The sequence below is a fragment of the Buteo buteo genome, chromosome 26 (genome assembly GCF_964188355.1).
Source record: "Buteo buteo chromosome 26, bButBut1.hap1.1, whole genome shotgun sequence".
Classification (NCBI taxonomy): domain Eukaryota; kingdom Metazoa; phylum Chordata; class Aves; order Accipitriformes; family Accipitridae; genus Buteo; species Buteo buteo.
The window spans coordinates 5443240-5515328 of NC_134196.1; the positions used below are offsets into that span (position 1 = coordinate 5443240).

Genomic DNA, 72089 nt, shown 5'->3' on the forward strand with positions numbered 1-72089 from the left:
GAGGGATCAATTAAAAATCTTTTCATAAAAAATTATATAACAGTGCTTTAAAACAAAACATGTCTGATAATATGTTTGGAGTTCATGCAATTTAAATTTTGGACTTCTGATTACATTAAATTTATGTGCTGCTTTAAGACATTTAAGACTTCACTTTTTCTTATTTCCATGAAGTGAATAATCCTTTTCTTGGTTAGCTATGAACTTTGAAAAAATCACCCTTCCTTTTTAAAGGGTAATTAACTGTTACAGTTCCTCCATGTTTTCTGAGCTCTTCATATATACACAGTACAGTGATCTGGTACCTGGATCTCTCGTACCTGGTTTTGCAAGGGGAATTTATATCTGTTTGGTCAAAGCCTCGTAAAACTGCAGTTGTTTAGATCCAGAGAGTTCCATTCGCACATGAAAAAATTACACAAATTATTCCATTAAGAGCTTCCATTTCTGTTTCACACAGAAATGATTGTGTGCCCTTTTTTTTTTTACCTCTTGAATGCTGTAACCAATGCATTTTTAGCTCTAATATACATCATATGGGTAGAGGTTGAGTTCCTGCTTTAAGAAGGAGCTGCGTTTTTCAGCTGCAGTCTGGGATAATGATCATCTTTTATTGAGCTGCTGCGCTTGTTCTTCCTAAACTAGTATTTCCAAAATTATGGTCCTGACCTCAAGTCATGACACTTTGTCACTTTTTATTTGTGACTCTTACAAGGAATGCAAGCCCAAGGGGAATTCAATTGCCGAAGTCAGGCTCACAGGTGGAAGCAAAATCAGGGTTTGCAAGGGAGGGAATATGACTGAACAGGGCAGTGTGATTCCATAAACACCACTAGCAGGTGGGTTTTTTTCCCCTATTCCTACTCTGCAGACTCAGTAGCAGCTTCTGTTTCAGCTAATTGTCTTTCAGAAGGATTTTCTGAGAAACTGAAGCCAGTCTATGATCAAGGACGTGCAGAAGCAGAAGACAATCGAAAGCTTTTCTCTCCTCAGCTCAGACAGGAGAGAAATTGTGAGATCAATTTCCCCACGGCACGGACTTGTCAAGTTTACCTGCGTACTCCTCCTGAATTTCTTTGTTTGAATTCCCTCTCATCAGGAAATCAAACCTGATTAAAAGTGGTTCCTTTGTTGACTGGCTTTGGTGTTACTTGGCTGCAACACTCTGCTGATGACATTCATTACAACCAAATGCTATCAACACAGCCTTTAGGTTGCTAGAATACATTCTCCTTGCCATTTCGAATCCAGTTTAAAAACAATGCAATCCTGATAGTCTGGTGCATAGAAGAAGTTTATTTTGATAGACAGTGAATGCTTTTTTACTTGCCTGGATTTAATTTAATTTTACTTATTTTTGGGACCCTTCACTAAATGTTCTTCCTTTGTAATTAAACACGAATTAAGAGGTAAATGTCTCTGCCAACTCTGAAGTTCAGTGATACATTCTCAATTGATGTGATGTACTGGTCTGTAGTTTACCATTTTCTGGCAACACTAGGATTTGCGATGTGGCATGTATCCAATGCAATAAACATATTATCTTAAGAATCAGTCCAGAGTGTTCTTGCTTTATAGGTATTAGACCCATGGGATAAATTAAGTAAAACCAACATCCATTAATCAAACCTTTAAATTATTGTTTTCATGTTTTATGGACATAAAAATGTACATAACTTGAAGGCAAGTTAGATAACATAAATGTTAAGTTATATTTGCAATTCCAATTCTTTGGCTTGATTCACCTCAAAAACTGGGAGGCCACTTAGAAGACGGGCAAGGATTCCCTTTGCAGTATCATTCCTAATGCTTCCAACGTGATAATGTAATTTACAGTGAAAAAGGAAGATTGAAAGAAAGCGGGAAGTGGAGGATTTGTGTCCCAGAAAGAACATTTAAATGATCTGATATAGTGAGGAACATAGGTTAAATTGTTCCTTGCATAGCTTTTCCCAAGGCAGGAAGGATACCAGTTAAAGAATTATTCCTAAAATGCCGTAACTTTAAACAGAACGTTGAGTTGAAGAGGTGTTATTTCCAGAGAAAAGTAAATATTTAAGAGGTCTGTTAAACTTACTAACATGTCCTGCTGATAGAGGTAATGAGTTCAACAACGCTTGGAAAACCCTGGCTTGCGTGCTGTAAATGGATTACATGGTTGTTTATGCAGTGGGTTGGCCAGCGGAGGAAGTCAGCCTGCATTTATCCTGGGGTTTGCAGTTGGAAACAGGTTCTTCCCAAACTTGTGGAGGGTGAGTGAGTCTGCTGACGGAGTTCTGCAGGACTACGGGCTGTTCTTGCAAGCACACAAGTGATTAATTTAATTAAAGGCCATAGGCTTAGGTAGTATTTAATTATTAAAAATGGAGAGGAGCTGTTTCATTTCCACTGTGGCATGTCAATTCTTTCTTTTCTACTACAGAGCGCATAACACTTCTGATTTGGAAATCATAGGACTCATCATTTAGTACGCTGTTTATCTGATCAGGTCATCCCACTAACGCCAACAGAGATACGGGGCGGGCGGTGTGTGTGTGTGTGAAATCAGTGTAAGATAGAGAAGAGCTGGTACCATAAACTTAAAAAAACCCCAAACAAACGACCCTAGCTTAAGTGCCCAATGACTACCCTAAATTTCAGCTTCCTCATTTTCTTTTAAGTAAGTTTTTTCTCTTGCTTGTGTTTTGTGGAGTAAAATGTGGTAACTTAAACCCATAAGGATGGAAACACAGAAAATAAAGTACAAGAAAACCCCAAATACTGGGTTTTAATCGTCATTATTTTTAAACTGTTCAGTGATTTTGAAAGCAGAGGTTGATGGTATCTCCTGTGACTTTAGTTGCAAAAGTAAACAAGTCTGAAAAAACTGCAAACTTTCCCAGTTTTGAAAACCTGTGTATCTAACCTGGTTAATGCCAATTCATTGTATGTATTGTGGCATAATTTTTTTTCTTGGTATATATGCACCTATTTCTGTATTCACTTTGGTTAAAAGTATTTCTCTATATGTATTTCATCCTTTACTCTTCAGGAAGATTTCCTGCCCAATCTTTGTCCGTACACATACCTGTTACATATTCAGTCAAAACAAATATGGGAAACAAGAAAAGAAAGTGTTAAAGATTCTCCTGTGCAATACTGTTCTTCCTTGTCTTTGCTATTAACATAACAGCAAAAGCTATGAGGTCAGGGTATTTTTTATGTCTGTGAATGTAGTCTGTATCTGATCTTTGCTCTTTCCTGAAAGCGTTTGGTTTAAATAATCCCAGTAGTACAAAGTCTCACATCACAGTCTTCTATTTTAGTTCTCCTTTCAAGGGAATTACTGCAGTTTTAACCTGCCTCTTGCTCTCTTTCCTAGTGCAAAGCTGTGTGATTACAGGGGAAGGGTGATGAAGCACATCAGCTCTGTCTCTTAATCTTCTTATAAACCCTAACAGATTTTGAAGATGAAATTTGGCAAATGTTAATTGTATGTGCAGAATTCATGCTGGGAAAATCTCCTTCAGAAAAGAAAAAAAAAAAATCCAAAAAAATAGAGAAGAAAAAAAGCTGAGTGCACAGCCGGACTGTTATGTAAGATGTTTATTTCCATCAAATCTAACCCAGTGGAGGCTATGCAGAAAATAGGCCAAAGCTGCAGAGTCGTGACATCATAACATCATCAGAAAGGTCAAAGAAAACATTGGCACACTGAGAAATACTAGTTTATAGTACTGGTCATTTTGCTCTATATTTAATATCTTTTTTTTTCCCCCTAGATATTGGAATAGAGCCTGATAGTGGTAAGCAAGCCTGAGCTGTTTTAAAACTTTCAGAGAAATGTGTTTGTGATAGCACATGGCAGCATAGGAACATGGCTGTGAGAACTACTCATTGTTTTGATGACAAAACTGAAAGCCAGGAAAAACAAAGAAAAAATTTTGGTGGAATGTGAAAAGTTGCATTTAGCTAAAATTTCACTTTGGAATTTTTCTGAAGAAGTTGTAACATTTTGCATACAGCACATCTGAATGAATCTGCTGATTCCTTAAAAAAAATTAACTTCTTTTTTTTTTTTCTCAGTCAGTTCAAGACCAAAATAAAGAATTAATTTAAATGTCATGAAACCCTTTTCTGTTGAATAACCTCGTGATTGGAAAGATTTCTCCAGCTCTCGCTGTATTGTTGTCAGGCTCAGAATGGCACTAATGCACAGTTGCTGTTCTGTTCTGTCCTTGAGGAATTTACAATTTAGCCAGGCATCCCATTACATTCACATGGATCGCCTCTTCTGATGTTATGACTAAAGCGAGGCATATATATGCTTAAGTACATAATAAATTCTACACAAAGTAAATATTTTTAATCTAGATTTATTTTAGCTTTCATGCCTCTTCATACTTGTGGCTGGATTTTAAAAAACACCCAGAACAAAATCAGACAACTCTATTCACAAAAAGATGTTAGTATATAGACACACTTGGCCTGAGTATAATAATAATAATTCTGACTAGTTTCTTACATATTGGTTAATGCCCATTTTTTAAACCGTTTTTGTTTTCTTATGTGCTGTGTATAATCAAAACAAATACCAGGGGTGTTTTAAGTGATCATATGTAGGTATCTTGGCTTGGGTACAGAGGAAGGTACTGTTAATTCATGTTTTATTCCCTGCCCTGTGTGAAGTAAGTTATTTCAAGAAAGGAGAGAACGTGATGCTGACAGGCTAGTGCCAGCCCATGAGAAACACCGGTGAGAGCACAAGGAGGTCAGGAGAGGTGCATCAAGTTTTCAGGCTCCAAGCTGCTGCTGCTACGCAGGCAAAGCCTCCTGCTCTCCTGCTGGCCAAAAGCACCTATGTAATACTCACTAGATGCCTTGCTGCTAAAGAAATAATTAAAAACATTGAATCTATGATTTTTTTCTTTTTTTTTTTTTTTTTTTTTTTAAACTACACAGATTGGGTGACAGTCTTCTGTAGACTCTCCAAACAGAAATTTGGAAACCAACCTTAACAGCAGATTGTATTTGCCTCAGCTTGTGTACGCGAGGGGAGGAGAAAGCAACAAGGCTGAGGATTCATCTGACCAAGTGTAGATACCTGCAGCACAGTTGCCACGTAGGCTGTTTGACAGATTCATGGAGAGAAATGGGCATTTCTAGAGAGCAATTTTTCTCATCCTAAAGTGGACATCCAAAACAGGTCAGACAAACCATGCCATAAAATGTCCACTTCTGCACTGTTGCACGAGGGGAACCCGAGGTGACTAAAACAGAGGATCTGCACTGTAGATGTCTGAAGTCAGATGAAATTAATCTCTTCCCAAATCTCCTTTTGCACCTCTGTCCCTTCTGGGACAAGGAGTCAACATGCCTTCCCACATGGAAACTTCTTTCAGGCTCATATTTTTGTGTGTGCTTGTACGACACCTGGCACAATGGGGACTACTGCAAGGTTTTGTCCGTATGATGCAACATCTACCTCCCAGAGATCCTGGGAAAATATCCTTATCTCAGGGGTAAGGATATTTTCCAGTGGCAGAACCATCCAGCTCCAATGTGCAGTGATATTTCAGAATTTCTACATTGCCTTCTGTCATCAACACAAGTTTTTGAGCCAAAAAAGAACCCCTAAACATCTTATTAGCCAGAAGTTTAATTTACGATGGTAAATTTTTAGCTCAAGACTTTAAGTTTTCTTTTGGGGAATGCAACCTACTATTGCTTCCTTCCTTGCCAGTGGGCACTTAGGTACAGGAGATGATCTCACAGGCACCTGCAGGGTCACGGCTACGGGTCTTTGCTGCCTTCGTGAAGCAGAGGACCAGTTTGCGCTCTTGTGAGAACTCCAGGGCACGTACTCAGTGTTTGTAATCGTACACCTTGTTTGTAACTTTACACCTCCAGCGTTGTCGCAGCTGAGGAATGGAACCTGTAGATAACGGCACACAAATATTTATTTCACTCCCAGGAAAACACCTGGCTTGTAAGTCCCGATGAGCTGTGCCCTCTCCTATTTGCACCGTCTAAGCCAATGTCGAGGGCTGACGCTGGACCCTGAAGGCAGTGAAGGCTTTCAGCCTCAAAACTGTTCAGGTAGCTCAGCCTTCTCTTTTGCGGCATTTCTTCTTCGCTACAGGCTAAACACTTGTCCCACCAAGGTTAAAACTTTGTACGTCAGGAAGATCAGTTCTTGATTTACTGTCATTTGCTTTAGCTCTGTCCCTTGGCTAACTTCCAGTGGGATTTATTTGATTAGGGTATAAATGAGACGAAATGGAATTATAATAGGTATTCAAACAAAACCAAACTTTGTCATGATTGTTCTCTGATTTATAGCTGATATCCAGAGGACGGAGGAACACTAATCAAAAGAGGAAAATTTTGCACATAAAAACCAGACAATCCTGATGCAATCAAAATTGAATCAAACAAATGACAATTCAAATTAGCCAACATCTATTTTTCTCTTTTCCTTCCAGTGAGTGAATGACTTTCAACCTAGAAAGGGTTTGAGATGATTACAGATTTAGGTCTGCTGCCCTTTTCCGCTTTAAATTAGTTTCATATTTTGAATATATTAATCTTGCCTCTGTCTTAAACCACCATGGCTCTCACCACTCCCTGTAAAAATAGCTGCCTTATTAAGGCTGATTCTGTGCTGAATTCCAATGAGCGCAAGAACTTACCACTTTTTCAGTATATGTGAAGTGTGTGTTCACAAGAAAAAGCTTTAAATCAAACTGTTGTGTGCATTTTCTTGATGGTGGTGGAATGAGCACTACCTTCATATCAGGCTTTTCAGAAGGATGCTCCTGGTAACTGGTTTTTTTCCTTTCGTTTTCCCTCAGCTGTTATTTTGCTGACCAAGCAACATAACTTTCCTGAACAATATGAGCATACCTTGAAGGCCTTCTGTATTGGAAGGCTGCAGATCTTTATGCTTGGCCTTTCAGTTTTTATGTGAGTGACAGTAAAAGCTGGCCCTGATAAAATTGTTAAGAGGTTTCATTGTTATCTAGTGTTCCCTTTTCATCTTCCCAACCTCTGCACATCATCAAGATTAATGTTTCAAGTTACAGAAAGCTCAATTGTTGGAGCTTTCATATGGCAGCTATAGATGAGATTTCCCAATATTGATCCCCTCCCCCCCCATTTCTTTTCTTTCCACGTCTGAATCATATCTGTCTGAATTATGAGCCAGCATGGATTTCTTGCTCTGGCAGATTGCATTAGAATCATGTAGCGCTGGGCTTTGGGTTATCGATTAGCAGCAGACTGACTCCGCGTTAACCAGACGTTTCTTCTTCTGCCAGAGACATCTCCATTCACAAATCCCCGGGTGGAGACACAGAACCTGCTGTACTGTGGGGAAAACTCCGCTGCCGTTGTCTGAATGGATGTTAGCAAAAGGACCAAAAGCACCCTCCGTCTTTGATGCCCATCAGAACTGACATAGACATTGTCCAGCCTCTTTTGACAGGAGGTGTGCGTGTGTTGGGAGAGACTAAGTGGCCCCAAGGTCTGTTTCAGGCCCTTCTTTTATGACAAACAAGTAGGAAAACCACGTGCTCCACGGTTACTGATACAAGTGCAGTGATTTACATGAGATCAAATTGGGAGAAACTTGGTCATGACTGTTAGGCTTGGTTCACAAAAAGAATTAAACATGGCAGCATTCAATCTCATTTTAAAGTGCCTTTTTGTCAGTCGAATCTGAAGGTGACTCACCACATCATGCGTGGAAATGCAAATGCCTTTGATGGATTCTCATGGTGGGGGTGTGCACGCAGCACACAGTAGTATGCGGTATTGATTCGCCAGCAGCATGTTGTGTTATTAACCAGAGCAATTTTTTGTCTTATATTATTATTTTAAAGGGGTCATCCATGAGTGCCAACATTTTAAGACAGGAATGCATGCAGAACTCTAATTTTATAAAGCCTGGAAAATATGCATTGGAAAGGAAAGAAAATATTGTAGTATTTTAATGAGGTAGTTATGAAACATGGCTGAGAAAAAATAAAGAGAGTCTAAGATATAAACCAACATAAAGCAGTACAGGTACAATGGGTACAGCTGAACGACTAAGACTCTTTCAAATACAGAGTTTAAGAAATCTGGTACTTAAGGTACAGCAAGCGACAGAATTCCTACATGTAGTTCACTTATTTCTCCTTCTGAGGAAGGGCAGTAGTGAAGACAGTTCCATGTAGTGTAGTGAAGTGCCAGCCTTGGAAGAACAGTAACCTGAATCTCCTTGCATGGAGAAACAAAGGAAATGCAAGAAGGTAGCTCCAACTCACGTGTGCTGGATTGCCTTCTAGAGTTGCCCTTATTCCCCATGGATAATTTAGGATATACACAAGAGGCAACAGTGGAAAGTCCCAAGAGAGGAAATCCAGTCGGGTTTCAGAACAAAACCTCTTCAGGACGAGGGTGGTTAAGCACTGGAACAGACAGGGAAGCTGTGGGTGAGGCCCTGAGCAAATTCACCTGCCTTTGAAGTTAGTGTTGCTTTGAGCATGTGGCCAGAGAAGAGGTTGGACGAGAGTCCTCCAGCTGGAACCAACCTCAGTCTTCCTATGGTTCTGCATATTCTTAGCTTAGGTACTCTGCCTCCACCCCTCACTGCAAATCTTCCTCTTTTTACAGTAGTACTGATCCTGGGTGTATTTACAGGTGTACTTGGTCACTGATCTCGTTAAGAGTATTTGTATGCACCAAACTAAGCAAATTCATGGAACAGAGCTATATATATAGTGAGATATATATATGTATATGTGGATATTGGTACGATCTTTTCCCTATCCTACCTTTCCGCTTTCCACAAATGCTTCAAAAGTTTTTAAATTTTCTTTTTGCCAACTCCCATTTCAATTGCTACATTTGCATATTGCTATAGCCCTTTATCTTTCTCACCGATTCCTGTCTTGCTTCCACTGAGATTGTAGTTGCCACTGATACAGAAATAAAAAATCTGTGATCTTTTTCTACGCTCATCAAGAAAACATCTTGAAAATGACTGAAAAAAAGACATTCCTTTGGGTGCCTCAGAAGTGGCTTGTAATTTTTGAATAGGAAAGGTAACTGTTTGAACGATATCTGTCGATGTTCAGAGGCTGCCTCAAAGATGAGTCACTAGAACTGGCAAATGCAACCTTGAAAATGCCAATAAGCTGTTCTTCTCCATTCTGTTTGTCATTACACTGACTGAAATGTTACCTTGATGTAATTTTCATATACTAGCATTGTGCTCTCCTACATTACACTCCATGCAAATTCTATTTACTACTGTACTTCAAATGGTCAAAGGTGTATTATTTATGTTAAACGTTACAGAAAATTTTTACCAGAGGTGGTAAAAATCCATACAGCCTCTTCTAAAAACCGCAGAGCCTTGCAGGATCAAGTTAAATTTACTTAGCTACATAAACTCAGTGGAAAGCATATTTTGAGCTATACGGAGGCCAATGCATGCAATTTTGTGAATGCTAACTGTAAGAGACTGCACATGCTCTTCTCATAAAAATATATCCATATATGTGTGTCTAATTTTACCCTTAGTACATATTCATCTTTTCTTCAAAAGAATGGGAAGGCAGAGCAATTGCTACTATTTATTGACTTTAGTACAGGCCAGATAAGAGGACAATGAACCGGCTGAGGTGCCAAGCTTAACAAGTCGTGATCAGCAGCACAAAGTCCAGCTGGAAGCTGGTCACTAGCGATGCACCCCGGGGTGTCAATACTGGGGACAATACTGTTGAAGCTCTTCATTAATGATCTGGATAGTGGGACCGAATGTAACCTCGGCATGTTTGCCAATGACACAAAACTGGGAGAAGCGGTTGATACCCCAGATGGGTGTGCTGCCATTCAGAAGAACCTCAACAGGTAGGAGAAATGGGCCAGCAGGAACCTCGTGAAGTTCGACAAAGGCAAATACCAAGTCCTGCACCTCAGCAGGAATAACCCCATGCACCAGTAGAGGCTGGAGGCAAGCTGGCTGGAAAGCAGCTCTGCAGGGAAGGACCTCGGAGTCCTGGTGGACAGCAAGCTGACCATGAGCCAGCAATGTGCCCCTGCAGCAAAGACGTCCAACAGAGTCCTGGGCTGCACTAGGAAGACCTATGGGTCGAGGGAGATCATCCTTCTGCTCGACTCACCCCTGGTGAGACACAGCTGGAGTGCTGGGTCCAGTTCTGGACTCCCCAGTAAAAGAGAGACAAAGATATACTGGACCAAGTCCACCAACGGGCCAGGAAAACTATTAAGGGACAGGAGCATCTCACAGATGAGGAAAGGCTGAGAGAGCTGGGAGTGTTCAGCCTGGAGCAGAGAAGGCTCAGGGGGATCTTATCCACGTGTGTAAATACCTGATGGGGGGAAGTAAAAAAGACGGAGCCAGGCTCTTCTGAGTGGTGCCCAGCAACAAGTTGACAGGCAATGGGCACAAATTCAAACACAGGAAACTCAAACACAAAAATATTTTTTGCTGTGAGAGTGAGCAAACACTGAACCAGGTTGCCCAGTGAGGTTGTGGAATCTCCATCCTTGGAGATACTCAAAACCCGACTGGACACAGCCGTGAGTAATCTGCTGAAGCTGACCCTGCTTTGAGGAGGGGGGGTCTCAGTAGATGATCTCCAGAGGTCCCTGCCAACCTCAACCATTCTCGGGTTCTCCGTTATTTCGCAAATATCTAAGAGTAGTGGTGGGCATAGTCATGAACTCAGGCAATATGATAAAAAAATTATCTAAAAAACTTGTAAGTTAGCTACCCTGAATAATTACTGAAGACCATTGTTCAGCATGCTCATTAAAAAGTTGGATCTATCTGAATTTCAAAACAGACCTGAGCAACAGACTAACTCTCCTTAAAAATAGGACATGTGTAGTCTTAAAAAGAAAGGTAAAGCAAGGACATACAAGACTTCATAGCTATTCACTCAAGTAATTAAATGTAGAAACTCATTACATATGGACAACTATTCTGAAATAATATAAAGGCTAAAAAGGCTTTAAAAAAGAAGGGAATTTATGAGCTGAACAAACCATTCTTTAGAGAAAAGTCCTGGAAAATACATTAATGTGATAGAAAATGTTAAACTTTTGAAAGGTTTTTGCACCAGGCCATGCAATATAATGGAAAATTATACCATTTCCACAGAATTCTGTGGCAAACTTCAGAAAATCTAGACAAAGATTTTAATTTTCTATTAAATCCGATAATTTTCATAGAACCATATTACTTCTCTATAGAAGACTCTTGGCTTCCTTATGTCATTCAGATGCTCAACAGTAGAGTGAACAATCATTTATTTTATTGTTATTATTTTTGGCTTTCTTTTACTTTCATTGGATAAAAACCCAAAACTCCTAATAATGATAAACTCGAGTCAGAGTTGCTTTGTCTAGTTAGTAGAGCATGCATTGTACCTGTCATGGTCTTTTAGGCCTCAGAGAACTAACAAATGCTTTTAGCCTTTGTGACTCCTTATAGAGAGTGCATACATTACTGTCTGTTTTTATACCCACTTCATGGGGGTGCAGTTCTTTTTTTACTCTCCAGTATTGTCTCTGAGGCATAACAGCTAAAACCACTATTTAACTTCAATTCTAGTGCAGGATGGCTAGGAAAGATCAGAGATAGAAGAGCTTGCCTTTTTTTTTTAAAAAAAAAAAAAAAAGGATTGGCTTAAGAACTTTCTTTCAAAAGTAAAATAAAATAAAATAAAATAAAATAAAATAAAATAAAATAAACAAAACCAAACCCCACCCACGGTTCTACCAATTCATCTGAAAATGTGCTTAACATTTTTTGACAGTTATTTGACAATCAGGCAGGTATGTGATTATCTCATTGGTGGAATTACACAGAAAGTGCATCATCCGATTGTGTAAAACTCTTCTGACATGCTTCCCCAGACACAGAGTAGAGAGCCAATCTGCCAGCCAAGCAATCACTGTAAGTGAACTTCAGGCTTTGATGTGCACCTGTGCTTGGTACTGGAGAGCGTTTTAGTGCTGTACATGCTGTGGTTTAGCTGGTCTGTGCCTTCCCTTGTTGAAGAATTCTGACATTAATGAAATGTCTTCCACTAAATCTAAACCAGTTCTTATCCTCTGTAAGAGAATTACGTGAAAGAAGTTACTGTGTGTGTTTTCATGGTTAATAATTTTCTTCCTCTGCAATTTCCAAACTCACATGAATCCGGTGATTTTCTCCATTATTTATTTTTGCAGAAAAACAGGTATGTCAGTGATCATACAATGCACAGCAACTGATACAGAGAAAAAAATTCGGACTATGTAATGACTGCTCATTCTTCACTTGGCTGCTTCTCTAACAATCGTCAGCTAAGTATAAGAATTTGGTACCTACCTCTTTCTTCCTTTGTATTATGCAAAGCTCTACTATCTGCTAAAAGTCGTAGTGTTACGGTAAGGAGAGAGGCTACACGAGACTTCAGCAGGTGCTAGGCAATGTTCTTTATAAAACTGCACTTGTTCAGGAGGGCTTCAGTTACATTTTAGCAGGATGTTATTTATGTGCACGTATTTCTCCTCTAAAAGTTTTCAAAGGGCAAACTAGGTAATGTGATTAAGTGGCTGAACACAGTAAAGGTTCCAAAAACTAGGTCATTATTGAGATTAACGACTGGATTAAAAGGATTTAGGAGAGTGGTAGGATTTTGATTTGCATATTACTCCAAAGACCTTTGACTTATGTAAAGCCTCCTCTTAAAGACTATCAAGCCAAAGTATTACATCAAGCAATTTAGTTGTTGCAAATTACTCTTGCCTGTTTTTTGACCTTGTGTATATTACCCATATTTCTACACTGGAATTATTTTTCATAATTCAACACTTGGATTGCTCCTTTGGATGTGGCGAATGCAGGGGGAGCACTAACGTGAAAGAGATAAGTTGTAAAATAATTAAATCTTATTAAGTATAAGCTATGGGATTCTTGAAGGATTTCACCTGAGAGTATTTTAGCTGGCTGCTAAAACAGGAGACCTTGTTTAACAGCAGATTCTAGCAATTCATTCAAAACCAAGTCTCCATCAAAAGCCTCACAAATTTATTTAGATTAACCTTTGTGCCACTCTAAGAGAGTATACACAGCCATTTTGGTATATGAAAAATATATCTAAGAGCTCAAGCCTAGAACTGCTTTGGGAAATTCAACTGGAGGGTCTGCATGGCTGAGGTCACCCATTTAGCAGCAGCTAAAGGAAAAAAAATTTTAGTTTTAGGGGTTACTTAGTACAAAAATCTCTCCATTGGCAGCATGTGTTCGTGTCTCAGCCTGTGTGAGAAGGCTCTTTATTGTACTTGTGTGTTTCAGCGTATGAAAGAAGGAGGGGAGTTGCTTCTGGGGGGGGCAATTTAGCACAAACAGATGTGGTGGTGGGAAAGAGGACAGATGACGTTCTGCAGGCGAGTGATTCTGTCAGACACGACGTTTGTGACAACAGGCAAAATAGGCAAAATGCTTTCAATACACCAGAGGGTTAGAAAAGGTAAATAATTTTAGGATTTTCAGCACAACCTCAATAAATGACAGCAAATATTTGCAGATCATATTTTCATACATCATATTCTTCATATATTATCCAGTCACTCATATCCAAAGAGCACTCTACTTACTTTTATAAGGCTTTAACGTGGCAAATGCTCTTAGCATTTTACTGCTCTGCTTTTAAACAGTAGTACTTTAAAATGCCAGTCTCCATTGGCCCATCAGAGTTGGGATGATGTCATGTCAGAAACTGCCTCAATCACCCTCAACCTCAAAAGTACAAAATCTACTCAAAAGTACTAGTAATACTGATGTGTCTGAAAAAAAATATATGCGGTATATGGGATCGTTAGTTCATCTAAGGGATTTATGTACATACGTTACTCACAACATGCGTAAGTTTTTTCTGGGTTCAGGGGGAATGGATGACAGCTTTCCCATGAAAATCAATCTTAATTATGCAGTGAGTGAATGAATACAGAATTAAGGCCAAGGAATGGTCCAATATGATGAGTTTAGGTTTATCGTTCAGGAGTTGCTTAGTGTCAAGATATCATTTGTGCAACGTTGTATGAGATTATCAGTAACTTTTAGATTTTACAAAGCCCAAACCAAAACGTACAATTCTTACATATAGAAAATAACAGAGCTGCTCTCTGAAGGCAGCTTCAGCTCTAACAAACTGTAGCTTTCAACATTTTCTTCTTTCAGGACCTTTGTGGCAGAGTTATGATGAGGACCACAGCTTTTCCACCTCCTGGCTTCATCCACCTAAATTTTGCTTGCAGTTGAGCTGGGTTTCCAATTCTACAGCATTCAGATTTCATCAAATATTTTCTCGACTCTAAAAATGTTATTCTTCTTCCTTTCCTTAAGCACTTCTCCACTGTAATTACAGAAAGCAACATTGTAAAAGTGCATTGTGAAAAGGTGTCATTCATGTAGAAAACTCCAAGAGAAAAAGACTGCATTTTTAAATCTGGTCTCTAGGGTCCCAAGGCTGGAAGGGGATAGAGGGATAGAAAGGGATAGAACAAAAGCTTATGTGCTAAATTGACCTGACTAGTGTCTGCGGTTCTCACCAGGTGTTAGATTTTGATCCTAGGATTTTTTCTTCTCTGTTTTACTTAATTAATGGCTGTTGACTTTAAAATGTGAGGATCACAACGCAGGCTGCCTCAGTTAAAAATAAGCAGCCCAATATCTACGATGCAGATTTTTAGCTTCAGAGAAGTATTGTTTGCTTAACCTCTTCTGGAGCCTTGGCTGTAATGTCTTCGGAAGGAGAGGTGGAGATCTTGCCCTTTCCAAAAGCGCATTTAACTTGATGGTTAAAGCCACCACTTGAGAAGCAAGAAGCGTGCCTTTGAACTTTGTTAGACTGAGGAGATGTCCAGCCCAGGAACCCCACACAACCTGGAAAAGTGCCCTTGCCACTAAGCTGTAGCATTAGAAGTAATTTGTAGTGATAAGTTGTTGCAACTACCTCTTAGGAAAAGTCACATCGTGTTGATTTACATTGGCGATGTCCTGAGGATAGCTAGCAGGTTACTCCCTCGAGGGGATTCACGTTGAGAAGTGCCATGTTGCTGGATTCCTTTCAAGTTTGAATGGAAGATAGATGCTGAAACATCCAGCCACAACACTCACGGTCCTGTAGAAAACAGACTTTTAGCTGCCAGGGAACTTAGAAGCCCGAGAGGCACCTACAGAAACAAAAACCACCTAAGCGAAGGATCTGGGGCTGTTAGACTCAAACCCGATTTTGGTGTTTACGAGCCTTAACGACGTCTTTTAAAAAGACCTTGGGTTTGGAAGGCACAGCAAGTCAGAAGAGAAGTCTTGTGGCAGAGTGAGCGTGTGTCCCACAGGTTGTCCCCAGCCGTCCCAGTGGGGTGACGGGGTCCTTCATCCCGGGATGCGTGGGGTGGGAGCCTCGCCACACGCAGCCGCTGACCGCCGAAAAGCAGCGGGTCGCAAACAGGGACGTATTGGGGGAACGACCGACATAAACGTGTTTGTTATTGGCTTCAGTAGCTGTTTCTTGCTCCGGCAGAAGGAAGGATTAAATGATGTTCTCTACAAAGTGAGGAAGGAGTAACGGAGCAATATTTCTTTTGCTTTTGAGGATCAAAAAAGTTGTTGTGAAGCAAGTGTTGCAATGCACAAAATCATGACCATTTTAAGGGAAATTAATTGTTTGTTAATTATTAATTCTTATTTGCAGAATCTAGATGGAAGCAGTCTTGAAAGAATAATTAGTAAACATCAGTTATAACAATACTGCAGAACAGCACTTTCATAACCCTGGAGTAAAGACACCTTCCTCTAAAATAATCAGAGATAAACCACAATTTTTTCACCATCATTCTTGCAGGCATTATGTTTTGGAAGCAAATTCCTGGTTTCTCTCTGAGTGTTTCAGATCTCTGAGGCAGTGAAAAGTGTTCTGCCTAAACACAGCCAGTGGAGAAAATCAATTCCAGAAAGAAGCTCCATATTGCCAGATAATTAGTGAAGTCAAAGTGTTTGGCCAATGATTGCTTAAGCAGCTTGGCTAATACAGCTGATGAATATGTGCTCAGAAACCTTGCTACCAAAAAAGTAAAAAAATTCAAGGTACTACTTGAAAATTCTTATTCTTCAAGAAGAAGAAGAAGAAGAAATTCTTGGATGATTTTTTTTAATTAAAACAAATTTTCTTTTAAGAAGAAGCCACTTGAAGTGACAAAAAAAATTGATGCAATATCTCTAGTTTCACACAAAAATAATTTTAAATTTAAAAAAATCACACCATAAACTTCAGCAGATCAACATAAGAAGAGCTCTAGCTCACACGGACTGTGCAGTACCATTGGAAGTTTAAGATTTGGACGTACCAGTAGTTCCAGCAGGTCTCAAGCAGCCCTAAGATCTTGATGCCTTACTCGGGCATCTAGACATAAAGGGCCAGCTTTTCCGAGATTCTCAAGATAGCTCGGGAAGATGCCAACAGAAAATTATTGGTAGAGGCCAAACATCTCTGTATGGGTTTAGGAGGTTTATTGTTGTTGTTTTGGAATGGTGGAGTTTTTTGGTTTTGTGTTTGGGTTTTTTTTGTGCGTGTGTGTGTTTTGTTGGTTTGTTTTTTTTTTAAATCCCACAGGTATCTAGAGGAACCTTTGGAAATATTAAACTGTGGGCCTGAATTTCTTCCCCAAACAGCTTCCACTCTAAAGATGGGATTCACCTGCCCTTACCTATATAGTAGTTGGGCATCTACTCCAAGCCAGATGGCTGCATTCCCTCTAACAGGTGAGTGGGTAGCCCACTTCCAGAAGCCAATTCATTCCAATCTGGTTAAGCTACCTTTTTTAGGATAAACAGAATCACCCTCAGGGATTTCCTGTCACTCTTCATTGACTCTCACTTAGACTAGATTATTAACTTCTAGATGGCTAAAGTTAGGTGAATCCCATCTGAAAAGACAATGTTTAAATGATGAATGGGATAAAAAGGAAGGTGACAAGAAAGAAGGACAAGATAAGGGGGTTTTAAAATACATTTTAGAATTAATCAGCATAGTGTGTAACCCTTATCAAATCAGCACCAGAAACTGCATTTTTTTACTAATCTAAGTTTTTATTACTTCAATAATTGCAATGCAGAAGCATATCTATTAGTAGGAGGAAGCTGGGATCTGCCACTCAAATTCAGCCTGCTAGTCAGAGAAGTCCTTGCATTACAGAAATCAATTAAACTGTCTGTCCTTTCTTTTAACAAGAGGTAATTCAGATTACAGACTATTTCCATCAGGATAGGTTGTCATATCAACTTTACTTAAATCAAGTGGTCTGATCATATTATATTTTGAATACACACACAAACATGCATATGCTCATGGTCTTTTGATTCCCTTCCTTTCCTTTCCCTTCCCTTCCCTTCTGTTCTCTTTTTTCCTTGTGAACAGCAGCCATTATATCCAGAGAGGAAAAAATCAGTAAGGGTCACACATCTTTCTTTTATTTATGAACTAATTCAATTACCTCAGATGAATTACTGTTGTTTCCAACTATGTCTTTTAACACTTCCCACAAGTGATTTATATTCTGGGATTTACAGTCCACTAATTTTACTAGCCAGTGTCTGAGAGATTGTTTTACAACCAAAAAAATCTCTGCGAGATACGAAATTCATTGTAGCCTGGTATCTGTTCACACCGCACAGCTGAAATACAGCCTTGGGCAACCACCATCTCACACAACAGAATAGCATCTTCTCTGGCTCTGCATCCTCTATCCAAAACATCACCTATGCACCTAAAATAAAAGACCCAGCAGGATTAGACAATATCTAGACTATGAGTAAGATGTGCTCCACACCACAACCCTTACATACTCGTGATCCCACAACTGGCCAGACCGAATTCCCAGCTGGAGAGCAGTGCTGTGCAGGCAGCTCCCTCCTGGATCCTTTCCTGGGTCCTCCCGGATCTGCTACCTGCACAAGGGGTGGCACGATGGCAGCACGGGCATGCTACAGGGGACAAGACGTAGCTCAGGTCCTCCCAGAATTGGGCATCTCAGTGAAATCTTGAAGGTCCCGCAACAAAAAAATAAACTCTACTCTGTTACTACAGGAGTAATGGACGTGTGCAGATCTGCGGAACCAAAAAGTCAACGTTTTTCAAGCAGAAAGATCAAGAGAAAATGGTATTGTCAGTGGTTCAGGCCAAAAAAATCTGTAGACAAGGTACTCTTTGAGTATCTGTTTATGTAATTTATTAAACAAATCTCACATTACAGACTCTGGAGAAGAATTTATGTGCAAACATGATTCTTTTTCCCTCTTTCTTGGCAGCAGAAAGGAAATCAAAGTATGAAAAGCTTAAGGAAATATGAAGGATCTGAAATCAAGCCAAGCTGAGTCAGGAAAGTCACACTTCTGGCTGTAATTCATGATTGTTTGGGGGAGGGGAGGGGTGTCACTTTTGGTTTAGTTTAGTGAAAAGACCACTTTGGGCAAGGTTTAATGTTTTGGCTTGGATTTCTCTGTTTCTGGCAATATGGTGGTTCAGAATCAAAAGGTTAGATCCAAGAATCAAAATTTAAAAGGTTGGAGAGGTTCCTGTCAAAGTTACAGCCCAAAGTCTCACACTTCATACAGATGGATCTCCAAAGAAGTGAGACATCTTCATATTAACTTTACGCACAAAAATAGACTTTATAGATATAAATGAAAAAACCCCTCAGTTTTGTAGTCAAAGACAGGTTTTCTCCTTTTGTCTTTTCTGTTTATTTTTCTCAATACTTTTACCTATTTTTTACAACACCACAGTGAATTCAAACTCAGGGAAAAAACTTATGAAAGCTGAGTTGCCATTTTCTCTACTTCTCCATTTTCCAGTTTCCAATTTCATCAATGTCAACACTAAAAAATACTGTTAATTTTCCTCATTCTCTTTTGAGAAAGTAACTGAAAATAAGAATCTTGACCTTTCAGTTAATATGTTTTAGGCTACATCATACGTTAGAAATATATTCAGGCTATTAATTTCAAGCTAATAATTCATTAATTGTATTCATAAGGCTGTTTGTTAATAACTTTATTAACTTAGTACCTCAGCACATCGCTATCTTCAGTGCTGTTATCCTAAAACTCCCCTTGGATGTATTTACAAGTGTTCCCACGGAAGCTATGTGACATGCCAAGACAGTCTGGCTGAGACTGATCTCACGAAAGCTTCAGTATCTATGATTCAGATGTCTCCTTTTTGAGCTCCTTTTATAGAAAACTGGGAGAAATGGGTACTCTTGGGAAATGATTAATCTGACCTGCCTACTTTGGGATGAGAGAAATCATGTCCTAGAAATGTCTTTTTCTTTCCTTCGACAATAAAGGGACTCTAGACTTCTGACAGAAATCCTTCAAGGGCTGTGTGATGAATTCTAACTTTCCTGGCCATAGAGACATCGTCGAACATCTGGTGGAATGAAGCTCTTTGCTCCAAATGCTTCGAGCACAGGCTCCTCACTTCTCGGATGGGGATCTATGGAAGCTCTGGGCATTTGTGTGAATTTTAATCCCACCAATAAAATGGTATCTTTTAAAAAAATATCGAGGGCATTATAAGGGGTAGTACAAAGTAGTATTCTTTTTTTAGAGTCACTATTGTTCTGCAGAGTTAATTAAAATGTGAATTCAGCACCAGAGATCTTTTCAGCACTGTTTACATTTCTTCCTCTGACAGGTTGTTGGCCAGACTGAACTCCACTGAGCATTCTGCAGACTTTACATTTGTGGCGCCTGCAAAGCAGGTACTAATTTCCCTTTAAGATGCCATTCTGAGGGCACAGATTGACCCCCGGTTTCTCCTAGGCATCAACAAAATTGAGTGCTAGGAGACTGGATGCAGAGAACTGAAGACAGCTTCTAGACTGAATTTTCAACTAGGCCATGGCTTCAGTTGTTTTTTTAAATTTCTCTCCAACATGCGAATTCCTACCCAGTTTCTGCTCTTTCACTCTCAAGGGCATCCAGAAGATACTTGGAATGAGTTTAAAACAGCTTTGGGGCTCTTTCTAATTATGTTGTTCTCAGAGAGCATGTTGCACTGACCTTTGCACAGTGAAATTTCTATTTGAAACATCATCGTCATCTTCAGTGCTGTAAAGCATGGTACTTTTTGACCCTCTCAGAGCTCCTACAGTGTTCTCTAATGGTTTTAGGGTGGAAGACCTTGATGCTGTTCAGCAATAGATTTACCTTAAAATTGCTGACCTGCTTACCATTGGGTTGGTCCTACACACTTGCATAACAACAGCAATGACACGTTGTTGAAAAAAACCTTTGTGTTATTTATTTTAAAACCAGAAATCCCAGAAAGTAGTTTACTGTATATGAAGCCATCTTGTAACTCTTGTATGGTGAAGAGTTTAAACACCCATGTGTATTCCTAGTATGAACAAATATGTATATAAAAGTATGTCTATTTTTCTGTATGTGTGTACGTGCAAAAGATTGGGTACACAGTAATGAAGGATTGGTTGAGTATCACACAAATGTCAAACAAAGAGAGAAGGCTGAAAATCTGACCATTCACTGAAGTGACGAAAAATTATTAACAGATACCCAGTGCCCCGCAGGAAATTTCAGTTTATCTAAAATCAAACATGTCTGATGCTTCAAAACAGTTATGGATTGCTCAAAAGATGATTTTCTGCACCCAGTCCTGCCTTCACAGTTTCCATACACTCAAAAGCCCCACCAACTATTAGTAATTCCTCGTTAGTATGCACCTGACCGTATCCTAGGAGAATATTGGGATACAGATGCAGCACTCTAAAGAGGGTATCAATTATTTGCCTTAATCATTGTCATCCATAGCATTTAAACAATACTCTGCCTAATGCTGAGAAACCACTCCTGAACTCGAACTGCATAATTATCTACACTATTGCTATTTTAAATTATTTTCCTATTCAAATCATCAAGTCAACCAGTAAAAGTGATTTTTCACTAGGAAATGAGCAAACCTCTTATCTGCCCTTCAGTAAGAAGGGTGACCTAGATTTTAGATCTAATATTTGTTTAAAGCCACTCTGTGCTTTAAAAATGGCTCTATACAATGGGTAGTAAGAACTCAGCAAAAGCCCAAGGCTATCAATATGGTAAGTAAGCTGTGTTTCTGGATGGGTTCTGACTCACATTCAGATGTCACCAGAAGTTTCCTGTCAAATACGAGGCTGACGGGATGGAAAGCAGAAGACAGGGAATGCAATAATTATGGGGGGAAGAAGAGAAAGTAAAAATACTGTGCAAAATTGGAAGCACGAAGTTGATGGGGCAGGGAGTGGATGACGAGATCCTTTCCATTCAATATTGAGATGTCTATTAGGACTGGGCTGAGGTGCTCCCTTGCTCTGTTCCCAGCCCTTCACAAACACCCCATAACTATTCCACATCGCCTTTAGATCGGCCAGCTTTGGGTAATACCACAGGCAAGGCACAAAGCTTGCCCGGATTCCTCTTTGGCAAATCATCCAAAGGCTCTCGCTCCCACAGCCGCCTTTTATTTGTGCGTTCACAAGCATTATTTTAAAGCCATTCCTGCTAACGCCAGGTTATTCTAAACAACTAATGGGCTTGTGGAGAGAAGAGTGTCGGACACTTTCACCTTAGATCCTTCACATTTCCCTATTTAGGAAAAGCAGCTGCACTGACATGCAGAGGCATCTTTTTCCTTGAACTCCAAACGACACAACTCACATCAAACTGGAAAAAGTCTATTGAAAATACAGCACCACGGTCCAAGGTATTTTTAAAAAGCTGAGTGATTTTGTAGGACTTCCTTTTATTTATTCATCCTGGTTGCATATTCTTCATCTGATTTGTAACAAAGAGCCAACACTAAAGCGCTGCTAATTCACACACACATCAGTCATCTAAAACGTGGGACTAAAATGGGCTCTCGAGTCGTGGCCAGCAAGGGACTGAATAAGTTTGTACTAATATTTGAAAGAGACTTCTTTCCCCACTAATGCTCAGGGTTATTTAGGACTAGGACTGCAGAATAATTCTAAATCTTTAGAAGCAAAAAGACCGTGAGACCTAGAGAACAAGTGGGAAGCAAAGATGAGCGCAAGTTATGGAGAGTTACAAAATGCAGTAAATTATGAAAAAATGGTTGAAATAACCGAAGTTTTGACAGAATTTCATACTCAGATGAGCTGATGGAAGACTATGCAAGGAAATGACGTAAGTCAGTGGATTTACTGCTGGTTTCAATAGGACCACATAAGGCCACTCAGCTAGAGTTTTAAGTAGGGATAGTTTTCAACTATCCTTAACAAGTATTTATGTTCCCAGATCAGAAAATAATGAGCTAAGAATGGATCTTTTATTTTTATTTTAAAATCCTTTCATTATTGAACTCTTCACATTAAACATCTTTCCACTTGGCAGTGCAAGTAGTGTAATTTGCAAAATATAGCTTGCTCCGAAGATTGCCAGCATACATTTCAGTCTGATAAAGATTACTTCCCAGCTGCTTCCCATTCACAGACAGTATGTGTGGCCTTCCCTAAAGAGGATGGAAAATGTAGTACTATATCCCAGTACCACATGTCTTATACCCACTTCATGTGTTTATGTTGGGCTTTTGCTTCTGGTTGCTAAAAAGCACGGTTTTCTCAAGATACTGCTTCTCGCTGTATTTTGTGGATAGCTATTGGGTTTGTTATTCTTATTGTTGCTGTCTTTTACCCTGCTGTTTAAGAAAACATTTGTGGGGCTTCAAATAGCAGACAAAACCGAGTAACCTCTTTGCAAGTTTACGCTGGAAGTTCTTTGATACTATCATCACTCTGAAGGAAACTGTGCCCCAGTAGGCTCAGCTGGTGTGCAAAACCTAGTGTTATCTCCAAATTGGTCATCTCACGCTGCCCTTTAAGTGCTGGCTCCACTGTCAGCAGTAATAAAACTAGGGGACAGACCTTGGGAGGTAAGCCAGCCATTGATTTGCTCCTGATACCTGACTGTGTTGGCTGATGTGTGATCTCTCGGTGTCACAGAGATAAAGTGCAAATTGTTTTTGAAAATCATTGCCAGGAGCGGAGCTGTTGCTTTTTTCAGAATGTCACACCCAGTGAGCTGTGACACACAGCCAAGCGTTGGTCCCCCTACCAGGTAGAGGAACTAGGTTTATGTTTTATGGAAAGATTCAAGATCAGACCAGCATTGTGCCGATTTCGTCTTTTTTAACCCCTTCTTGTCCTCAGCGTTCTTCCTGAGATAGACAGATTAACATTTTATCTGCCAGGAATTCAGCGAGCAAAGCAATAGCTTTTCAAAAGCCGGTGAACCGCAGCGTGCATTAAATGCACACCCTCCCAATTCGTGTTTATTTTCACATGGATGTATAAGGCACTGCATCGGTCTTCCGTGATGCTCGTAAAACAGTCTAGCTCAGGAAGAGACTCCGGGGTCACCTGCCACCCCCAAAACGGAGCGAGCACATTCCTCTCTTACCCATGGCAGAGGAATGAGATGCTGCCACGGGTGTGCTCAAGGAGAGGGGGGATCTTACTCCTGGTGCTTGCCTGACTGGAAATGGGGTGGCTTTCCAAAAGCCTGTCCCTCATGAAGGGAAGAGGACATGATACGGAATGCCATGGCTTATGCCCAGGAGGGCTTTCACTGAGAAGTTTCCTGTGCTGGCCATCTTTGCAGTGAATCAAGCATTCCCATGAACTGTTCTCCTAGCTCTGCTGGGATGTCTACAGTTAAATTCAGCTCCATGTTCTCCATCTAAATCCCCCACAGTAACGTCTGCCCATTTAGCTGGCTGTGGCAAGCCATGGGAATACAAAACCAGAGAAAGCTCTTGGGCTGCAAACTGCTGGGGGCTGGGAGAACACCCCATGGCAGGAGGCAGAACATCGCCCTGTTCTTCTGCAGGCAGCTGCTATGGACCCCATCACTGTCAGGACACCAGGCTGCCTTGGCTTTTGGTTGTATTTGGTAGGACATCCTCATTTAAAGAGGAACAGCTTCCCCAGTAGCTTGGAAATGTTGCAGTATTTCAGATTGCCCAGGCTGGAGAAGCTGTTTGTACACCAGATACTGATACCTTGCTCAACTATGCCATTTAATATAATCGGTCTTGGTGGCAACAAAAGCCCAATTCTCAGCCATACAGGTTTGTGGAAGAAAGTTGAATAATCTTTAAGTACCATTAGTGGTTTCTATCCTACAGTTCAGGATCCCCTGACACAGACTCGAAACTCAGTTTAAGATACTGAAAGGAAGGAATTAAATGGAAATATCTCAGAATAGAAAAGTAAAGGAATATTTTCTGCAATAGAGTGAGCCACTTCATTTGCTTATCTCCTTCTGGGTTTCTTCTGTTTTGTACATCTGCTTGCTCTGTACACTTCTTGGGCAGGCAATGTCTCTTTCTATGTTTATGTATCTGCACAAAGCCAAACTCAACAGCATTACGAAATGGGCATTAAATCCTAAGCTCAGTGGGGAAGGGTCCCACTCCAACTGGGTATTTGAAGACCCACACCACTGCACAGGGATGCCAGTATTATCTGGAACTTTTAGTGAGAACACAAGTAAAAAAAGACAAAATGGGGAGAAAAAAAAACCCCGCAGCTAGAAATGGGAATGAGACTCAGCAAACAGCAGAGCCAAGACCACGATTTCTAATAAAAAAAAAAAGTGTAGGCAAATCACTGCATCACTAAATGTGGCTCAGCTTCAATCACCGTCCAGAAAAAGAGGCCAGGAGCTGGGCAGGAATAAAGGGGGCAAATAACAGTCTTTCAGAGAAAATAAGGAGAGAATATGCTGAAAGATACAGACTGTGCAACAAGAGCAATTGCAGTATGCCCAGTGGGTTAGGAGGAAAGGTGGTCACCGTGTCACTCACTACTGCCCTGAGAAATTGCTTTGGCACAGGGTTCCCTACTACCTGCTTGATTCTGTTTTGCAGCTTATTACAATTAAGGCGGAGAGGAAAAATCCCTAAATTATTCCTCTAGAAGTTAACGAAATTTAAATGTAGTTATGAAAATGACAAAATTACAAATTACTTTCAAATATAAGCCATGATCAAAGTTGGCAAAATTCATAACCTGAATGATATTTATTTAATATACACATCTAGCACAATGCAAATGAAAAGCAGCTCCAGTCAAAGTCCAAATTACAGGGAGCATAAAACCAGCTCTTACTAAGCAAGAATCCTTGGTACCTTTGCCCAAAACTTGGTCTGAACCCAAATTAAACATCATCTGAGGTTCACAAAGTTCAGATAACTCTGCTAATTTTTTAACTGCTACATGCCTCTTTACAGTTCCTGGAATTAGAGGCTGCAATGCCAAAACTGTCCTGGAACCTGTTTCAGTGCAGTTATGTGAATGACACAAAATGTTTTCCACCAAAACTTCTGAAATTGCAGCTGACTTCTGACTTGACTGAGGGCATTACCAGAACAAGCAGGGGAGAGACAATCCCAGGCATGGACTGGAACTGACAGAGTATAAAAAGGCATAAAAGTGCACTTTTTCTCACCTTGTTTTTTTACTGCTGGCTGCTGTATTTTATCCTCAAAATAGGAAAGAGGAGGAAACAAAGGAATTTGATTGCTTGATTTCTGTTTTTCCTTTTTTCTGCCCCCTGCCCAGATGTGAGAATATCCTCCTGTGCACAAGTCCTTTACCAAAATGATTCCACATAATTCACTCCACCCACAACCAGTTCTGAGGTTCTCCTGTCCTTTGGAGTGTTGCAAGGATGGTCTCTGCAATTCTGAAAATGTGGCTACTCCAGTGCCTCATCATCACTCCCATCATCTCAGAGCATGGCACTTACTGCGCTCTCTTGATCCACAGCAAGAGAAACTTGGGCTAATTAACCGAAGGCTGAAGTCACAAAATAATTGTGCCCTTGATTCACAGAATGGTTTTGGTTTGGGGCTGGCAGGAGGTGCAATATGACATTATGGAAAGTATGTGCCGAAACAATGCCCGTGAGGTGAATGGCAGCCTGAGTGTGTGATGGGGTACTGTGGGTTTAAGCAAAGGAGTGTTTGGCTGGGAGTTGAAATTAGAGCTTATTGTGTGCCCTTGAGTAAGCAAAGCTATAATGGGTTATTGAGACTGCTGACTTCTAACAAACAATGCTCTCTGTGTAAGCATGACATTTTAAAACCATGAAGCCCGAGGCATGTATGCTTATTATCATATGTCTTTTTATCGACTCATTTTATGTAATGCTTTTGAAAGAACAACACAGAAACACACAGTACACGAAGGGAACAGAGCTGAGGTATGTGGATAGGACTGTCACCAAGTATTGGCATATGCCATGATGATGGCCAAGGAACAAAAAAATCTAGGACGACACTTTAGAAGTAGCTGCAACTGTAAATTAGCAACACAAATTTGTTCCAAAGGTGTGGCCTCTCAGGGAAATTTTCAAACTGGAACTTAATGATCCAGAGATGGTGCAGATGTACAAAAATCCTTACAATAATGTTCATACAACGGACCAAGAACAGGCTCTTTTTCAATCCAGGTTTGACTATTCTTACCATGAACAAGACCAATACACTTCTTTGCCAATATTACACTGGTGAGAAGATGGAGAAGCTTTACAGATTGTTTCTGAATGATTCCCACGTCCTGGGTGTCTTTTCTGCATACTCTCTGTCACCTTCACTGTTTTTACAAGCAGTTTGCCAGTTTCTTGTAGGATCAAGCCCTAGTAAAAAGGAAAGTGTATTTAGTTTTTCTTCTGGTTAATATTTTGGTTAAAAAGATGGGTAAGTAGAAAAAGCTCTATAAACCAGGTGTTGTTTGAGATTTTCAGGACTCAAAACATTTCAAAGCATACCCCTAGATGGAAACAGAGCTGCCCTTGTCCTATTTCCCATTCCTGTCACAGCCTGAATGAACAAACATGCTGCTGTCTTCCATTTGTGTTACAGTTGAAGGTGCTGGGATGGGAACAGATTCATCTTGTGCTGTGGTCAGTTCTTATTTCTGTCTGTGGATAATGAGTTATAGCATCACCGCAACGGCAGCAATTCTGGTTGTAGACTCATTGTGAAGACAGAGAGAGTAATAAGAACAGAAAAGCACATTAAAAAACAGAACCCATTTTACGATATTCTTAAAGTTGTGAGGAAAATACAGAAAAAATTAATCCATTTTTAGAGTATAAATTTTCCTGAAAAACAGAGAAAACGTCTTGCCAATCATTGCTCTATCACTGACAGCAGTGTCATGACAAAATGCACGCATGACAGGATTTTGTCTGCAAACATATAAGCTCAGGAAGTACCATTCCCAGACACCACTGCAAAACGTCTTCCTTAATCCCAGTTTGTGTGGTAACTGCCTAGCTGACAAAGCCTGATACTGACGCAGACTGAATTTAAAGCAAGAGGTTTTTTGTGTGTTTGATTTAACTTGGGAATGTGAAATCCCAAGCAAAATATTGCATCTTGATTTTCCAAATGGAAAGCAAAAGGAGGACTGGAAAAATCAGGAATTTCCTTAAGAACCAATTGTCAAAAGCTTTAGTCATGACATCTCCTCTCCTGCCCACAGCTCAGCTCCACCTGAGATACCCAGCTGGAATGAGTGACTACAAATAGGACTTAAGTTTGGTGCCCATCAGTGCCAAATACCTTTTCTCATTTCTGAAGCAGGAGCTCACGCTGTGGGTTTGGCTCGTCTGGCTCTGTGCGACAGCAGAGCTCCACTCCAGTCTTTGAGGTTGGGCTCTTTTCAAGGCAATCTCTCTTCTCCCCATCAGAAAAAAAGCAGCCCTGCAAAGGGAATGCAGAAATAGCATTTTTGCCATGCCCTTGCTACTTTATTACCTCCCATTTCCAGACAATGTACACAGAAACCCTTTGTGTTTACTCATTTTTCAATATATTCCAGGTAGTCAGGGACTGAGTTTTCATCCACACTCTAGACATGAAAATATTTATAATATCTGGCAGTAGCATACCAAAAGAGCAGCTACACACAATAGTACCTTAGGTAAAGATGCACCCCACTATTGAACATGTTGCCTATTTCATGTAACAAAGCAAATCTTTTTTTCACATTTTATTAAATACAAAAAGAGACAAACACTACATTAAAATGCCCCAATTCACTTGGATCTGTGATTGTAGTAGAAGCTCAGAGAAGGGTGGAATGTCTCTACTTCTTTTGATTTTGACTGTCTTCTATCCAAGTTTCACTTATAATAGCAGCAGGCTTGAAAGACATAATGTAATTCACATCATTGATTTTTTTTTTTTTTAATTTATGGTATTATGAATTAGAGGATGCATCTGACGTAAGATCAGACAGCTGATACCAAGTTCTTGTTTGCCATTTCTTAGTAGTGTTCTTAATAGTGGCTTTTTCTGTATTTTACACAGAGATTAAATTCTCTGGGAAGAGTGTTAATATACTGGAATAAATATGGAAGGTCAGATAATGTGGAAATACAATTAATGTCACCAAATAGTTACAAGGAAGGGAGGTGGAAGAGGATTTCATTCAGCTGATTTATCACTACATTATATATAATAAGTTAACCTCAGGATAAGGAAATAAACTAGTTTCCCAGGTGACCTGTATCTATTTCTGGCTCTGACATAGGGTGAACCATTTTATATATAAATAGACATTTAAAATACATTGTTTCTGGCCAGCAGTCAGACCACAATCAAAACCAGATCAATACCACAATCAAAAACAGAATCTAAGGTATGTTAGGCACCTGCTTTTCTTCCAAACCCTCTCTGTCTCAAATGCTCAGAATATTTTAGATACAGATTCTCATTTCTATGTGCTTTTATAACAGCCAACCCAGCAGGATCTCAGCTGAAACCTACAGGTATGATGCAAATAATAGCAATACTGTACCATCGCCATATGGATAGTATAAACTTTTGGACAAATATATCCGGCACTCTTTCAATCATTGTTTCCTCTTTTGTCTTCTTCCTCCTATTTCCTTTCCTGGCTTGGTGCAGCTACCGGTGCTTCAGTCATCACTCTTTGCTGCAAAACGACTCTGCACTCTTGTTCTTGGTGACCCCAGGAGAAACATGGAAGAAGGAAAAGGAGATCATCCAAATTACTGATATGTTTTCTTCTTTACCATCTCACATTTTGCCTTGCTCGTGACTTGGCCTTAGCTATGCGCATTGCTGTAAAAATATTTTATTGGAAAGGAGCATGCTAAAGGAACTTAAAAAAATATCTACAGATTAATATCCTTACAAACATCCTTTTCAGCACAAAAATGTTCTCAGCATTTTTACCCCAAACTCAATATATTCCATTTTGTTTCTGCTATTATCACAAAGCTGCAAATAAGCTTTTATTTCAGTTCCCTACTAACTTTATCTGAATTCATTCTGCATGAAACGTTACTTGCTTTATCTTATACTATGGTAAGATTAAACCAAGAAACATGGAGAAAATCATCAGTTCAAAATGATTAAGGCCGTTTGAGCTAGCTTTGATGCTTATGCATGTCATCTAGAAATGAAAAAGAGTTACTAGGAGACATCTTTATATCTCTAATTAGTTGGTTACAGTAGTTCTACCATCTCTGTCATCAATCCTTGGTCTTTTGACTCTGCACAAGCAGTTCATTGATACCACTGAATATCTGAAATGTAAAAAATCACACTGCATTTTTACACTGTAGTTGGATACAGACACACAAAGTTCCACAAATGCAGTTTCCGTTAGGATATCACATTTATCGGTTCTAAATAAATTGATTTTCAACAAAGTCTTTACTATTTGATGTGCTTTTTGGCTCATCTGCCAGAGAACTTTGCAAAGGGATAATGGTGGAGGAAGACAAATAAGAGGGGAAAAAAATAACTTTAGATATTTAAACCAGTATTAGATGCGTTTAATAGATATATAGTTATTTTGATACTAAATAACTAAAAGAATAATAATTAGCTTCTAATCCGATTCTTGACACGGCTCTATTGAAAAACAGCTACTGCAAGGCCATACACAAACGCTATAATTTGTATTAGTCAGGATGTGTAGTGATGCAGAGCACACATGCCTTAAATTAGAAGCTGCCTTTTCATCAGTGTGTCAGCTAAAGACCACATCCTAATCTTAGCCATGTGCCACTCTGCACAGCACATGCGTCTGCATCCGAGATGAGAGCGCTGTCCCAAGACGTGGCAGGGACAAGGGGCTGTTCATCTTGCTGTGCTCCATGAAGGACCTTGGAGGGGGGGGGGGGGGCGGAGAAAAACAAAAAAAAGAAGTAGGTGAAAAGTCAGCACTGTACAGAGATGTGTTTGACCGTGGGTCGCTTTAGAATGGTTCATTTCAAGCAGTTAATTTGTCAGTGTTTTTTTCTGAAGTGAAAGGACAACACAGTATGAACACACAAAGAGTGTCTTAATCACTGCAGCTCTTGTCACCCTCCTTGCATAACGGCATTATGTAAGCATCTGATTTGCATCAGTGTACAGCTCTGATTGCTGAGAAAGCAGTTTGCAATTCAATAAGATTCATACACAACATTGCCTTTCTCTTATTTTCTTGCAGTAGTGTTGGTAGCTGGAATTATACAGATTTTTTCCTCACACTAACAAGCACCAAGGCTGCTGTGAATAATATGATTTTTATCTCTGGATGTATTAAAAGACCTTTCAAGACTGAGAAAGATATTGTTCATATTTCATATACTCGAGGCTCAATATGAAAAAGACAAAAAAAAAGTCACTAGGTCAGGAAGAACAGACATATTGATTACTTCAAAGAGAGGGATGGGATTGCTGAACAACGCACTTTTAGCTCACAGTGGCTGAACCATTTGCCATCTGGAACTATTTTCTTGGTACTGATGATAGCTAGCACCTCCGAGCTCAGCACATTATGTTTTGATTCAGAAAAGCTAAAGATGACATTTCTAACCCTAATTCGCTACAAACCACACTAAAGACCAGAGCTAAAATCCGGGACATTTAAAAGAGGTGGTCTCAGACATCTTTTACGAGTGATCTCTGCTACAGGAGAGCCAGGTGGAGAACGTGGATTACTTTTGCAAAAAGGGTCTTGTACGTTTTTAAAACAAGTGGGAATTCTTTTATCAGTGATGGCATCACTCATGAGGCAGTTATCATAAACCAGGTAGAGTTTGCTAGCCCTGTGTTTGAACCACCGGGTCACCAGTGGTTTTGTGAGAAACCATCCCAGGTTTGGGCTAGAAAGGGCTGAGGAAGAAGTTCAGCAACGTGCCCACCTGGAGAGCGAAGGGGATATTCAGTGCTGTGAGCATCCAGCACGGGAGAATGTCCTTCTTTAAAGGAAGGACATTGGTGAATTCTGAATATTGCAGTAATATCTGAATTACATTATGAAATACACATTAGGCAACAGTGGCAAAAGATTAAAGTGATTGAGTATTGTAGGGAAAGCTACAGGAACATCAAGTATTTTTTGTAGAGAAATGGATTACTCATTCTTCAGCTCTTTATTTCAAGGATAACAAACTAAACAAATGGATTAAAGCTATTTTTGAGAAGATACTATCTGGAAGTAGGCCAGTAAGCCAGAGTTTCTCAAATTGGCCTTTTTTCAACTCTGTGAATTCAGAACTCCCTCCTCATATATGACAGATGACTGAATTCAGGTGAAACAGCATAGTGAGGTCTTGGGTTTTTAGATTTCCTGTCTCAGTGTACCCAGATTTTTCAAATACTGTCATTGAAAGAACTGAGAATTTATTTCTAAAGACTTTTTCTCCCCTCTGGAAGAACGGAACATTTGAGATACCCTTTGGCAATTAAAGCATGTGAAAAAAAGTCAAAAAAATTGCATATTTGAGCTGATGAAAAAAACCCTAGTAGTAAAACAAATGAGGTCTTTATTAACATGAATGAACCAAACACATTACATCAACTGCTTCTGAGCTGCTTATGGATTTCTGTAGCCAGAAAAGTTCATGACATTTGTATCTCTATTAGTCATTGTATTTTATCTGAGCTTATTAAAAGACAGCTATATTTCTTTCGCCCTTCTTTTTAAATCATTTAGGTTTCTTTTCAAATTGTACTGCTAATGATTTAATTTTTTATAGTGTTTTTTAATAATATTAAACTTTTGGAGGTATTACCAGCTTTCTACAGAAATGCACAATGGAAAAAGAAGGAATGCTTCTGTTAAAGCACTAATCTGCAGCGCTCTTACCACTGTCAACAATTAAGAATGTTTTCTTTACTCTCAGCTCTGTGATACAGCAGTGAAGATCACTCCATGTTTTACAGCTCAGCTGATGGAAGTGGACAGTTAAGATGCAATGCACGTATATATGGGTGGAAAACCACAAACTGTGGCTCTTTTAAAGTGCATGTGTGGGGAGGGCTATACTCAACTGCCTTAAAAGGACATTAATGTACAATTTCAGGCTCACAAGGGTTAAGGAAATGTAATGAGACACCTTAAATCAGTGGGATCGGGCATTACTTTACCAATTTTAAGCATATGTTCGCCTTTGTTTTCCACCAAGTGCTGATCTGCGTGATATGTTTCTCCTCATCACTGATTCCCAGTATCACTTATTTTCCTCCCCAGTTACCAGCCTGCCTTTCCCTTCTCAGCAAGTGCCAGCCTTCAAATCCAGCCCTTCTTCGCAGCACCAACAGTGTCTAGTCTCAGTTTATCTCATGTTCTTCACCCCAATTAGTTTAGATCAGATCTCTGTGCCATCAGCATCCAACTCAGATGGCTTTCTTCCCATGTGCATGGGTTACAGAGCAAAGAAGAGAGAACAAGAAATATGTTTAACCCACCCTGATACCTCAGTTTTAATGTCTAGCAGGGCTCAGCAGATGAAGCGGACAGTTTTACCTGTGTATGGCATGGTGAAGTATGGATGGATTTTTAAACAGAAGGCAAAATGAACAACTCTCACAAAAACAGCTAAGCCTTTTGAAGAGAAGAAACCCCCCAGATTGTGGCAGACACCCAGCATAAGAAAACTCAGTTTGCCTGGCTAATTCCAAGTGCTGAATAGTGCATTTTGTAATGTGAAACACTTGGCTGTCTGGAAAATGAGTGTTGGTTATGCTAGAAAAACCTCTCGTATGTAACACAGACGGACATCACACACTAACCCATTCCTTTTTCTTTCTCTGTGATCCGTCTCCTTCCCTTAAGTTTCCTAATTTCATTGTGCACTCATGTTGCTGCATCATGATTCTGCAGCTTATTTCAATTAAAGATTGGTGGTTTTTTTCTTGTCTCCCTATTTATTTCTCTTTTTTCAGAAACCCTATAGACATTAAATTGAGCTTTGGAACACATGTTATTATAACAGATTTGAAGGACGAGACAGATGTAAAGGCAATACCATGCCCTCAAATTCATCATTACAGAAAGGTAACTGAAGAGGTTTTAGGAATACAATAAAAACTCTGAGGTGGCACAAGGATACCATAAAAGGGTCTTATCAACAAGGTTTTTTTGTCATCTGACTCAAATGCCTTTTCATTTCTTGGCTACAGGTGATCTTTAGAAACGTGTATTGAAAATGGCAGGCATTTCTGGCAATTTGATTTTTTTAAACTTCTATATTCTCTTACGGTTCTTCTTGCAAAACCTAACTTTCAAGGCCTAGTAGCACCAAATCCAATATTCCCCTTCAGAAAAAAGAACACGTATCCCCCCCACACCTGATTTCACTTTAAGCCTTAAATTAAAATGAGTTCCTGTCTTAACTTAGAGCTATGATTCATAATTCTGAGCCTATCCCTCAGCCTTCTGTATCACTCTTCTTCACCCTGCACATCAGTTCATTCAAGAGGCATTCCTCATTCCTCTCAAAATCAAGATCCATAACCATGGGCTCTGCCCTCCCTGGCAAATGAGTAACCCAGATGCGACAGAAATGCGATCTGTATCTCGGCTCAAAGTATTTTTTGTTCCTTTTATTTTTTTTGTAAGACGGAGCAGGGTATTCTTTGCCAGAAGCAAGGGCTTACACCCTCTCAGCTATGGATCAAGATTCATAGAAAGCCCCAGCACCAATTACTTCTGACATCCAGCCACCACCACTCTGCCCACCGACAGCCCCACAGGCTCCAGCTGCCTTGTACACCACCTCGAAGGAGAGCTCTGGGACTGGAACCAGAGCGTGTGACAGGACACATCCAGCCACGCTACCTTCAGACATGACTTTGGAGGATGGCAGAGACCAGCAGACACTGGAAACTCTCCCCTCTCCAGGAAAACTTTGCACAAGGGTGGAAAAATCTCTACTGGATCATGGAGAGGAGGCAGAGCAGAGGTAGATTTTTGACCTTCACCGCACGTTAAGGAGCGTGTGTCCCAAAGAATCTCTTCAGATGTTAATCCTCCAAATGAGCAAGAAAACAGCAGGCGTTGAGCCTGAAGGCACTGAGAGCATTAATAGTACGCCCTCCAAAATATTAATTCAGGAGCAAGCACTCCACCAGATGTATTCCTTTAGGCTTAAAGTCACCTTTCAATGGTTGCTTTATTGAAAGAGTTTTTCCTGAAACAGCAGTTGCATCCTGGTGCTGTAGCAAGCCCCACATAACTCCCAGTAATAGCAGTAAAGAGAAATAAACAATGAAATTGGTCAAAAAAACAGCTGTAGCAGCTAGTACTAAGGCACACACAGAGGATATACAATGTAAGGGTAAGCATGGTTTGAGTTTGTATTTGCTTTCAGTATCAGATATGGAGTAGGTAATCTCCACTTTCAATTCCAAATGCCTTTTTCTGTGCCTTCTCCACAAAGTGAAGCAAATCCCTGCAGATTTAACACAAGCAACTTTCAAAAGAGCCTTGTTCCACATAAAGCATGCTGATGGCACTATGAACACAACCAGTTCCCGTGAAGGGACTGCAAGGAGAACTGACTGTACAAAACTCAGCTTTTGAGCCATGATGCGAAAATATTTTAACCACCTTGGACTTTTTCTTCGTAAGTGGTTCTTTTAGTGTGAAATTAGCACAGGTCGCTTGTGACGGGAACACATTTGCATTGATTAGAAACTAAGCCAATCAAATCAAGAACTGGTATTGGTAAAATCCACCAAGCTGTGGAGAACACAGGTTGTCTTTATGACCTGAATTGGTTTTTTGAAATAGCCAGAATATGATTTTCAAACATTTTAGAGAACCTTAGAGGGTCTCAACGCACAGCCAGACTCCATTTCTTTCCTGAAAGTATTCCTATAAAAGTAGACAAGCAAAGTGTAAGAGGGCCAGCAGATCAGCAAAGTAAAATGTGAGATTGCCCTGTGTAATTCACAGACCCAGGACTCAGTCTCACCTCTCCAGGTTCACAAGATGGTGATCCGTCATCTCCTCCCTTGTACTGAAACTCAGGCATCACATCTCTTTGAAAAAACAATGCAAGGAGAAGGTCTTCCTCCTCCATCCCCTGCCACCACACCACCCACAAAACAAGAATTGAGCTGTATTGTGTCTGAAAGGAAAGGTGGAATTAAACTTTTAGCTCTTTTTTTGCCCAGGCTGTATCTGCCGTAGTTAACTGTCAGTAAGTATGTGAAGCTGATCCTGTTAGAGCGCACTGTATCTCTCCTCAGAAAACTCTCACCTCTCCAAAAGTGGGAATGGACTACTCACAGTTGAGCTGTCACTTTGATTCTGACCTTCAGAGTGCATTTTGTGTTCCTTCTTTACAAGTCTGACACTTGCAGCTTGTTTGTGTTGTTAGCATCTTTGTATGCTAAGCTGCACATACCAGGGTTCTCACACAGAAACTGAGGGGAAGACATAAAAATAAGATACCGTACTTAACCAACTGGACAAAATCAACAAACTCCAGAAAAACAATAGCATTAGTGGACAGGTTTAGGTCTCTGGATACATTTCTAACCTATTGACTTTATTTTTTTTAGCGATGATGGGATGAGTTCTGTACTGTGAGGAACAAAGAATTTTGGATGGAGAATTAGGAATTTTTTAAGGGGGATATGATTCACAGAGCCCACAAGAGCTTTGCTTCATTTGTGATATACTTCGGGGTCGGTAATAAACTCATTACCTTGGCAATACTGAACAGAGATTAATAGGGCAACTCTGAGAGACAGAAAAGCAGAGAAGAACAAGACATGTCGAGATACATATGTTCAAAGAGCTATGTCAGCTGGCCTCTGAGAGAATAATGATACCACAGCTGCAAGGACTGAAAAAAGATCAGGTAAAAGCTCAGTATTTGTATTAAAAAACTCCTAAAACTCACAGTGAAGTCTGGTGAATATAGTTCAAATGTTACCTTAAACACACCAAAAATAGAGAAAACAATGGAATATTGTAATGCCACACCTTTGTAATGATGTGAAATTAGCTTACAATAAACAGCTCTCAACCAGACTGGAGCCTATAGAGTGTCTTCCAACAGTGCACTGTCTTAGAAGGTTTTTACAGCAGCAATGTGGGTTCCTTTTCTAACATTTTAATGACTTTGTGAGACAGAAGACACCAGTGGAGATCCATCAACTCACCCAACAGCAGATTTGGCCTGGATAGTCAGAATTTCCAGTAAAATAGGATCACAGTTCAGATGGGAAGGGACTGCTTGACTGTTCTCACAGTGGAAAGTTTTTCCTTATATTCTGTCTCAGTTGCTCTTCTTTCAACCTATGGACATTGCCTCATTGTGAAGAACCGATCATACAGACCTATTATTGCACTAGCTGAACTGATTTCTGACAGTGCTTATTTTCCCTCTTTAACTGGGGAGGGAACTCAGACCAAACAGCCACATTTCCTCAGTCAGGTTAGATTACAGAAAGTTCAACCATAATGTCACCCTTTTTATTCCCTTTGAACTAATTTTTCAAAAGATTTGTAAAAAAATAAAAGAAGGGAAAATCAGTTCTAGGAAGTGGGTCACTACTTATGCTGCTTGCCTAGGAGTAGATACTTGCCGAGATCGACAAGAAAATGACACCAGTCAGCAAATTTTTTGTTTACAGTTACTTTCACTCTCTAGTCCTACTATCTTCAATGGTTTGACTTTCATACAGCTCAGGAAGTTTCCTATTTTAACAGTAGCTTTCTGGCTTTGCTACTAACATCACAAAAAAGATCTGTTTGTACTAGGTTTACCTCTTTTCCTCATTTTTGTTTCAACAAAGAGAAAGATGCTGAAGTGGATCAGTGCAGTATGGTTTGCCAAAGCCCCTCCTGATTGCCAGTCAGAGAAGCAAAAGGATTCCTCTCACTTGCAGTGGTAGGCATTGCACATATTGGAATTGATGCTGATTAATTAGATTCAATAGAATGAACCAAAGCAAATATTTAATAGAGCAGGGTGAACAGTCAAAGCAAATAGTTTGTAAATAACTCAGTGGCTGAAAATTCAAATTCATCTAAGTAACTTCAGCAAACATGAACCACTAAAACACTGCCCAACAACCAGGAATGACTCCCAGTCGGGGGGGGGGGGGGGGGGGGGGAAGCTAAATTAGCATGAATACTATTTGCTCAGCTTTAACCTTTACATTAAGTTCTATGAGGCAAAACTGTTACACTTTGTTCAGCTTGGGGATTGCATAAAAACTCTCTACAAAAGAACATTTACAGCTCCAACCCCGAAAATCTTTCTTCCTTGAGTCTCCACCTAATAGGAGTATCTCATTTTGTCAAAATTTTCAAATGATTGGCAATTGTTATTCAAAGGTTTTATACCACCATTCTTCCTTTCCAGCAGTTTTGAATGTTGCAGTTTTTTATAGATTTTGTTCATAAGCTCCTGGGTAAAACTCTCAAAACCACTTATGACTTACAAATCTTAGTCCCTTTCTTTTAAGAACTGGTCTAAGACAATAGTCCACTTAGCTCCAAAGTCAAAATTACAATGTTATATGAAGATTTCTTGATGTTTATATCTTGAGCATACCCTTGCTTGATACACTGGTTTGGTAAAGAATATGCCTTCACTAGAAAGCAGCCCTTGTTCACTGCATATTGTATCTTATCTTTGCAGGAGAGCTGTCTTTGAACTCATATACTCATACAAAGTAAGATTTAATGATATACAACACTTGCATGCTACATAATTACATTGGAGCCTAGAACACTTTTTTGTGGTTCAATGATAAAACTATAAATGAACACTTTGAACAAAATCCCTAAGTGGTTAAACCACATTATAAAGTAGCGACATTTGGCTAAAGAATCAAAACCACACAAATAAATAATTATATGTATGTTTGAGCAGGCTGTGCATGTGAAGGAAGATGAGTCACTTCATTTTTTTTACGCTGGCCTTGTGACAGCTGAGCAATGTAATTATCTTCTTTTGCATTGTGCTAGTTTTATCTCGTTGGTATTAGATTTTTATTTTTTCCATATTCTAATTTCTGCAGCAGGTGAAGTGCAAGACTCAGGGAAGCAAGGCATTGCTATAATTTAGTCTGCTCAGGTTTCATCTAAAGAATATTTCAGTACTTCTAAATAAAAATAAAGCCAAAGTGAGGGGACTCTTGTTATTATGCACCCAAACAATGGTTAATAAATATTCCTACTGAACAGTTTCACATTGGATTGATTTACCTTCATTTAAAAAAAAGGAAAGAAAAATAAACAAGAAAATCCTTTCAACCAGGCCAAAGGCTTTATTGAATCCATACTATGCATAAAATGTATTTAAGAAGGTATATAAAGCTAGAAATATGTTTGGGGTTTTTGTTCCTCATGCCAAATAAAATAAAAAAGCAAAAATGACGGTATTTACAGTGATGACTCTGTAGTTGACTTGTGAAATATGCGTGAGCACAGGTAAAATGGCAGAAGGCATGCCAGGCTACTCTTATTACCACCAAAACATGTAGACAAACAAAAAATACACAAAAATCTTGAGGTTTCAAACACATAGCAGAAAGCCTGGGTATACCCTTAAATAATGAAATACTAATAAATACCCCTTTCCTATTATCACATATATCCCAATTGGAATTAATGTCAAAAAGACTTCTGCCCATATCAGGCTTTGACAAGATCCCTGTAAAGCCAGTTAAGTTGGACAACTGTTAAGACACAATTAGTTTTAGAATCACATGTGCTTCTGTTTTTACTAATGAGCTTGAAGACCAAGCCCTTGAACGGGCTTGTTCATCACAAATAGATTCATGGGAATCAAAAAAAAAAAAAAAAAAAAAAAAAAAAGGAAAGTACTCCTGGTAAAGCAGCATACAAAGAGGAAGGTAGTCATATTTTGCACTAGTTTGGAATCTGGGATTCAAACTACTAATATGAATGTCTGCAACAGCAGATATAGACATCTACAACAGTACAATTATACACTAAAATGAGATGGCTGTGACCTAGAATTGATCTCCATAAAGCAAGTATCTAAATTTGGTGAGAAAAATCTCACCTGAAGTGACCAACATATACAGTACAGTAGTCAAGCTTTTACTTAAAATATTGCCCAGTGGTGTGAAAGAACTATCACCTTGCATCTGGTTATCTGGGCTGACTCAGCAGTCAGACAAGAGCACTGACTTGATGGTAGCACATGTGCGTGCATGTAAAAAAGGGACGAAGATCCTGGCTTTCAGACCACCTCCATTCTCTAACCAACATCACCTTGGCCTTGCTCGGGTTGCACTTCAGCCTGACAGTGCAGGAGGTGCGAGTGGATTTGCGGTGACTGCTCTGCCAGAGCTCTGCTGGAACACGGGTACTCCCGCAGTGCTACAGGTGCTGTCACACAGCGTGAGCTGAGGGAGGCAGACATCGGCAGCCAAAAACACCAGACCAAATCCAGGTTTCATTACTCATTTTGTAGCTCGGTGACATTTCCATCAACTCATACAAGCGCTAACAAAGAAAAAAGTAATTTTGGACCATCGACTCTGGAATCCTCTGTGCTGCAGTAGATATTCTTACTAGCCCACAATACTGCTGAGTGAGTCATACAGGGACGTTTATGAATATGAAAAATTAGATTTCTTTTTAAGACAACAATTTTGATCTTAGTATTAAATTCTGAACTTTTGCGGTGAAAACCAGTGCAGATTATCTTTTTATATAAAAGTATTCTGGTACCGCACAATTCCCCCAAGCAGCACATTTTGCACATACAGCAACTTTCTTACATGATCGTGAATAACAAGCAACCCACTGGCAACACTATACAGGAGTAAAAGGATGAACAGCCTTACACACAAAACCTATTAAAACTAAAACCACTAGGCTCTGTGTTCAAGGCATTCAAAAGTCGAAGTCAGAAGCATTACTAACGACAGGCACATGTAATAAGATCTGTGTGGTGAAGCACTGCATCGTTGTGGCCAGATTTAGAGCCAGATCATCACTTTAGAAATATCAATAGCTGGATAAGGTCCAAGTTACTTCCTCATCAAAGCAGCATGACTCCTGACTCCAGTGCAAATAATAACCTCAGTTTGTGGAGACAAAGTCCTGATCAATAATGAATCTTAACATGTCTATGGGATCTTCTGCCTTCTCAAGTGTGCATTAGTACTGACACCTTCTTGGCACTCCGCCAGCAGCGGCTGCTCGATGAAAGTTGAGTGGCAAATGTGGGCTGGTGAAAGTTGAATAAAAATATGATGTTTGAAGTATGGTTTACCAGAAAAACGATGATACAACTGTAAAATGTGGCTATGGGAAAACTAGAGAAACAGTTGATTGTGGTTATTACATTTCTGATAGGAAGTATAGCTTGACACATGCATGGTTAGGGCCCTAAAAAAATCTCACAAGACCATAGTCCTTCACACCAACTCCCCAGGTTTTGGAGCCAAAGGACAATCAGCAATCTTTTCAAGTTTCTTATGGATTGCCATATAGCCTGCTCACCAAACTCGTAACTGAAAACATTACTAATTTTGCTGTTTAACAGAACACCACAGATTAGCTATGGGCCACATATCAAAGCCGTGTGACTCAGAGCTAGAGATGCACAGCTCTGGACTGTGCACACCTCATTTCGCCAGCTCAAATTTCTGATGCTTTGTCTCCCAAAATAACCCAGTATTCACCAAGAACGTTCCTGGAAACCTCTGGGAAAACAGGAATTGTTTTACTAAATCAGACCCCTGACCCATTTAATCCTTTCTCTGGTAACATGAAGACTTAAGAAGCTAGGCACTCATGACCACCAGGATAGGTTTCACTCTGATTTTCAGTGTAACTCAAGAGATTGACTTAAATGCAAAATTGCAGGCTTTGCTTTTCATTCTGCATTTTTTTATTATCATAAATCTGGATGTGAGTTATAGCTTTACAATCACTACATTCTTGATAAATATTTCAAAACATCTTCTGAAGGTCTCAATTCTATGGCTTACATTCACATGAGGAAAGAGGATAATTTTAAACGATTGCCTGCCCAGGTTTCCTCTATGATCATATGTTATATCCACAAGCATGCCGACACAAATACAGAACCCCCCATGCTCTGGGAAATGCTTTACTAGTAGTAGGTTAGGACTGAGCCCCAAAATAAACGTCTTGTACATTTTATGTAACTCTTGTATTCACCTAATAAGTGTTAAAGTAGATGTTAAAATTCAAAATATTCACAGCCATTACTCTGATAGAAATGTAAATATCTCAAAAAAACATTTGAACAGACATTCCTGCAGGACCAAATGGAAATTCATCAAAGAGCATAAATGCTTGCCTAAACACCCACTGATGTTGGCAGCATAACCGTATGTGAAACTTCTGACTGAATCAGGACCTCTAACTGCTTCAAGCCATATTTTCATCTGGACTTCCAGAGATGTCACTACCATTCCACTCACATGTCCTGCACTGCATGGCCGCATGGATAATGTTTCATACGTACACTTATGATATATACAGACTCCAGAGGCCGGAAAAATGCATTTTACTCATAGCATTCCAAATCTTCCCTGGAGCACATATACATATCTTAAATTCTAGAAACCCTGACTTTGTAGTATTTCTGCAGAAATTAAGCTTGTCTAATGTTTTCACAATGAAGAGCTGAAAATCAGACTTCTGAAGTCGTGTTTATGTGCTTTAAGAAATGACCTGATTTTTAAAAGCACTGAGCCTCAGGTGACTTTGGGGGATTTAGGGGAGAGGTTTTCTAATAGAGCTGGAACAAATGCCTAATCTGCTCCCTTCTCAGTTGGTAGGAGTATTACTGTTGAGCTCAGTGGAGCTCAGCTGCAAACTTTTAGACTTCTGTTTTCAAAAACGGGTAGTCATAGGAACTGAATACCAAAGAACACTCAAAGAACAGGGCAGGGTTTTCAGAACACCACAACTGAAACACACTCCCTATTTCTCGGTGTTTACTGTCACTGCCTGTTTGAAAGACAAACAGATGTATGGGAAATAGGATATGAGAAAGATGTCTTCTTGTTTCAAAATAATTTTAATCCTATCATATTTCCTGTGCCCCTCTTGCCTGAGCCTTGAAAGAGGAGATATGCCATCTGTTTCAATAAAAAATGAGAAGTATATATGTATATAAACAAACACATGACTGGGGCAGTGCTAGAACTAGGGAGAGCAAATAAAGAATCTATCTTTAAAATATTAAACAAGGAAAATTATGAAACAATAAAACACCTGTCCTTTCAGCACTCTATTCTTAATACTTGGGGAAATGTTTCTTTTAACTACTACAATTATATTTGTAAATTTTCCTTGGAGCATCACATTTTTGTGATCATCAAAGCTACAAAAAGTTTATCATTTAAAACAACAGACTGAAGGAGTTCAGTAAGCTCAATTCTCCCTACTTCTTTTTAATTTTCATTTCATTTATTGGTTATTAGTAGAATCTTCTCAACCATGTTTCTCTTCTAGGTACATTTTCTTTTAATGATTGAGTTTCTTCATATTGCAGCTGATGCACTTTTCAGTGTTTTAGTTATAATTACCAAATTCAAAATGAAAATGAAAAACACTTAATTATGTAATTGTCTTAGAGACAGCATGATAATTAAAGCCCTCGGAAAATCAGCCCAGAGGCAACTGGCTGTGCAGAAAGGTAAAGAAAATATAATACAGGCATCTCAGAAACGGACTAAATAAAACATTGTAGGGAAAGAAATTATACATGCATCCCTGAACAGATGCCCTTAAGAACTGTATACCTTAACCATTATAAAATATCGTATTTACACAACAGAGCATGTACAGCAAGACATGTCACCATAAATTGGCTATTCAGAAGTTGTAAAAGATAAGAGACTGAAGCAATACATGACATTACAAGAAATAGTGTTGAAGATGAAAATACAATGTATGACAAAAATTAAGAAGAAAATTTAAAATATAAGTGGGATTAATCTGCAAATAAAACCGTTAAAAGTTTACTAAGCAATGCATAAAAAATAATAAAAGCTGAAGATGTTCTTGTTGAAGGACTCATCTAAAAAGCTATCTCTAGTGTTGTGATAAATCTTCAAGTAGTGGCACTGAAAGTGTGCAGATGTCATATTAAAAGTCAGTACAAACTTCTTTAGACACAGACCTCCAAGCTATTACATTTTCCTAAACTTTGGAAGTATCTGCAGCTGCACACAGCAAAACCAAAACCAGCTGGACTCTCTTATACAGCAAAAGGGCAAATCTAAAGAAGTTTCACATTTATGACTTGCATGACAAATCCTTCAGCTAAACTCAAACAGAAACATTTACCCTGATTAAAAGCCTTAACCCCTTCATTCTGGCTCTGTGAGGTGATGACACAGGAGAGGATTAGGCTATGATCAGATGGTGGGACTGGTTAAAAACCACAGCATTTTTGCTTCTGTCCAGAGACGGGAAGGGTGACTGTGTGCACACTCAAAAAGTCCCACCAGCTGCAAGGGGTGATACAAGCCCTCAGAAGTGCTCAGAAACCACGTGGAGGATGGTCCGTCTGTATATAACGTGCACCACCTCTGAATTAACAGCACCGGAGTTCTTATCCTGTTTCTCCTGAATGCCATCACCACACAGAAAATACCGTTACATTTGAAGTTAACAGAATACGTGAACAATGATTTTCTTTTTCATGCTAGAAGCCTCAAACTGCCACACAAGAAATCAGCTTCCTTCTGTTCCCAGCAGTTAACATTCATTTCACATGTGTTTTGGCACTTGGCAGTAGATAATTATTGGCTATACTCTTTGCCATGAAGTACTTTCCTTTTATAATTAAGAAATCCTTTGAATTGTGGACAGTTAACTTTTCTATTGCTAAAGATTGCAAGCAATTAGTATGTAAATTACAAGTTGGCATCAACAGCTCATATGGACAAGATAATGCTCATGCACTGAAGGCTACCTGTGCTTAATGTAAAAACAATAGAAAATAATGATTTTTTTAAGTTTCAAAGCATTTAACTTACAGTGGATCAGAACACAAAACTGCTTGCTTCCTTCTATCGGTGTGAACCAAGGCACAGGCTAAGTGAAAACTGGAAGATGCAACATTTCTTCAGAAGAAACTCTTCTTTCACTTCCCTTCTTTATACAGTTCTTACCTTCGCCACACTTGGACTCACACCTCTGTGATGCTCAGTCTGTGTGGCACCCATGAGAAAAGAGGTTCTGGAAAAGAGATATGAGAGTCAAACCACTCCTCGAGATTATGAGATCTTTTAACAGTGGTTCCAGAGGTGTTGGCCAGTGCTTGAATAAATTAGGACACAGCATCCTGCTAACCAGCTCCGGCTTCTGCCTTCCAAGTTCCCCTAGCACACTTTTTGTGACTATAAAACACTAGCAGATATCAAACTTTATTTTTAATAGGTACCTATATAACCCTATTTATACATAAAGCTGATGCTTCTTTTCAGTGAAGCTACTGACTTGCTGCATTTATGGTACACTGAACATATATTTTATCTGAAATTAGATTTGAAGGCATTCTCCTAATTCTCCACTGCAACTGTTTTAACCCTATTTCTTGACAATTCCATGAAAAAAAAAAATTACATTCCCACGCTATTTTGGCCCTTTCAGCTACCTGTTCTTTCCCCCATTTCTCGATTTGTCACCTCAGGCACTCCTTCATCCACAGAAGCCCACGAAATGCCCTCAAAATCTCCAAAATACATGCAAACAGCTCGGTAACAAATACCTGCAGGGAGGCTAAATTTACCAGGAACCGCTTTTAGCACCTTGAGGCGCTAGTGAGGAAAGAAATGCTGAAAAACAAACCCCTGAGAGACGGCCCTCAGCACTGCCGACCCGGCCAGGCCCCACGGCCCGGAAGCGGGCACCCCCCCCCCCGCCCCCCCGGAGCTCCGCCACGGCGACGAGCGCCCCCTGCCGGCTCGGAGGGGCGAGCGGCGGTCGCCGTGGTGGCGGGCGGGCGGGCAGCGGCCCCCACCGGCCGGCGGCGAGCGGTAAGGCCGGCTCTCGGGCTGCGTTTGCGTCCGGAGACCGCTGGTCTCGTTAATTCTGAGGTTTGAGGCCCTACGGAGGTGAATGTTACGACCAGAACGGAAAGCGAACGGCGGGTCCAGGCCCGCCCCGGTTCGGCCCGGCCCCGCTGAGGCGACCATCGGCCTCCTCACCCCGCCGCCGCGCCCCGCTCTCCCATAGGCTGGCGGCAGCTCCGCGGCAGCCAATCAGAAGGCGGTTGTCAGGCGCTGCCGTCTATTTTTAGCCTCCACTGAGGGAGGCGGGTGTCTGTGAGGGACGGACTGACAGGGACGGACTGACTGACGGGGACGGACGGACTGACTGACAGGGACGGACAGACAGGCACTCACAGGGCCTAAAGGGAAGGGTGGGAGGCAGCGAGCTAAGCTGTAGCGTTGACTAGAGCCCGAGCGAGCGGAAGGGGGCTGGAAAGCAGCCTCAGAGCCAGGCTGCCGTGCACCTTCCCCTGGAGGAGGGGGGGGGGAACCCAAATCCCACCGCTTCAAGCAATGCTTTTTAAAGAAAACGTTGAAACAAGAAGTATTCTGGTAAAAAAAAAAAATAATAAAAATGAATTGCAATGCGCTTCAAGCAATGCTTTCTAACGAAAATGTCGAAACAAGAAGTATTCTACTAAAAAAAAAAATAAAAAATTAATTGCAACGGCTGTCGCAACCGAGAATGGCTCTGCAGACCGCTCCATCCCCTGTCCGCCCACCTTCGCCCTCTCTGGCCTTGAAACGTTGGGAAGGACAGCCGGGTGCAGGTGCAGATGCAAAATGGCTGATGTGCCCGCACAAAATCACTGTACCCTTCGTACAGGTGGTAGGTGGCCTCTTGAACAAATAAGCATCAGAAGGGAAAGTTCAGATGACTAGCGTGAGCTAAATTCTGCATCTTTTAAAGTTTATTTTGAATGTTCTCGTTTAATTAAAGTCATGCATAAGGTAGCTGGTTATCTCTGTAGCTGAGGTGCTTCTGATACGTTGTCGGTCACTATTGAATAATGATAGATGTGTAGGCTCTGGGGAAAAAAGATTAAACATCAACTCTTAGATAGTACTTACATTCAGTATTTTGGAGGGTTCAGATATTTCAGATAAGTGGAATTGCATTATTTTCCAGTTTCTCACGGAGGTCCAGATTCAATAGAGCGTTTTCATATATCCGTGAATTCAGAAGGATTAGACAAGGCTGAAGCATGCAGTGAAGTACAGGGATGAAACAGGGCCCCTAGTTTAGAAAAGGAAATGCTAAAGTGCAGTAAGGAAAACTGCCCTTCTAGTATTTAATTCAAGACTTAAACCAGTAACAATACCAGGCTATTGTAGAAATGTCAAGGAAAAAACTGGTTTTGCTAAGCAAGTTTTTAAGACTCTTATATAAACATAGTGAGTTTAGATATCTCTCTAAATATATGGGTACTTAGCCACAAGTGATCAACTATTTGGGGGCTTGTGCATAATGATGGATTTTAGTAGCTTCTTGGGCTTTGTAGTGACCTGCTGACAAAAAATACAAAGAGTGGATGAAATGGAGACCTATCTGTGCAGTAAATCTGCAGCCCCCAAAAGGAGTGAACTGGTTGTAGGTCTTGTGCTGACCATATAGCACAGGGATGGATTTCATTGCCCATGTGCACTGAGACAGAGTTTGGACACCTTGAGAAGAAAATCTTGCAAAGTAAGACAAACTCCAAAGTCAGCCAACAGCCATTTATTTTGCAATGAAAATTAATCCCTGACAAATCTTGCAATATCGGAGCAGATATTTGCCTGGCTGCTCCTCATTGTCACCAGCCCTTAAGTGATGGTCAGTGTCAGGCTGTTCTGAAATCCTTGTCCTCATTACTCGATCCCCCGATTGCCAGTAGGACATACCAAATTGGCAGCGAAACAAAAGAACAAAGTCTGCTGTGACAATGTTTGGATGCCATTTCAAAAAAGTGGCCTGTGGATTTAAAATCTGCCCGGAAAATAATGTTGTTTATTCTGTCATTGCCAGAACATTGATATAGTCAGAAACATTATTTCAATGAAGTTTTTACATGCCATTGAACATTTTCTCTGTGTTCACGGGTTGTCAGTCTTATGAGCAGATTAAACTAAGTTCTCACAGAGGAAGTTCACGCAGCGTGAATTCCGTTAGCTTTGCTGATCCCATTATGCACCATAATGCGAGAGTGAAGATTGCTCTGCATAAATATTCATCTAGCATCTTTCAAGTTTTCACTTTTCATTCTGCTGCAGCCTGACCCTGTCTGCCACTTTTCCCTGAATAATCATTACTGCTGAGCAACCCATTTGGAGAAAAACGTATTTGCAAGACTAAAATACCCAAACAGCACTGGACTCATGGATTGTCACTAGGACAAGTTGCAGCCCATTGCAATGTATAGCTGTGGACATTAAAATGATCTAACATGCTATTTGGAATTGATGTGCATTTTTCTCTGCAAAAGTCATGGCCTCTGGCTCACACAGAGGCCATACTGAACACATGGGTGGTGACAGCGCCCCGATTTTCTCTCTGGTCACTCCGGGTCCAAATTATAAGTTTTTCCTGGTTTAATTCCAGTAGGTTTTGAATTGTATCAGTGATTTCTTTTTAGTGCAGTTTCTATCGATCCCCAACCCAAAGGCTCTGCTTGTGCATTGAGGTGAACTGGAATTGGTGAAAATAACATAAACCATGTGATGTGTTTTTGTGCAGGCAAGGAGTCAAATCAAGGGCTTTTTCCATATCACGTGAGTTAAAATAACTACACATTAGAGGATTTAGCCCAAACATGATAAAATTGACCACAGTTCTCTTGTGAATCCTCAACAGGTTCTGGGATATGTACGTCCGTTCCCCACAATTGTTAATCCAGCCAGAAAAGGAAATTGTTACTGAGGTCCATTCCCAGATGTACTGCCTTGTGTTTCAGCCTGTGTGTTTCCAGCACGTGAGAACAGGCACAGATTTTCTAGGTGAGCTAAGGGGATTGCATCCCCATCCCCCTCCATTGGCATGGAGTGTGCTTAACTGAGGATGTGATGGCTGTGCTGTGCACATTAGCTGTTTGGTTTCAGGGAAGAGTGTGCATGAATTTCCCCCCCCCCCCCTCCCAGTTATGCAGCTGAGTTACCTATATTTGGGAAAAGCACAGAGTCAGCACCCTGAAATGCAAGAAATGACCACCCCTGGGAAAATCATTCTCCAGATCATGGGGTCTCACATCCATGTTTCCATGCCGTTACTTCAGGGACATAAGCAAGATAAGTTTTTTAGTGGCTCAGTCTTGCAGTCACAGCTCCTTAATACAGAGCTCTCCTACAGAAGAAAACCCACCCTGCCAACCAAAGCAAGCAGCTGCCAGAGAATGGCAAGAGGCACTGCAGGGATGCATCCCTGTGGCAGGAGTGCGACAAGCCACTTCACAGGCTGCGCTGCAGACCTTCCCGAAGCTTTCCTTGGGCAAAGCATTGGAGAGCACAGACTGTTCTCCCATGCAGTGCTCTGAGACAAGCTGGCAAAGGGAGACACACTTTCCTACTTAAAAGATGTCTAATTTTGCCAGGTATTATCATAACACTTTTCTTCTTTCCCTTTTTTTCATCGTCAGAAATCCCTTCAGACACCACTTACATAATTTCCCTGCTTATCAGCTTGACATCTTAATTGCAGTAACTGCACCAACAGGGAAAAGCTCCTAGATAGCAGGCACCAATGCCACAACAGGTAAAAAAGAGCAATCATATTACTCAAGGAAGACCAAAGTGGTGAAAATATGCTCTCCTTGAAATTCAGGTTTAAACCAGACATATTTCCATGCTGACTGAAGTCAATGAAATCTCTTTCCAGCTAGACAGCTTTGATCCAATCCTCCAGCAAAAAAAAACAGTGCAGGGTAGAAACATTCATGTGATGAAGGCTGATGATTCGGAAAGGTTTGTTACTGCCTGACTTTGGGCCAGCTGCTTGGCCCTGGTCCTGCACCAATGTACTTGCCTGTGCGCTCACACAGAGACTAACAGAAACCTGGACATCAAAGAAATGGGCCAGGCGTTTTCCAACAGAAGACTGGGCTGTTATTCTCTCTCTAAAGAGCTACTATGTTCATAATGATGCCCCAGTCTGGTTTAGTAGGAAGTTAGAATGGCAATAATTTTCCCATTAGCTGTAGCATAATCCCTTTTTTAATGTGTACTTCATATCCACAAGCCTTAAAATAGATCTTGTCTCTGTGTTTTATGATGACTGATGCTGACATTCATATCTCTCAGTGCCCTATGCCTTTTTCTAAAAGAAAATTGTCATGTAAAAGACCCTTGTTCTTCTAATTAAGATCAAATCATTTGTAAAGTACATTATATTTTGGACCTGTCACATCAGAGTGTATACATCACATTGACTTATGTGTGGTGCGGTCAATCAGCCGTGTGAGTGAAGGATTATGCACAGGCTTTCTGGATGCTTTGGGGCTTGAGCCCTGCGAGCAGTAGATCACAGATGCTTTCTGTCACGTATTAATAGCCGGCTCAGCACGAGGACTGGAAGCCCAGAGTCCCATAAATGCTAAAAGCGTTTCACCTCCAGGACTTAGAATGCATAACTTAATGTGCCAGTGAAACACTCTGGAAGCTGCTTTTCTTTTTTCTCCAAGCCACTTTTAAAAGGACTTCAAGTTCAGAGAAACATTAATGTGTCATAAAATTTTTAAACTAATGTGACACTCTGTGATTGTTTTATTTTTGCAATGGAGGCATAGCAACTGTTTACACAGGCAAAAATGCGTTGTTTCAGTCATCTAAGGACATACTCACCTATTTGTTGTTCCTGGTTGAGCAGTAAGAGATAAGTAAACCTGGCCTACCCTTAATTATATTGTTTGTTGTACAATCCTATGATGGCTTGCCTTTAAAATGTCAGTGGAGTGAAAGCAGCCACCACAGCTCGCCATGAGACCTTATTAATGGCTGCATCTTAGGCCTTGGAGGAAGAGAGGGAATACAGGGTGGGGTTTTTGCAGTTGTTAGTGCAGGTTTAGGAGGGGATTAGTATTTGAATTTGGTTCTGACCAAATTGGACTAATTTTCAGCATCGTCTTGCAGCATGTCCCCACCTATGTGCAGCCTCAAATGGTGGAAGCATTACTGATGAGCATTTATCAAAAGAAGAGATTGGTCTTTTGGGAGCATTCATTTTGGTACTAGAAATAGAAGCTGATTTCCTCTGCTCTATGCTACATCTGAACCACTTCTGAAAAGCAGTTCTTTGATGGGGAAGGCGCATCCCCTGAGGAAATCCAGAGATCCACATTCAGTCCCCATCTCTGATACACAGCCAGCAGATCTGGCTACATCAGTCGATCTGGTCAGCTTCGTATTCTCCCTGTTTGTGAGAGTATGATAATGTGCTCTGCCTTAAGGACTGGGAATGAGTTCAATAGCATTACAGTACAATCACTGTAGTGGAGCAATGTAAAGATGGGGACTCATCCCATCCTTTTCCAGCTGTGGCTCATGTCCAAGGGCTGACTAACCTGCCCTCGGTGTCAGTTCTTACCCAAGTTAACGAGTCTGGGTTACTGACTGCCCCCAGCCACATGTTTGAGGCTGTATTCCAGACCCATTTCTCCATCCAGTGGTGTCTGGAGTCCTTTGCTTCCTTAGTGCTGCTGCCAGTTCGATAGAGCCATCTGTAATGGTCCTTTAGACCTGAGGAATAACATTTGGGCTTATTCCTGCTTTGAGTGATATGGAGAATTTTTTCTGTTACACAAGATACCTACAGATCTGTGGGGTACCTGCTCTATTCTCCTTTGCTTGGGGGGTGCAGAGGCCAATTCTGCCTTGGGGGTCTGATTTGACTCCTCCCTTTCTTTCTTGCCAATGCTTCTTTTAACCAGAGAATAGTTAACCTGCCTTGCCTCTCTCCCTGCTTCCTCATTGCTTTGATGCATCCTTTTATGAACTGAGGAGAAGGTAATCAGATCTCTGGGTGTATCCTTCCTCTCTCTGCAGATGGCTTTAGGCAGAAGCAGGGCACATAACCCAATGCGGATTAGAGAAATCTTGCTGTACCATACGGCAGAAGCAGCTGTACAGCAAGGTAACATCTGAGATAAAGCCCAAATTCATCCCTGTTGCCGGTGGTGCTGTGGCTCTGGCAAGCTCACTGGTGTGTGCTGGGTCCTGGCCTCCCCCTTCCCTGAAACATCAGCTTTTAGCTGCTGCCAAGGGCACTGTCGTCGGACTTGTTTTTCGTTCTTGCTGCTGTTCCAGGTCAACAGATCCCACGTTTTTCCAGTGCTCTGAAAAAATAAATGGTCTCCCAGAGCTGCGTCCTCCCGTTGTTTTTCCTTCAAGATTACTATCACCAAGTGAACAAACATTTGAACTGTTCATATTGATACAGTTTCTTTTTTTAACTGGTCACTTTTAAAGGTTTTTTCCTTTCTACTTTCTCCTGGGCTAGGTTTATGCATTATGGCAACCAATTAGTTCAGACCCTGTTGTGTTGTTTGGTAGGTGTTTAGCCAAGAATTGGAACAATAATTATGCAAATGCAGTCTTCTTTTCTGTGACTTTCAGTAGCATTTTTGCTGTGAAGTGACACTTACTTCTGAGAAGAAAGCAGCCTGTTTTAAGAATAATGATTGCACTAAAAGTGAGAGAAATGCAATTGCAAATAATGTTCAAAAGTCAAATATATCCTGACCTCGCTTGGCATGTGAAGCTGTTTGCACAGCCCCAGTTAATGACTGGTCAATTAATAACTGGATCAGTAGCTCCAAGAGAAGGCGCAGTTAAATGCTCTCCACACATCATTCACCTCTGAGTCCAGGTGACCTTTTACGGTATTTTTGAAGAGATGACTACTGAGACTTCTCTTCATTCTCCCTCTAATTATATCTACTTGTGTCTTGCCTTACCTTAGAATTTAAGCCCTGGAAGAGATTGCTTTTGTGCCCTTTGGATTTTTAGCTAGATTGCCCCCCTTCCTAGTATGAGTTACAGCAGGCTTCATGTTGTTCCTAATTTATTGTAGCCATGTGAAACGTACCTGAGGGCATTACCAGAGCTCAGAAATGTGCTTTCACAGGATGTGGGATGGAGAAGAATGGATATTTCTAACAAAATGGGGAGAAACAATAAAGCGGAAATCAATCAAACAAATGAACAACGCATCTCCTGCCCCAGCAAATATGACTCTGAGGTGTAAAAAGATTTGACATGCATTTACTTGTACAAATGAATACACTAGTAAGAGCATTTGAGGCTTTAATACTTCCCTTAGTATCTTTATAATTTGGAAAATGCCCTGTGTTCCAAAGTGACAGAATCTCTCACATATCTCATGTATGATTTTCATAAATTCATCTTATTCACAGTTTTTAAAAGTGTATTAGAGGGAAAGAACTCAGTATGTTGTTAAACAGCAGAGACAGTCTGAAATTCATGAAATGAAAGATCACCTTAAGCTGTTGCTTTGAAGTCTCACCAGAGTTTTCCAGCTCATTTCCTACTGATGGAAAACTTGCCAAAAGTACTCCCAGAAGAGATAAAAATTATTTGGCCCGCTGAAATCCACACACTTGGAGATTATCAGCAGATCAAAGACACAAGAGTCAAGCTGTATGCTATAGACAATTTACATAAAATTCATATATATATATCTCACAACCTATGTATCTCTAGCTAATTAATGCATGCATTACTTATGCAGGTAGCTCTAAGCAGGATGTGGCAAGATGTGCCAGCAAAATCTATAGTATGAAAACCACATTTCAGATGATTGCTTTAGACTTTAAATATTTTGGGCTGACCCTACTGGATTTGTTTTCTTCCTTTGGAAAATTTTCAATGATTCTTAAGTTCCTCTGTCAACTTTTTGCTGTTTTTATTATTGTTAGAGGGTTTATTGAGTGCAAAGTGTCTCTTATGTTTTATTTTGTTATACAAGCACATCTGGATGGTTTATCTTTCATTGGAACATGGTTATTTGGAAAGGGTACTTTGCACAGAAATAACAACAGCTAAAACTGAGATTCTTATTAACACAAGTGTTTGAACTGATAACAGGCCCTGAAAGCTTCGTTTCTTTTTCTTTCATTAATTTCCTCCCGTGGGAGGAGGTTTTTGGTAGAGATGAGCCTTTCGGTGCAGATGTGTTTGCCTTGTGCTGTCCCTCCTGCCCCGCTGTGGCCGGTGGCCTCCTCACCAGTGGGTCTCTGTGGGAGCCCAGTGCCGGGCTGGTGGGGACCAGGGAGGAGGTGGCACAGGCTGCCTCTAGTCCCCACTGTCTAACCAGACCCCACAGGACAAAGCAACTGCTGATAGCACCCATAGACCTGTCCAAACGTTGCACTTTAAATAATGCCAAGGAGTGAAATTTTGAGCAACTTCTACCAGGCAAAAGCTTGTGCAGCAGCACAGGTCAGGATAAGGAACCCGGGGCTGCTCCTCCTGCCCACTGCAGCAAAGTGCTTGTCCTCCTCCAGGTGTGACTCTTCTCACCCCTCGTGGAAGTGGCATTTGCAAAAGTCCCTTTGATGGAGACCCAGACATCCCACCCATGTATTTCAGCTCTGGGAAGGGCTTTAGCAGAGTATGCTGGAGGATCTAGGTAGACACCTGCTACAGAGCTGGAGGGGACACTTACTTTAACACTGCATTTTCATGTCGTGGACAGAAAGGTTTTGTTTTCAGCAATCTGGTGGGAAAAATCACACGCTATACCTTTCTAAGTTGCAACAAAATAGAATTGTCTTCGGTCAGCCCAAGCACAGAGCTTTGCAACCCGTTTCACTGTATCCCAGACTTTCATCCCTGGCTGGGTGTTGAGACCATGTGTAAGGAGTCAGAAATAAAATGGATTGCAGCAGGAGCAAAAAGTAATCATACTTGAGGTGAAAATCTCAAGATGGTGTGAAGCCAGTGTAGGTGCCTCTTTAATGATCTGTAAAAATACAAGCACAGCATACAAAGCTCATTTTAGTAAGTCATTTTCTTGTTAACTCTTCCTTACTTTGAACGCATCAAGACTTCCTGCTCTGTGTAGTCAATCCTGAATTTTTTCTCATTATTCACTATGTGTTTGTTTGTTTGTTTTTAGTTACTGCGTTTCTCTTTTCAGGATAATGCTGTTTTGTCATATTTCAGTCCCAGTTTCTAGGCCTGTTTGCTACACACGGTCAGCTAAAAATAAGCTGCTTTTCCCTTGGACATATTATATAAATTCAGTCTCTAGCTGTTGCACAGTGCTTTCCAGATGATGCTGAGTTGATTTCACTCATATCTTGTGTAACTTTGACAACACCAACAGAGACAGAATATGCTGATAGGTTTTTCCAACAAGAATTCGTATCAAATCCTTCTGTCTTGTCATACCCCAGATCACAGCCCAATTTAAAAGTATTTAAACCATACAATGGGCCCTCAATCTTTTTCAATATGGTTACTATCATTGCATCTAAGGCAAATTTCATTTTCATCCCCAGAAATTGCTTTTGAATATCTGTGATATTTAAGCCAGTCCTGAAATAAATGTTGCTGTTTGAGCTGCCACATGGTATTATTCTGGCATCTTGGGCTGCCATCCCATAGCTTTGTTTGCTCTGTCAGATTGTCCTAAGGTATTCCCAGGTTGCTGCTAAGGACCGATCTGTGCTACGTGACATGCCCATCCCTGGCCCGTGCATTTCTTTGTGGAAAGGACCACATGAGGTTCCTAGGAATGTTTTATACAACTGGTCAAGGCAGCTGATAGTAATGGCTTCTTGGTTTAAAATGTGTTAATGGACTTCTGCTTTGTTCAAATACTACTGTTAAAAAAAAAGAAAAGAAAAAAGAAAAATTATCTCAGTGGACAGCATCATTCCACAATACAGAATATTGCTGCAAACCCAGGACTCGGGGAAGGAGCAGGAAGCCTGTGAGCGACTAGGGGCAAAACTGTGGGGAGGGCAAGGGGTAATGTGGGGGAAACAAAATACTGATAGGATCAGATATGAGGCAAGCCTTTCCTATTCATTGGTAAAAAGGAGTTATCCTAAATATTATCAATTGGATTTAAACTATAAATATGCCCACAACTTAGCTGTTTCCAGTTAGTTCAATAAAGGACACAGGTGCCTATGAACTACCTCACTGGCATGTAGATCTAAAACTTACATCCTTAAAATGCTTGCTCAGCTGCTGCCCAGATCCCTGTGCCCCTTTATCTATGATCTTGGTAGGCACTCACAGAAAACACCCACAAAATACGTCATCCCACTTAGGGCTTGTTGCCAGCTCAGGGCTTGTTGCCAGCTCCACAGGCTCAGCTGCTAGAGGGCTCACTGGGGCGTGGGGTCCAAATTTTGTTGAATCCTTGGCCTGCAGGAATAGAATTTATTCAGCTCCAGACCATCTGTTGAAACTTTTCCATGCGGCAATAATTAAGTAATTATTAGGGCAGAGAAAGCATGAGTCTATGGCCTGGGGACAAGGATGGGGGTGGCTTGACTCCTGCACAAGCTCTATTGAACACTAAATGTAAAATACTCAGACACTTGCGAGAGCAGAGGCGGAAGCCTTGTCTCTCCTCTGTAACTCAAAATACCTTTTTTGCTGGAGCATCCACCTGGGGTTTTTGAGATGGACCTTCAGTTCTCCACAGGCACCAAAGAGGAACGTAGCCTAGGTCTCCCTCCTGCTGGAGCAGAGACCTAGCAGTGGCTCACCATGCAAAAGGAGGAGATGTACTCCTTCCTCCCCCTTGGCTTTGTGTGACAGACAGGGATCAAGGTTAGTGCTCGAAATCATCATCTTGAGACCAGCACGTCCTGTCAGCCCCATGTAACACCTTCTCTCAGAGAAGCAGCTCAATACATCTGAACTTCTATAGTGCAGGCATTTCCCCCCCACTCAGCCCATGGGGTTTTCTCCTTCTGTTCGTAGGATGCCTCAATCATTACACTAAGTTCAGTCTGGAGTCATGAGGTCAGAGGCTCATCTACTTTTTCTAACAGCATCAGCTGGTCTAATAAAAGATGCTACTTCACTCTCCGAGACCTCCTTGCTTTATTGGTGTCCTACCTGCCTAAATCAGGGCTCGGGATACCACCAGGCAGTTTGGACACAGAGGTAATTTTGTTGATCTGGATCATAATACTCTTGGCATTGCCAGCATCAGACAGAAATGGTACATGAAGGTGCATGCAAAATCACTTTTTTATTGGAGGTTTGGTTTTACAGACCTTATTAAGATTGCTTTTTGTTAACCCTGACATCAGAAGTTGTATCACAATGTCATATGACCAGAAAAGACATTCTGATAAAGCGGATGCAGTCCAGATTATTAGTGAATGAATGTACCAACTGTCAAATCTTCAGGAATTAATTAACCTTTAAGTACATTGAAGAGAGATGGAGTCAATCCGCTTGTCATAGAAATTCTTATCCTGAAATTACAGAACTGGGGACATAAATAGAAATATTAGAATGAACAGATGTACTTCAATAATTTTTTCTCCCAGTTTTTCCAGTAATTAATTAATTTATTTGCAAAGCTATTTGCTTTTGTTTAAAAAAAAAATCTTTCTATTTTGGCCTCACTGTAAATTTTTCAAAACCAGTTTGAGATTTAAAAGCCACCTTTTTTTTCCCCCTAAAGGGAAGGTAACAGGAATACTTTTAGTAGTTGTAATGTTGACTATATTATATTTCAGGGAAAGGCAGGGTCTCATATAACCCCCAAATTTTAGGCCTGTCTCATTTGTGAAAGTTACTTAAGACTGAGTAACCTACCTCCCCCGTATGATATCTAGTCTGTCTTCTGTGGATCATCAAGACCTACAGCGAGCACACTCCCAAAGACAGCCTGACATACAGCTGGAAGATGCCCTGCAGAGCATACAAGACCCCACACGTATGGCATTTTTCCATGCTGTAATACATGCCTGATCAGCCTTAGGGATGCTGCGGGCTGTCCCTGAGGCATATATAGGGCTGGAAGGCAGGTAGATCAGGGTAAATATTATGCTTACTTCTGCTCCCAAAATTAAATGTCAAATACTTGCTGCCATGAGTTTCAGAAATATATTCACTGCATATTTCTGGCCAGTAAAGTGACCCCAGTTCTAGGAGCTCTGTGAATATGGAATGACAGAGATAGCCTTCTGTAATATATTGTTTGGAAGAATTAATTTAAGTGATTTAAGCTGAAGTAAAACTGCCCTCTTCATACTTCTATATAATACCTGCCCTGATATTGAAAAACTCAAAACCAGCAAGAAAATAAGGAAACAAAGAAAATAGCGAGTTTTTCTCGCTGTTTCTCTGTTGCAAATCTGGGGTGGGGAAGCCCTACAAATATAAATGACACATCCACAGATACCATTGATCAGTGACAGTTCTGGCTTGAACATCCATCCTAGGGAAGCTGCTGAATTTGGGGAGAAACCTTATTATTTCATCTGAGCAAAAGTCAGTTTTCAGAATATTCCTTTAGCCTCCTGTTGTTTACTAATACTGTCTGCTTTCTAATTCTGAATTAAAATGTATGGACAAATGGAAATGATTTATTAGAAGGGCAGTCTGGGACCCACGTGGGAAATCATGCAGTCTCAATTTGATCGAAGCTTTAATAGGTACCATGTCATGTCTCTAAGGCCTCAGTGAGATCTCACTTCACTGAAGGCTGAGTCCATCTGTACAAATAACTTAACAGACCACTGGATGTCACCCTTGCTCTCCCCTGAAGCAAACAGCAATAAAAGAAGAATGTAGTTTTAAAGTCCTGGATACACTACGAGGTGGTAAATGGCAGGTTATGACTAGAGTATGGATATTGTAGGAGAATTTATATATGACTCGTGAAAAAGTCTCCTACTAAGGGCTTGTATTACCTTTTACATGAAGAACTCTTTAAGGCTAAGACTACTATTTATTGATTTATTTCTAGTCCCCCCAAAAGTGGCACTGTAAAGTTGAAGCCTGTAGAACCTACTCTAACTCAAATTAAATTTGCAGTTCAACATAGGGAGTCGTCATCTACTGATTTTGTGTTTTATTAAACTTCTGCATTTTCTGTAAGTTAAACCTGAGTGTCATTTCAGTAAAAGGAGGTGAATGGCTTGTAAGCTCGTTATAGGACAAGTTCTGTCTGCCACCTTCTTGCCATTGCCACCAGATTCAAATACCGTCTAATAGCAATAATCCAGATGTTCACAGCTGTTTCAGCAACTTCTGCAGTAGCATCCTTCCAAATAATCTTTAGTCTTGTCCCTCCTCTGTGCTTTTGCTCATAACTGACTACCGTTTCATGACTGTCAAGAAAAGTCCCATAAACCCCAGGAACATATGCTACATGTTCATTATTAATAACTCACTGCATAAGCTGGGGCGCGGGGTGGGGGGGGGGAAGGAAGAGGAAGATACACAGACCTTGTAAATGGACTTAGCTCTGTCTGAGATGAACAGATGACAATTAACATGAGCTAAGAATTTGTCCCAGGAAGTTTAAGTAAACCTGTACAAACTTTGCTGCTCTGAGACATCCTCAGGCTGGTTGAAGATATCCAGGAATGCGTAGTCCTCTCGGGTTCCTCAGCCTGACTGCAAACAGGGATGGGCACTCAAGGGGAGTTTTGCTCACACTCTTCACTCATAAATCATCCTGTGAGAATAGCATGGTCCTCTTGAGATAACTGTAATTTGGTGACTCACCATCAGCAAGACAGAGGTGAAAGATCAGAGAAGAATATTGGCTGGCACACAGAAATGTTCATGAAATACTGCAGTTATCCTTGCTCATGAGACACCGTCCCAAGTGAAGAACTAGTTATCAGTTACTAGCACTCTACTTGTTGAAGAATGTTATTTTTCTGTAGTGATTTGTATGCATAAACATAAATGTCTTTTACAAAGGAAGAAAAGCAGAAGTCATTGAAAATGGAAACGATTTTGTGAAGAATTTTTATCAAAACTTAATTCTGATTTCCTAGAAGAGACAAAAAGTTTCATGAATTTTCAGACACAGGGAAAGGGAAGAATAATCTATAAATTTGTTTACCCAGAGTCACACAAAGAGTGAGATGGAGAATTGGAAATAGCATTTTACCCTCCCGTTTTACAGTACCAAGTGTACTGAGCAGTCCGTACTGTAAGAGTTCAGTAGTTCTTAAGACTGACATATTATACGTAACCAGGAGCTGTGAAGCCTCCCAGAAGTGAGGCAGTCTAAAATAGCTAAGCCAGATGATGATAAAAAGACAAAATCTCCTGTATAAATTCGAAAAGAAAACTGAAATATGTTGTGCTTCCTTTTGAGCTACATTAAAATAACAATTAGGCAATAAGAACTATGATGTAGATTTTGGAAAAGAAAGAGAAGAAGGAATCTAAACCAAAGTTAAATGAATCTATGCAGATTTATGAGACAGTCCAACACCAACAGAGTTAAAGGGCTAAACCAGCAGGTTTGACAATTATGTGAAAGAATCTATAGAGCAATCATATTTAGCTGAAATATGTCACTGGTAATGAAAAATTTGTACCAAAATCTTTTACATTTTTCCTAAATGTCTTCCATTAAATATATTTGTCACATTAATGTAAAATCTGATAAATCTTATAATCTTATAAGTGGTGTCTGTTGCCATTATATCTCCTAAATCTCAATACAATAGATTCTCAGGATTCTGGCTACTTATATCTGTACTCTTCAATTCTTTCTTTGCCCACTAGATGGTACTACTAGCTTTAAATCCACCATTCAAGGCTGAAATAACAGGGTGGCTTTGTTTCATCATTTCATCCCAGATCACAGACATCAAGAACTACATTGTATTTTTCAGCTGCCCTAGCATAAATTGACTTTAACTCCACTAGTTTTACATCAGTTTCTGTAGGAGCATCCATGGATAGCCAAACAGACATTGGTGCCAGACTTTAAAATGAAATGGAAATATTTCAGCCAAACAGAAGTATTTGCAAGCAGGCCCTGTAGTTCCTAACCTCATACAGTGGATCATAGTTAAAAGATATTCAACCTTTTTGGCTGCAAACAGCTTCTTCCTCAAAATTGACTTTCACCTCTAAACCACAAAAGACGCAGATGTCTTAACTTTCTTACAGCTGAAAGAACATTCTATTTATAATTTGGATTTATTAGTCCTTTCAGCATGACTGTGCTATTTTGTAGCCAGAAATTTCAAGTAATCTAAATCTAATGTGAATACCTGAGCATTTTTAAATGATAAACTTTGAAAAAGTAAGAAAAGATTTGATTTTTCTATCAGTTGTACGTATTGTCTGTTTTACCAGCTATCCCCATGCCCATGGACTATGTGTCTGTTTCTGCAGATATTCTTTAGAGATTAGCAGAAAAGAAGCCCAGATTTGCTTTCTGGAGAAGAAGGTCTAAGCCATCATTACTAAACCTTACCCTGTGTTTTTGGTTAGAGAAAAATTATTAATCGAAGGAATGAAAGCTGCTTCTATAAATCTTAATCATGTAAATGAATTTCAAGCCAGGGAACTGAGGGGTTTTAAGCAGCAGGGAGAGAGGGGGGACAAGTAGAACTTGGGATCCAACATGAATCATCCTGAATTGTCACCACCTTGGGGTAATGGAAGGGGTGTGACATCTGTAACTGGAAGGACCATCCTTCCACGGGGCATGACCAGCCACATGGTCCTGTGTATATGATGCACTGGGAAATATCATGGGCCACATGCTATCTGAGCAAAGATTTTGTTTGTTTTCTGTAATCCTAAGGGGTTTTTCTGCAAGGTGCTGTGGAAATGTCACTGAATGGAAAAATCAACCGGGTTTGTTAAAGGAAAAACATTAAGAAAAGGTCAGAAATTAATATCTCAAATGTTGATATTCTTTGGTTGGACTTCTGTGTCCCCTGTTCTTCCTGAAGTTAGATCCATGACATAACCTTCCTTTAGATGATTCACTTCAGCAAACATAACATTTACTTGAGCCCCTGCTTTCCTTTCCCCTGTTCTGTGCTCCCCGCAACACAATCCGTTTCTTGTGGTTTGTTTAATTTGTGTAGTTTTACCACTGAGCAACTGTTGCATTTGGCCTGGAATGATGTGAAGAAGGCTGTGCCTTGTGCACAGAAATTGAAGCAGGTTGTGTGGCATAATAAGAGATTATATTCTTTCAATCAGAGGAGAAGACATGATCCTCTGTCATGGTTTATCCCCAGCCAGCAACTAAGTGCCACGCAGCTGCTGGCTCACTCCTCTCCCCCTGTCCGCAGTGGGATGGGGAAGAGAATCAAAAATAAGTGAAACTCGTGGGTTATCCCAGCTGGCTGGCCCAGACGAAACCAGAACGTCCTCCAATTGAAAAGTAAATATAGAATATTACTCTGAGAAGTACAAGAGCACTTGAATCCAGGCAATATATTTGTTTTAATTCAATTTCTGATTCTTAGAGTCTGTTAAAGGTGAATCAGTCACTCAGCTAAAGATGAGAATCACCTTTAGAGATGTGGCAGACACAATGTTTATGATAGCCAAAATAATTACTCTTTTCAGGAATATTTCAAACTTATACATAGATAGTCATTTTCTGTGCCTAAAGGGTTCTATAGAGTACTTGGTTTCTATACTAACTGTGGTCTGCTTGTATTCTGTAAAGTGACATTACTGGAAAGCATTAGGAGAAAGAAAAACATTCAAAATGGAATTTCCTATTGGATCAGTAACACTGACCTTGATTTTCTTGCTCAAGGGTTTTACAAGCACCTGTCTCACACAGGAATCATACCTTTGCACTGCAGCCATTCTTGGAAGTCAATCTGTGGAACATAAGATAGACATTAAGCCCAAATCCATAATCACTGAAATGTTTTCCCCAAGTTTAGAAGAGAAACAAATGAACAAAACCAGCTGAAGTCAGAACTGTTTAAAATTCTGACCATCACAAGCTGGAAATTTGTGTGTGATTTATTGTCTGGGTATGCTATTCACAAATGAGAAAAAGTACGAGTTCACTCTTGGGAAGTTGCTTTTTATGTTGGAGAGACTTCAAGACCACCTTAAAAATATGTACACGTTGTTCATTGATTTTCCATCTGCCTGCGTTGGGTATGTTCAATTCATTATGTACCATTAATATAAAGAGGATTTCAAATTCTCATGTGAGGGTTGGATGGATATTATAGATAATTTTCCATTGATATATATTTATGTATTTTAATGACATGTTCATATTTCCAAGGGTCTAGTGATGGATCTAATAGTGCCAAAATGGGTCCAGACATTGGCTATCATTTTATGCACCTGTCGTGCAGCATAACTGACAGGATCAAGGCACTGGCAAGGAAACCAGTGGGATCTCCATCCAAGGAGACACCAGCACCAGCTCCCTCTCTCCTCTTCTTTATGACCTTCTACATGAGCCAAGACACTAAGTGGAACTGGTTGCTTACTTGATGGCTTTACCTTTAAGCAGTAGGACAATGTGTGCTCCTCAAAGCAGTTTTACCCAGGTATTGTTAAAAGATGACTGTACTTGTATTAATGCTTTCACAGTAATTATCCTGGGAGAAGCTGAAGCTATTCTGGCCTGAGATAGTCTCATTGAACAGAAGCATATAGAAGAAATATAAGAAAAAAGACCTTGTAAATGTGTTTGCCAGACCAAAAAAAATCAGTATCACTGTTACTTCTTACATTTATTTGACTTATTTTCTGAAGTTTCTGTCCTAAAGATTCAGGTTATTGTTCAACCACTCAGATTCCCCACCTGAACAGGCTGAACAATTAGAATCAAAATATACATTAATATTTCATTTAAAATCGAACTTGGATCAGAAATAACCAATTTCTCAAGAGGTTTAGAAGAAATGTACCCTAATCTGATATACTCACAGCGACTGTGAAAATAGTCCAGGGAAACAGATAGCCTCTTGGCTTTCTTAACATTGGTAGGAGTTTCATGTTCTTTAACTTATGCTTATGTGGTTCATTAAAAATAGTCTCCTAAAATTCGGATCACAAACACAGAAATTGGATATAGCCTGCACAAGTAAGAGGTGGTGTTGATCACATTCAAAGAATTGGCCATGATCTGTAGTCCAGTGTCTCTTCAAGGGTCCTGAACTTACCAGTCTCCAAAACGGGTAGATTGTGAAGCACTGATTTGGCAGAATACCACTGAAGAAAAGTGCTTGATACGTCCCTAGTCCAGAGAAGTGTTGTCCCTCTGATACTTTTAATGAAAAATAGCACATGTGCTCTTATCAGCTGGATGCTAAACAGACAAAGGGACTGAAATAGTAAGAAAGGATCAATAAGTCCTTCTCACCTTGCAAGACAAGGGTTCAAGAAAACTGGTACAGCAATACTGCATTATGTGCAGCTGGTGGATTTGGCAAACTGAGCTTGTCTTTGACAAAGCAAAGCTTATAGCTTTTACAATGCCATCTGGAGACAGACCTTTCATCACCTTTTGTTTGGCGCTAACACACTACTTACTCTTCCAAAGGGGAAAAATGAGTCAGGTTCTGCAGCATCCAATATTTAAGTGGACATTTTGTTCAGGAAAGACAATATAAGGTTAAAGACACAGTGATGGAAAGCTGCTGAAAGTTTTTACCTAAGCTTCAAAGAAAGTAACAACTATGTATGCTATTACAAATCTAACTATAGTTCTTAGAAAATGTTGGAAAAGAGAATAAAAGGTCTGATCTAAAGGAAAGGCATAATTGAAATAACTTTTCTTCTACTTTCACCGCAATATCTCATGGTATTCCCTAGTAAGGTGGAATTTTGCTCAATATCTCTGTAGATCTCATCAATTTCTCTGTTCAACCTTGGCTGAAATTTAGGATGGTGTTCCTGAAAGTCAAATGACTTACTGACCACGACCCCATCGGTGGACTATATATGGCAGTTCCAGTTGTTGAAGCTGTTTCAGCCATTTCAGCGTCAGGGAGGTGCAACTGCAATTGGAGTCACGAATTTGAATACCTGTGGTATTTTGTTCAGCTTTCAGAACAGGTATGGCCAAGGAAAGAAAGATGTTTGGCAAAATCATGACTGTGTGGGTAGTTCACAGACACTTTGTGTGTTTATCCTTTGAGAAAATTCAGGCAGGCTTGCTTTAAAATATTCTCTTCTTCTTGGATGGGAAATGACTTGGACAGCCTTGCTATGATAGGCACAATCCAAGGTTATACCTTGACATTTGGCAAAAAGTAAACAAAAAAAAGAAGGAATTATTTGGTTGACTCTTTAGGTGCCATTTGTACTGGTCAATTGACAGACAAGAAAAAAAAAAGAGGAGATAGGGAGGTCTGAGTTAGGGTAGCTCCTCGGATTGTTCATAATGATTCATACCTGAATTCAGTGCCTAGAGGGAAGCTTCAGGATGTCACTACAAAGGTAACACAGAACAAGTCAATGTAGCTCTGTAAGACATCCATAAATTTTTCCTGTGGTAACAAGAAGATGAGAATAAAGTAAGTGCAGAAAAAATTCAATGAGAGTACATGAGACCAAGCAGAAGGCTGAAAGGGAAGACAGAGTGAATTAGCTTAGTGGTCCTTAGTCACTACTCATGGACAAGCTTAATAGACTTGGACAGGGACTTTGGTGAATCAGAACTATTTGTTACAGTTAATAAAAACTAAAGCCAAAACCTGAAAACCAAATAATCAGAAATGGTGAAAGTGCAAAGTCTGTATCTCAAACTAAGTTTCCCAAAGTTTGGACTAAGGCTTGGATCTGGTTTTGTTCCATGTCTAATAGGTACAAGAAAGATGATTTAATGTGTCAGCTGAGCTGAGGTCTGATAACAAAATAAGTCATATTATGGCCAATATAATCTTTTTTTTTTATCATAGATCAAAAACTTCCCTGCTTGAAGCACAAGTTTTTCTAATTTAAATAGCTCTGCTGATGTGTGATCCCTCCTACATGTTTTCACATGCATTAAACCAGTTGATTTTGTAAGCTGATATTGTTAACAGATGAGTTTCTGTGCATGCATTCATTAGTCAACCTGGAGTTTGTTTTGTGTTCATGATGTGAGTTTGGTTTTTGGGTTTTTTTTCCTCCTTTGAACTTTGTAGATGGAAGGAAGCCCTTTGTAAGATTATTGCTTTTTAGCATCAGCACAGAAGGTATATCTGGTCATTGTTTGCCCGATAAAGAAGCTTTAAACACATGTTCTCAATGGTGAGTGTACTGATCTAACTGATACCAAAGTCTAGTAGTTAGAATTTATTTACTTTTTTAGCTCCAACTAACTCTTAAACCACAGGAGTTCATTGTGTTAAATCCTCATTTTTTATGAGTGCATACTTTAAGAATAAGGCCCCTCTGAGAAGGAAAGTACTATCTCTTTGAAGCTCTGGCATGCTGCTGAGCAACATTTAACAGACTGCTTTCTCCTGTCAGGAAGCTCAATGAGCTGCCTTCTCGGAACAAAACTGACTTAAATTTCTGGATTCTTACTTGTTGGAGAGCAATTTTGTTACACCTGAAAGAGGAAAAATAAAATCTTTCATCCTCTGTTCAGTTGTTGGCAAGACATTGACAGACACTGGGCAAATGGAACAAATTTGAACTCCAGACAGTTTCTTTATGTGACAGACAAAACTAAACTGTATTTAAATTACTGTCTTTTGCCCTATTGATATATTTTACTGCTCTACACTGAAGAAATGGGGGAGGATGTGCTTTCTATGGGAAAAATGCTGACTTTCCACAGGTACCTCCTGGTAGACTCACTCATTCACACGTTACCATCCTCGCCCTCCCCCCAGTCCCCATCACAACCTACTGTGTACGCATGCACAGGCCCCAGAAGGGAAACAGCTAAAATAAATTAATCTTGAGTTTTTAGATACATTTCTGTACTTTTTCACATTAGCATTGAGTCATCCTTAATATTATTTTTCCTCCACCATGCCAGTGACTTCTTCACAGCTGTGAAAAAAAGAATGGTAGACACTGGTGTGACCTCTAAAACTATTTAAGATATGAAACTGAAAACAAAATCAGGTGTTTGTCCAGCTGGCTGGTTGAAAGCCCATGGACAACATATACTTTCCATGCAAGGCTGTCTGATAAATCTCTTCTATCTGAAGCTGACTCTGTCCATCATCAGGCTCTATTCTAGCCAAAACCACAAGGAGGAGAGAGTGAGCTGACACAGACTAGCAGGGGCTCTTCGCATGCTGTATTTGCACAGATGTGCATGATTACACAACTCTTTGGCTCAAAAAAAAGGGGAGAGTGAGTAACCAAAAGTGGAATACAGGTGGTCTTCTGCTCAAACGTCCCCATGTAGTTGCAGTGTGTATCTGTCTTTCTGTCAGCAGTAGATTTCTCCGTAGCTGGCTCTTGAGGAAGTGCTAAATCCCAGAAAATCTTTTATGAGATTTATCAGTTGGATGCAAACTTTGGTCTAATGGGAGAAAATAGGTGCAGTGATAAAGCACTTGGAGCTGAAAAAGACAGCTGTGGCAAGAAAGCCATATAACATACCATTTACGATGCTGAAAGCAGACACAGAATGATATAGGAGGGGTTGCCATGGACTATGTTTATTTTCGTTTTCCTGAGTGACCCTCAAGGATGATGTAGTCAGTGCTGAGTGGAAAGTGAGCATGCAGAGGCCTAAAATTTATTCTCTGAGGACTGATCAGTGGGGGAGGTGGGTCTGAGTGCTGATGACTTCAGCTAGAAGACCCCTCTAGGGTTTTGGAGCCTCTAGGCTGGCAGACTTGGATTTCTATCCCAGCCTTGGTCTTAAATCCTTTCTTTGCAATCTGAGACTATTCACCATGTGCAAAAGCAGAAGGCATCTGTCAGAGAGGTCCCTTCTGAAAGCCGGGGAGAAGTCTGTGCATTGTAACTAAATAGTAAGACATGATTTTACTGTGAGCCTTTAGCACATCCTGGAAAACAGGGTAAAAAAATGTGCTGTGATAAGAAACTAAGAGTTTTGGAGCTAGCATGAGGACTGAAGGAATCGGTTATGAACTCTGCAGCTGGTCTGTAATATGCTGACCTTCAAGTTTAAGAAATTTAAACTTATTGCATGGAGTAACATGAAAGACTGAATTGACCACAAAGTCAATGGGGAGGGTAACTTGCCCTGTTTGACAGGCTAAGATTGAAGTTTGAACTCTTGAACTGTTTGGAGGGCATTGGCATCAGTATAGTCAAAATTAGACTGGACAAAGTTACAACATGTGGAGCCAGATTTGTCAAAACGTAAGCAGTTTATTATCCTAAGACTTCAATGAAGAGTCATGTTTTTGTACTGTTAAAAGACCCAGAACACAGCAAACTAAAACCCCAACAGTATCTGAGCAATATTTTGCTAGAACTTGTATGTAGGGTAAAGGCTGGGGGAGGCAGGATTGAAGATTACAGGAAATGTGAGAGTCTGAGAGGGAGGAAAGGGTGCAGTTGTGAACAGCGGTGAAGAAAAGTAAAAAGAGGGAGGATTTGTAAGTGGAGGAGAGAGGTTCAAATAAGACGAGCGTCAGCTGGCAGCAGACAGTCCAAAAGCAGCGCGTCAGGAAGACAGCTATGTACCGACATGGGGAAGGGGATGGAAACCACAGGGTTTGTTAGCATTCTGTTCCTTGGGGAAATGGCTTGGAAGGTTAAAAAGACATTGGTGACAGTGGAATTTCTTACTGTGACTGTGGCAAGGCTCATAAAAAGAAATGTGGGAAGAGTATTGCTCCTTATCTCAGGGAAAAAAAGACGTTGGGGGATCTTTATGCTTCTTCAAACTGGGGTATAATCTAAAGAAGGTATATAGCTGTGCTTGAAAGTTCACCCAAGTAATATGAAAGGCATGTCCTTTTTGGAACCTTGAAATTTTTTCACAGCTCAGAAAATCTTACAGCACTCCCCAGTTACAGTGCAGTACTATCTCACTGGCAGGCAAGGTGGAAACTCTGCAACCACTTTTGAACAGAAAGCTTTGCTTTTCACTGTGCCTCTCTTACTGCACTTGGATCAAGTCTGAGAACATGGAGATAATTTCCCTAGCCGATAAATGGGCTGTAAAATTAGTTTTACTCAATAGTCCCATGCTTTGGAGTAGGACTTACTCTGACTGCCGGACCCATCTTTGGCTCGCTTTCACTGGAGAAGCAGCTCCACAAACCCCTGTATCTCAACTGTGTTGTGAGATGGTAAGACAACAGGAAATTGTGAGATGGGAATGGGAAAAGCTGTTAGCCTGGCGAGCAGATATGCTCTGAGTGCTTTGGTGGTGAGATGAGACAGCATCATTTGTAACCATTCATGGCTCCTCACACCTCTTTGGTGACCTGAAGTAGAGACTCAGGTTACCAGCACTGCTAACAGCGGAATATGTGTTAGGTATCACAAGTGGCTGCCAAGGTACAGTAGGTACTGCTACCCCCTTCTGGGTCTGCTCATGTGCTAAGCATTTAATATAGACATGCTTTAAATATTCAGGGAAAATAAATCAGGTTTTGGAAGCAATGGGTGGCTGACACAAGGAAAACTGATTTTAGCTCAGGCTGGTTTTCCAACTTTTCGTTCAACCAGCAAGCCTCAAATGTTTGACTTAAAATTTGAGTATATGAGCTACCTTAGCACTCTATCCAAATAAACAAATTTCTGAAGGGCTGCTTTTAGAAGGAATGCTCTGGAAATGACAACACCAAGCTACACTTGTTGACTGATCTCTGATTCATTCAACTGCATTTTGATCTGAGCCAAAAATTAAGTTGCAGGGAAAATCCGCAGCAAACCTGTGTCTAACACCCCACTTGCCTCCCAGGAAACACAATGCTCAAGACAAAGGGAGTGCTGGGCCAGAAATAATTTTTCTGAGTCCCTTTTCAGCAGTATAGTTCAGTCCATGTAAATTGCACTGAAGTTTCTCATATTCTTTATGGGAGGCATTCTGCTAAACCTCCCTGACACAGAACCTTTGTCAAGATGAAGTTGAGGTGGTTGGTGGTCGCTGGTCCCTGCCCTCCTTCTTGGCCTCCTTCTTCCATTTGCAGCCTATAGAAGAGGCCCTGCTAATCTGAGCAAAAGCTCTCAGAACATTAATTACCCCAACTTCCTCACCCTTTTTAGATGATTTTTTGCATCTTCAGCCTAATCACTTTCATTTATTTTCTTAATTCTCAGCTGAAATTAGACTGTAGTCTATGTTCGCAGATAGAGCACAATTTGGCACAATTTTGGCCAAGGTTGCCAGCCCTGGTGATAGCAGGGGCCAGGAACCATTCCTCCAGGCAGTCTGGATGTGGAAAGTTGTCTCACCTGCTTTGAAAGACAAGAACACTTATATAGTATGGTGCTGGGCATTTCTGTGACTGTTGGCTTGAAAATCATGGGCTTTCTTGGACACATCTACTCTACCACTATAAAAGCAGGCTAAGATGTAATAAAGGAAAACTTTATTAGAGAACACGGTCATGAGCCTGGCGAGATGCAACAAGAGGGTGCATTTGCAAATATAAAGTAAAATATATAGTATTGGCAGTATTGATTCAGTGTGCCTTGGGTGACACACAACCTCCCAGATGTACCAAACCCACTCCCACTTTGTACTGGCAGGGAGCAGTGTCTCGAGACCCTCTGTGCAGCTCTGCCTCCACTTTTAAGACAGCAGCTTTTCAGGTGCCAGAGGAAAGTGTTATTGCTTAATCCAGATGTGTGATCAACCTTAGTGAAGACATCGAACAGGCAAAACTTCATCCTAGGGCCGTCAACTACTTGGCTGATCTCTGTATTGATGTTACCAGCCTGTGCCATTTTCCACAGCAAAGCACTTTTCACTCATCTTTTGTAAAATACCCGTGGGGAAAGCTTGGAATCTGAAGCAAAGTCCTGCTTGCCTGGAAATAGACGTTAGGGGTGGAAAGCAGTTCAAGAATAATTCCAGCTCACATGCAGATGTTTACACATCCAGCCCTAAATTTCAGTATCTCTGTCTGAAGCTGAATTTCACCTTAAGTATCAAAGCCCCACATAGCTTTATGCATAATTACTAAGTAAATCAGGAGTTAGTGAAAATGAGTGCCATTGTTGATAAAAATAGAAAAACATTATTGTCTAAAAACTACTGAAGGTGGACATGGTGATATTCCAATGTCTCAGACAAACAGAGCAGGTCAGAGGTGGGGTTACAGGGCACAACTCCCCCCTGTACCAATGTGTAATGGTTCCCAAGGAATTGCTTCATAGGCCAAGGATCATACGATCAGGTTTCTAAAGACAGAAACATTGTGAACATCTTCTCTGAATTACTCTGTTACGTGGCCAATGGGACTACCATATTAAATCCTGCATAAAACATACCATGTCTTTTAGGAAAACATCCAACCACGATCGGCCTGTTACTGTACAATGAGTTGCAACAGTTGATGAGGTGTTGCAATAAATAATTACCTTCTGAGATGAACGAGTCTTTTCCCTGGAAGCTGTCTTGGTTGCAACTTTCAGCCATTTAATCTTGTCTAACCTCTTTTGCTAAGTTGGAAAATGTTTTTTTATCACCTTTTTTTACTCCATATGTATGACTCACTTGTGATCATGTCACCTAAGTATTTCTCACCACACTGATCCTTTTGAGTCTCTTCCTAGAAAACAGATGCGTAAGTCCTTCAGTCATTCTCATGAACTTTTTTGGACATCTCTGCCTTTCGAATTTCCACCTTGACTTGTGAGAGCTGGACATAACATTTCTGTGGTAGTCTCATTGCCCACAGCAAACCTAACCCTGCCAGCCCACTCCCCCCCCAAACCCAGTAATATTGCCTATTTTATATGCAACTCAGCGGCTCTACGACAGAGGCTAAAATAATACTGATCTCAGAGAAAGATATCTTACAAGAAAAGACTTCAAGACTTGAAGGGAAGAGTTTTAGGATAAATAATACTTAAGTTTAAGCTCCTCCAGTGCTACTGGAGTGGAGGTCAGACTTCTTATGGATCCTGACAATGCAAGGCCTTGTAGAGGCTTCCAAATTTGGTCCTCTTCCAGCTTGATATATACTTCTGTAGACATGGTGGCATGAGAATCTGTACCTTGGCAGAAACCCCTCTGAGGAAGAACGGAGAATAGGTACTGTGTGAGCAGCCTGTGCCACATGGGTCAGTGGCATTTCACAGAGCCCTGTACGAAAATGCCACCATACCTGCACACAGTTCTGTCCTGTTGTAGCCACAGGGGAATACTGAGTGGCATATTCTGTCTTTAATAGGCTAGAGGATGACCACTCAATTTCCACTTTCTTTTCACATCTGGGACTTCTGTAGGCATTAATGTTGTGCTGATGTATGAGATAATAGAGAAGGTTTCCATGGGATTTAATTATGTTTACTTAATGATACCATTATCAAACTACATATTTATTTCCCCTAGTCTTTTTTATATTATGAACTATGTCATTCTAGGGACAGGTGACTTGTTAAAGAAGACAGAAGACTTATCCTGTCATGTTAAACTATGTAACCTAACTGAGAGGTGCTTCTGATCACTGACCATTATTAATTGAGCCAGTTTTAATCCCAACAAAGCATATCATCAGACCAGAGTGTCTTCCATGTGGACAGCTCAGGCAGACACATTAGAAAAATAACACCAGTAATAACAGAAGAATTTAGCCTACAGTGCAAAACACAGTCAGAGCTGGGAACATGCTG

The 72089-nt window shown here is 40.3% G+C and overlaps 1 long non-coding RNA gene across 7 annotated transcripts; it reads right to left on the minus strand.

The window, feature by feature from the left end:
* Positions 1-12150: 12150 nt before the first annotated feature.
* Positions 12151-45678, minus strand: LOC142045005 (uncharacterized). Of its 7 annotated transcripts, XR_012654490.1 has the most exons (9): positions 45143-45678; positions 44409-44610; positions 36558-36693; positions 35677-35813; positions 30107-30274; positions 28936-29099; positions 27696-27836; positions 15000-26764; positions 12151-14399 (listed from the first exon to the last, which is right to left on the minus strand). It is a non-coding gene; the product is annotated as an uncharacterized LOC142045005 (long non-coding RNA). The 7 variants fall into 7 exon arrangements; XR_012654491.1 differs by lacking the exon at positions 36558-36693 and having other exon boundaries at positions 45143-45677; XR_012654492.1 differs by lacking the exon at positions 30107-30274 and having other exon boundaries at positions 45143-45677.
* Positions 45679-72089: the final 26411 nt, after the last annotated feature.